Source organism: Heptranchias perlo, unplaced genomic scaffold, assembly GCF_035084215.1.
Source record: "Heptranchias perlo isolate sHepPer1 unplaced genomic scaffold, sHepPer1.hap1 HAP1_SCAFFOLD_133, whole genome shotgun sequence".
Taxonomy (NCBI): domain Eukaryota; kingdom Metazoa; phylum Chordata; class Chondrichthyes; order Hexanchiformes; family Hexanchidae; genus Heptranchias; species Heptranchias perlo.
In genome coordinates, this window is record NW_027138569.1 from 707,486 (window position 1) to 779,574 (window position 72,089).

General features: G+C 44.8%; 3 non-coding genes across 3 annotated transcripts; all 3 read right to left on the reverse strand.

The window, feature by feature from the left end:
• Positions 1-43,566: 43,566 nt before the first annotated feature.
• On the reverse strand, positions 43,567-43,662 carry trnai-aau (transfer RNA isoleucine (anticodon AAU)). The gene is made up of 2 exons: positions 43,625-43,662; positions 43,567-43,602 (listed from the first exon to the last, which is right to left on the reverse strand). It is a non-coding gene; the product is annotated as a tRNA-Ile (tRNA).
• An 8,337-nt stretch (positions 43,663-51,999) lies between these two features.
• trnat-ugu (transfer RNA threonine (anticodon UGU)) lies at positions 52,000-52,072 on the reverse strand. Its single transcript has one exon. It is a non-coding gene; the product is annotated as a tRNA-Thr (tRNA).
• A 3,638-nt stretch (positions 52,073-55,710) lies between these two features.
• On the reverse strand, positions 55,711-55,799 carry trnar-ucg (transfer RNA arginine (anticodon UCG)). The gene is given in 2 exon segments: positions 55,711-55,746; positions 55,763-55,799. It is a non-coding gene; the product is annotated as a tRNA-Arg (tRNA).
• Between the last annotated feature and the right edge of the window lie 16,290 nt (positions 55,800-72,089).

Consider the following 72,089-nt stretch of genomic DNA (forward strand, 5'->3'; position numbering starts at 1 on the left):
TAAATAAAAACAGAAAACTCTGCAAACAATCAGCAGAAATGTTTAGAGTCGCCTCTTCACTCGGCGCTGAAAACCCGCTTCTCGCCACAGTACATTTCAATCAGCAATTCGGGATCTCAATGGCGGGTGCTCGTACCCAGAATACCCGGGAGCTGGAAAACGGCCTATTCATACCAGTGGAACCCAGCTCTCAGGCTCAGTATCAGTTTGTTGCCAGGTGCAATGTTGTAAGGGGGTGCAGACAGAGATCGAGGACCGGGGATCGATACAAACCACGATGGGGTGGGGCGGGGGTGGGGGGAGATAGAGTGCGAGGGCCGGGGATCGATACAAACCAAGGGGGTGGAGATTGAGAGCTAGGGCCGGGGATTGATACAAACCACGGTGGTGGAGACACAGAGCGAGGGTCGGGGATCATTGCACACCCCGGGGGGGGGGGGGGTGGAGATAGAGAGCGAGGGCCGGGGATCATTGTACACCCCGGGGGGGGGGGTGGAGATAGAGAGCGAGGGTCAGGGATCAATGCAAACCCCGAGAGGTGGAGAGAGTGAGCGAGGGTCGGGGATCAATGCAAACCCCGAGGGGTGGAGATAGTGAGCGAGGGTCGGGGATCAATGCAAACCCCGAGAGGTGGAGATCGTGAGCGAGGGTCGGGGATCAATGCAAACCCCGAGAGGTGGAGATAGTGAGCGAGGGTCGGGGATCAATGCAAACCCCGAGGGGTGGAGAGAGTGAGCGAGGGTCCGGGATCAATGCAAACCCCGAGGGGTGGAGATAGAGAGCGAGGGTCAGGGATCAATGCAAACCCCGAGGGGTGGAGACACACTCTTCGGAATCACAACTGTGGGTCTGAGGACCCAGAGCGCTCGGAACCCGTGCGTGTCCAGAGGGCGGCATCTGCGATTATCTCTCCCCAGTGATGGCACCGGCTTACCAGATAACCAGCCGCCATATTGGAAGAGGATGTTGGGAAGGGTTCAGCGACCAGCACGGCGCATGTGCGGCCCACTTGCTACAGGAACAAAAAGTGGGCGCGGATTCAGGGTCTCAGTGACCAGGAGTAAAGTTTGGGCGAGGCTTCCGGATTTCAGTGATCAGAAGCAAAGCGTGGTCGGGGCTTAAGAGTCCTAGAAAACAGGAACGAAGAGTTGGGAGGCTTCAGTGTCCCACTAACCAGGAACAAATCCTGGTCGTAGCTTCATGGTCCCAGTGGCCAGGAGCAAAGAGTGGGTGAGGCTTTAGGGTCCCAGTGACCAGGAACAAATTATGGGCTGGGGTTCCGGGTCCCAGTGAGAAGCAACAAAGCCTGGTCGGGGCTTCATGGTTCCAGTGACCGGGAAGGTGAAGTGAGAGTGACTGCCCTTGACATGAAGGCAGCATTTGACTGAATGTGGCACAAAGGAACCCGAGTAAAATTGAAATCAATAGGAATCGGGGGAGAACTCTCCAGTGATTGGAGTCATACCAAGCACAAATGGAGATAATGGTGGTTGTTGGAGGCCAGTCATCTCATCCCCAGGACATGGCTGCAGGAGTTCCTGAAAGCAGTATCCTAGGCCCAACCATCTTTAGCATTTTTTTATTCGTTCATGAGATGTGGGCGTCACTGGCAAGGCCAGCATTTATTGCCCATCCCCAATTGCCTTGAGAAGGGGGTGGTGATCCGCCTTCGTCAACTGCTGCAGTCCATGTGCTGAAGGTTCTCCCACAGTTGCTTCATCAATGACCTTCCCTGCATCATACGGTCAGAAATGGGGATGGTCGCTGATGATTGCACAATGTTCAGTTCATTTTGCAGCCACTGACATAATGAAGCAGACCGTGTCCGCATGCAGCAAGAACTGGACAACATCCAGGCTTGGGCTCATAAGTGGCAAGAAACATTCGCGCCAGACAAGTGCCAGGCAATGACCATCTCCAACAAGAGAGAGTCTAACCACCTCCCCTTGACATTCAACAGCACTACCATCACCGAATCCCCTACCATCAGCATACTAGGGTCATCATTGAACAGAAACTTAACTGGACCAGCCATATAAATACTGTGGCTACAAGAGCAGGTCAGAGGCTGGGTATTCTGCGGCAAGTGACTCACCTCCTGACTCCCCAAAGCCTTTCCACCATCTACAAGGCACAAGTCAGGAGTGTGATGGAATACTCTCCACTTGCCTGGATGAGTGCAGCTCCAACAACACTCAAGAAGCTCGACACCATCCAGGACAAAGCAGCCCGCTTGATTGGCACCCATCCACCACCCGAAACATTCACTCCCTCCACCATCAGCGCACCGTGGCTGCAGTGTGTACCATCCACAGGATGCACTGCAGCAACTCGACAAGGCTTCTTCGACAGCACCTCCCAAACCCACGACCTCTACCACCTAGAAGGACGAGGGCATAAGGCACATGGGAACAACACCACCTGCACGTTCCTCTCCAAGTCACATACCCTCCCGACTTGGAAATATATCGCCGTTCCTTCAACGTCGCGGGGTCAAAATCCTGGAACTCCATTCCTAACAGCACTGTGGGAGAACCTTCACCACACGGACTGCAGCGGTTCAAGAAGGCCGCTCACCACCACGTTCTCAAGGGCAATTAGGGATGGGAAATAAATGCTGGTCTTGCCAGTGACGCCCACATCCCATGAACGAATAAAAATAAAACAAAGAGTATGCGAGGCTTCAGCGCCCCAGTGACCAGGAACAAATAGTGGGCGGGGATTTCGGCTCCCAGTGAACCGCAACAAATAGTGGGCGAGGCTTCAGGGCCCCAGTGACCAGGAAGAAAGAGTAGTCGGGCCTTCAGTGTCCCAGTGACCATGAACAAAGTATGGGCGGGGTTTCAGGGTCCCAGTGACCAGGAACAAAGAGTGGGCGGGGCATCAGGGCCCCAGTAACCAGGAACACAGAATGGGCGGGGCTTCAGTGTCCCAGTGAGTAGAAACAAATAGTGTGCGGGGCTTCAGTGTTCCAGTGGCTAGGAACAAATAGTGGGCAGTTTTTCAGCGTCCCAGTGACCAGCAGCAAATAGTGGGCAGGGTTTCAGTGTCCCAGTGACCAGGAACAAATAGTGGCAGGGTTTCAGGGTTCCAGTGACCAGGAACAAATAGTGGGCAGGGTTTCAGTGTCGCAGTGAACAGGAACAAATAGTAGGCAGGGTTTCAGGGTCCCAGTGACCAGGAGCAAATAGTGGGCAGGGTTTCACTGTCCCAGTGACCAGGAACACATATTAGGCAGGGCTTCAGGGTCCCAGTGACAGGGAACAAATTGTGGACAGAGTTTCAGTGTCCCAGTGAGCAGGAACAAATAGTAGGCAGGGTTTCAGGGTCCCAATGACCTGGCGTAAATAGTGGGCAGGGTTTCAGTGTCCCAGTGACGAGGAATAAATAGTGGCATGGTTTCAGGGTTGCAGTGACTGGGAACAAATAGTGGGCAGGGTTTCAATGTCCCAGTGACCAGGAACAAATAGTGGCAGGGTTTCAGGGTTCCAGTGACCAGGAACAAATAGTGGGCAGGGTTTCACTGTCCCAGTGACCAGCAACAAATAGTAGGCAGGGTTTCAGGGTCCCAGTGACTAGGAACAAATAGTGGGCAGGGTTTCGGAGTCCCAGTGACCAGGGACAAATAGTGGGCAGGGTGTCAGAGTCCCAGTGACCAGGAACAAATATTCGGCAGGGTTTCAGGGCCCCAGTGACGAGGAACAAATAGTAGGCAGGGTTTCAGTGTTCCAGTGACCAGGAACAAATAGTAGGCAGGGTTTCAGGGTCCCAGTGACTAGGAGCAAATAGTGGGCAGGGTTTCAGAGTCCCAGGAACCAGGAACAAATAGTAGGCAGGGCTTCAGGGTCCCAGTGACCAGGAACCAATAGTAAGCAGGGTTTCAGAGTTCCAGTGACCTGGAATAAATATTAGGCAGGGCATAAGGGTCCCAGTAACCAGGAACAAAGAGTGGGCGGGGCTTCTGCTTCCCAGTAACCTGGGAGAAAATCAGTCACACATTTATTGTATTCTCACTCTGCATACAGTGGGTGTAGAACTGAACCCAACCAGAGTAGAGCGAGGGACAGAACTGGGAGTGGAGGAGAGGAATGTTTGAGATGGTGCGATAGGTTTGGATTTCAGCACAGGGAGGAGGGAGAGTGTGTGGGACGGGGATTTACAGCTTTGGGGGAACAAGAGAGGAAACATGTTCCATAGAAACTAGAATTCTGTGTTCTGAATTCCTATCCTGTATTTACAGTGATGACAGGGTATTAGAAGGGGAGGATTTGCAGACGGGAAACTTAAACCAAACATCACATCAAGCTCTGACAGAGTCACTTGATTCATCAGGACCTGAATATCATTGGCCTTTGAATGTGGAAGAACAAATGTTTCTCTGTTCTGTCTGTGTGAAAATGTTTCAAACATCAGTGTGACTAGAAAAGCACGGAGACAAAAACCCGAGTGAGAGTGTTGCAGTGCACTGACTGTGGGAAGAGCTTCAACCAGTTACAGAGCCGGAAAAATCATCATACCATTCACAGCGGGGAGAAGCCGTACACGTGTTCTGTGTGTGGACGAGGCTTCAACCGATTGTCCGACCTGTAGAATTACAGGGACAGCCGGACCACGGAGAAGCCGTGGAAATGTGGGGTCTGCGGGAATGGATTCAATTAACCATGTGATCTGGAAACTCATCATCAACGCAGTCACACTGGGGAGAGGCTGTTTACCTGCTCCGTGTATGAGAAGAGATTCACTCAGTCATCCCACCTAGTGAAACACAAGAGAGCTAAAACTGGGGAGAGGCCGTTCACCTGCTCCGTGTGTGGGAAGAAATTCATTCATTCATCCCACGTCTCTGCACAGCCAGTTGACATGTGACTGCAGGCGTTGGATTCTGCTTTTATTGTTGCTGTCAATCACATTCAAGATTGAATCATGTGCATTCTGGCAGTTGGGCTATGGATCTGCGGATGTTAAGAACCCCAATAACTGGGCTAGAGTTTAATATTATGATACCGGTCAAATAAATCAGCTTTGCGTCAAACACACAGTGTGTGGAGTCCTTCATCTCTCCGGAATAAGAGGAGAATATTTGATGTCCTGTTACTCATTTCCTGATATTGAGAAGTGCAATGGTTCCAACACCACTCTCTGTTTTCTGGCCTTTACCCAACTTCCTATCCATGTTGTTATGATCTGGAATTCACTGCCTGAAAGGTGGTGGAAGCAGATTCAATAGTTACTTTCAATATGGAATTGGATAGGACGAATTTGCAGGGTTATGGGCTAAGTGGAGGAGAGTGGGGCTAATTGGATCGCTCTTTCAAAGAGCCAGCACCGACACGATGGGCTGAATGTCCTCCTTCGGTGCTGTAACTTTTGTTTGATTCTTTCTATGATTCTATGATTCTACCTGCGTCTTTTCTCCTCATGCCTCTGCGTAATATCATGGCACTTTTCTCTCGAGTGCTCAAGTTCGAGCTTTGTGTTGCTGGTGTCACTGCGGGGCATACGGGAGGCTTTGAATTTCCTGGATCGCACGTTTCCCGAGGTGGTCACCCCACAGCTGCAGAGAGTTCAGGAGGATAGTAAGTGGGTGGCCATCCGACAGGGTAGGAAGAGGCAGGCAGTTCAGGAATCCTCCTGGAGTGTGGCGCTCACGGACCGGTTTCAGTGCTGAATACCAGTGATGGTGACGCGAACTAGGGGAATCCAATCTAGAGCACAGCCACGGCACCGTGGGGCAAAGGACTACACAGTGGTGGGGGGGGGGGGGGGGTGGGCACAGCCATGTATAGAAATGCACACAAATGATAGGTGATTGATAGTCAGTGGGATAGTCAGGCGTTTCTGCAACCGCCGGCATGAGTCCTGCAGAGTGCTGTCTCCCCGGTCCCAGGGTAAAGGACGTCATGGAGAGGTTGCAGAAGATTATGCGTCTGGGAAGGGGAACAGCCAGAAGTCGTGGTCCATGTTGCAATCAATGATATGGGAAGGAATGGGGTTGAGTTCCTGCACACAGAGTTTCAGGAGCGAGGGAGGAAGTTAAAGAGCGGGACCTCATGTGCGTTAATCCCCGGATTACTCCCAATGCCACGTGCTGATGGGTATCGGACCAATGTCCTCGTGAAGTGTTTAACTGGTGCTCTGGGTGAGGATTTAAACTAAATTGGCAGGAGGAGGGGCACAAGGATAAAGAATTAGAGAGGAGAAACAAGGTGCATAGAGGACTGGGAAAGTCAAACAGCATTCGCATAAAGAGTCGTTCAGAAATAGGAGGGAGCATACAGGGGGCAACGTGAGGCAGACTAAGATGAGTTTTGAGTGCATGTGCGTAAATGCACGGAGCGTGGTAAATTCAGTTCGTAAGCTGCAGACGCAAATTACCACGTGGGATTATGAAATAGTTGCAATTTGGAGGCCTGGCTCATACATATCAACTTAATATTTCTGGCTACAAGGTATTCAGGACAGGTAGGGAAGGAAGACTAGGAGAGAGGGTGAGGGGGCAGGGTTGATCAGTGATATTGTTACAGAACTGGAAAGGGGTGATATAGCAGAGGGTTCAAAGACAGAAACTATTTGGTTAGTATTGAGGAAAAAAGAGAAGATATTACGATCCTGGGTGTATACTGTCGGCCAAAAAATAGTGGGAAGGAGATGGAGGAACAAATCTGCAGGCAAGTTGCAGAAAGGTGCAAGAAATATAGAGTAGTGATAATGGGTGTCTTCAATTATCCCAGTTTCGTCTGCGAAAGTAACAGTGTAAAGGGAAAAGAGGGGGATGAATTTCTGAAATGTGTACAAGAGAACTTTTTGACCAGTATGTTTCCAATCCAATGAGGAAGGAAGCAGTGATGGATCTACTACTAGGGAAGGGATTGACGCAAATGGACCATGTTTCAGTGGGGGAGGATTTGGGAAACAGTGATCATAATATCAAGAGGTACTTATGAAAAATGACAACGAACATCAAATGTGAAAATACTCAACCGGAGGAGGGCTCATTTCAGCGAGTTGAAAGGGGACTAGACACGTTCCCACTAGGGGGAATGGGGAAGCATCAAAAGCTAGAAACAGATGATTAAGGATATAGCGACTAAAAAGAAACATAAATAGGAGGCTGATCATAAATGTTAGGCTCATAATACATTGGAGAATCAAGCTGAATACAGGAAGTACAGAGAAGAACTGGAAAAGGAAATAAGACGGGCAAAGAATATGTCTGAGAATAGATTACCGGGTAACATAAAGTGGAACCCAAAAGTCTATTCTAAACATGTAAATAGTAAAATGATAGTCAAAGGAAGGTTGGGGCCGATTCGGGAAAACGAGATCTTCTTGTGGAGTCCGAAGGCATGGCTGAAGTACTAAATGAGGAATTTGCATCTGTCCTCACCAAAGAAGAGGATGCTGCCAATGCCACAGTACAGGCGGAGGTAGCAGAGCAATTTGAAAGGATAAAAATAGATAATGAGGAGGTACTTAAAAGTTTGGCAGCGCTCAAAGTAGAAAAGTTACCCGGTCCAGAGGGGATGCATTCTAATTTGTTGAGGGAAGTAAGGGTGGAAATTGCGGAGGCTCTGGCCACAATCTTCCAATCTTCCTTAGATATGGAGGCGGTGCGGGAGGACTGGGGGGTTACAAATGTTACATCCCTGTTCAAAAAATGGAAGAGGGATAAACCTGGCAACTACAGACCAGTCAGTATAACTTCGGTGGTGGGGAAAGATTCAGAGAGAATAATTGGAGACAAATTTAATTTTCATTTGGAAAAAGCATGGGCGAATAAATGACAGCCAGCATGGATTAGTTAATAGAAAATTGTGTTTTACTAAATTGATGAAGTTCTTTGATGAAGTAATGGAGAGGGTTGAGGAAGTTAGTACAGTTAATGTTGTGTATATGAACGTTCAAAAGGCATTTGATAAAGTGCCACGTCATAGACCTTTTGCAAAATTAAATCCATTGGATTAAACGGGCAGTGGCAGCTTGAATAAGAAATTGGCTAAGGGACAGAAAGCAAAGAGTAGTGGTGAAATATTGTTTTTCAGACTGCAGCGAAATATATAGTGGTGTTCCCCAGGGGTCGGTAATATGACCACTGCAGTTTTTGATATATATTGATGACCTGCACTTGGGTATAGAGAGTATAATTTCAAAGTTTGCAGATGACACAAAACTCGGAAATGTAATAAACAGTGAGGAGGATAGTAACAGACTTCAGGAGGACATAGATAAACGGGTCAAATGGGCAGACACATGGCAGATGAAATCTAACGCGGAGAAATGTGAGGGGGTGTAGTTTGGTAGGAAGAATGAGAATAGGTTATATATATATATATATATATATATTCGCTCATGGGATGTGGGCATCGCTGACAAGGCCAGCATTATTGCCCATCCCTAATTGCCCTTGAGAAGGTGTTTGTGAGCCGCCTTCTTGAACCGCTGCAGTCCGTGTGGTGAAGGTTCTCCCACAGTGCTGTTAGGAAGGGAGTTCAAGGATTTTGACACAGCGACGATAAAGGAACTGCGATATATTTCCAAGTCCGGATGGTGTATGACTTGATACAAATGGTTCACTTTTAAAGGTTGTGCAGGAACAGAGAGACCTGGGGTGCACGTACACAAATCTTTGAAGGTGACAGGGCAAGTTGAGAAGGATGCGCAGTAAAAGGGTCTCCACACCTGCCATATTCCCATTCCTGCTCCCTAATGTAAAGCAGTCAGATAACTATGTGGCCCTAGATTCTTCGAAACATTCCAAACTCATATTATTAGAGACATAAACGTCTTCCAGTTGCGTTAGTATGTTTAGTTCTTCAATGAATCGTGTGTCGAAGTGCACACTCCTGGCGAGACACCTGAGAGCTGCGTTTTGATAACCCGACGCCGACCCGGAAGCAGGTTCCGATCTCTGAAGGGAAATGATGAACCAATTGGATCTTTGTGACAATCCGGCAATTTTTTTTTGCATATTCTTTTCCAAGATTATTATCTTTAGCTTTCCAACTCGCAATGATATAATTGGACCTCACTGCCTCTGATTTCTAGTTCCCGATATTAATAAAGTACACAACACGGATTTACTTACAATACAGTAGTAGGACAGGCCTGAATATCCTCAATTTAAAACATGAATTAACTTATTTCAAAGATAGTCTGACTTCGTAATATGAGGTCCTGATATCACTGTAATAGTATATTGTTAACGTGTGCATTTTTAACTTTCAGTTAACACCCTGCTGCATTTCCAATGCCCTATGCAAGGGTATTCGATATTTAGGCAGGACAGGCAAAAAGGAAAAGGAGGTGGGGTGGCGTTGTTAGTAAAGGATGAAAACAGAACAATAGTGAGAAAGGATATTGGCTCAGAAAATCAAGATGTAGAATCAGTTTGGGTGAAGTTGAGAAGCACCAAGAGGCAGAAAACACTGGTCGGGTTGTCTATAGGCCTTCAAACAATAGTGGTAATATAAAGGATGGGAACAAACAGGAAATTAGAGATGCGTGTAACAAAGCTACTGCAGTAATCATGGATGACATTAAGCTGCATACAGACTGGCCAAACCAAATTAGCAATAATATTGTGGAGGATGAATTCCTGGAGTATGTACGAGATTTTTTTTTGAGACAAGGACACTAAGGAGCCAAGAAGGGAACAGGCCATCCTAGATTGGGTATTGTGCAATGAGAAGGGGTTAATTAATAATCTTGTTGTGCAGGGTCCTTTAGGCAAGAGTGACATAACTTGATAGGATTCTTCATTAAGACGGAAAGTGAAGTAGTCCAATCCGAAATTAGGGTCCTAAATCTAAACAAAGGAAACAACGAAGGTATGAGGAGTGAGTTGGCTATGATAGTTTGGGAAGCTTCATTAAAAGGCATGACAGTTGATAGACAATGGCTAACATTTAAGGAACAAATGCATGCATTGCAATAATTATACATTCCGTTCTGGCACAAAAACACAAAAGGAAATGCGGCCCAATCATGGATAACAAAAGAAATTAAGGATAGTATTGTAGCCAAAGAGGATATAAAGTTGCCAGAAAAAGTAGCAAGACTGAGGATTGGGAGCAGTTTAGCATTCAGCAAAAAAGGACCAAAAGATTGATTGAGGGGAGAAATAGTGTATGAGAGTAAACTTGCAAGGAACATAAAAGTGGACTGTAAAAGCTTCTACAAGTATGTAAAAAGGAAAAGATTAGTGAAGACAAATGTAGGTCCCTTACAGTCAGAAACGGGAGAATTTATGATTGGGAACAAGGGAATGGGAGAGCAATTAAACAAATACTTTAGTTCTGTCTTGACGGAAGAGGACACAAATAACTTCCCAGAAATGCTAGTGAACCAAGAGACGAGTGAGAAGGAGGAATTAAATGAAATTAGTATTAGTGAAAAAAATAGTGCTGGAGAAATTAATGGTACTGAAAGCCGATAAATCCCAAGGTCCTGATAATCTACATCCCAGAGTACTAATAGAGGTAGCCATGGTAAGAGTGGATGCATTAGTTGTCACCTTCCAACACTCTATAGAGTATGGAACAGCTCCTGCAGAATGGAGGGTGGCAAATCTAATCCCATTATTTAAAAATGGAGGGAGAGAGAAAATAGGGAACTACAGACCGGTTAGCCTAGCATCAATAGTAGGGAAAATGCGAGAGTCTAATATAAAGGTTGCGATAACAGGACACTTCGATACTATCAACGGAATTAGGCAAAGTCAACATGGATTAATGAAAGGGAAATCATGTTTGACAAAGCTACTGGAGTTTTTTGAGAATGTAACTGGTAGAATAGATAAGGGAGAAACAGTGGACGTGGGTTATTTGGATTTTCAGAAGGCCTTTGACAAAGTCCCATGTGGAAAATTCAAAGCACATGGGATTGGTGGTAATATACTGGCATGGATTGAAAATTGGTCAACATTCAGGGAACAGAGAGTAGGAAAAAATGGGTCTTTTTCTTGGTGACAGGCAGTGACTAGTGGGGCACAGCAGGGATCAGTGCTTGGGCCTCAGCTATTCACAATATATATATGAGAATACCTACGAGATGCCCCTCTAATGAAATGCATATGTAGTAAGCTTTCAGTAGCTCAATAAGATGCCACCAGAACAAAATGGCAGTATGGTAAACCAAGGGTTAATATAAGTGGCCCATTTTGCTAGCTAGAATTAGAACAATGAGCTTTTCAATTAGCTTTTCTTTGATCATTCGTTTATGTTATTAATTTTCTGTATGAAAATGTATGCTTTATGATCAATCAAGCAAAGAGAAATGATAAAGCTGAATTCTGGGGTAAGGAGGTGTAGGGAGTGTTGTTTTGCAGCTACCTAATGAATGGATCCTTATTTCAGAAAAGGTCGAAAAACATCCCAGGCCTGAGAAAAGCAAGACTCCCTTTCCTTTGACCTACGCACGAACAGGTATCACCTGTGAGTGGTCGGTCATTACGTCAGTTAGTATGGCTTGACCAGACTCAGCTTATGATTGGTTTTAACCCCTTGCTAATCATGTCCCTCCCCACTCTGAAAATGGAAAACTGTGTGAACTGTGACTATGTAATTTGCCTGTTCTATGAGATTGACCAGACTCTGTCAAGAGTTGAAATCAATTCTATAGATGGGTCAGCTGCAGCTAATAAAATTGTGTTAAAACTTTCAAGTGTATTCGCTTTCAGTTTTTGCTGAAACAGACTAAGAGTAAAGAATCCGGTCTCGTCATTTGGGGGCTCGGGTCCGGGATCTCAACGGTCGATCGCCGAGAGTTCGCGGCGTAAGAGACGAATTGTCTTGGACACAGACGAAGGAGAGGGCGCCCCGGGTGAGTAAACACTTCTTTACCACTCCGGCTTTCCTAAATCTGTCACGTCTGACGACGAATCGTCCCATCGCTAACTCTTGCGTGGCGTCCTTACGAGATTCAGCCTAGTACATAGTCTGGCGAATACACGAATATAGGTTAGTGATTAATATCACTAAGGTTCAGTCGGCGTACTGAGGGAGTGCTAATCAACATACCACTAGGTCAGGCTTTGAGTTCCGGGTAATTGAGTATAAACCGCAACTCTGAAGCGGTAGGTCAGTGATCAACAAACATCACTGAGTCCAGTTCGCGTTCCTGGTCATTGAAAATAAACAGGAAGTGCGAATACGGTGCGTTAGTGATCAAAATATCACTCGGTTCGAGTTCCTGGTGATTGGATATAAACAGGACCTTTGAACACGGTGGGTCAGTGATCAATATCACTGAGGGTTAGGTTTCAAGTCTCTGGTGATTGGGTATAAACCAGTACTTTGAATCCTTGGGCATTGGATACAAACAGGAACTGATTGCTTGTGCTGATCGACTACAGAAGGAAGTGCCTGTCACATACCCCGCCTTAGACTGGTTGTTAAGAGAGGAGATCCGCCACGCGAAGGTCAGGACCCTGAAGTGGGTGTAGGCACAAAGGGCACTTAGGATTGTGAGGCACAAGCAGTCAGGACCATCATTAAATCCAGTAAGTAACTGGGTGGCGACATACGGTAGCGTTAACTAGTTGACTTGACTGGGTAGCGACCAATACAGTTGTGTTAACTGGTCGACTAAGGGTAACAAAACAGGATACGATGGGTAATTGTTTGGATGTCACTACGGAACCGGGATGTCCCTTCCAAATTTTGTGTGTAAAATATCCAGACAAGGTAAAACAATTAAGACAGTTGTCAGGGGGGCTGAATAAAAGACTGGGCAATGAGGAATGGCCATTGGGGGGCAATAAAAACCTAGATGCCGTCACTAAGGCTGAGGAACTAATTTGGAAAAATAACGGAGGTAAACCAGCCAAAGGGTTAATTGCTTTATGGAAACAGCACTGTCAGGAATTGAGAGGAGCGTCAGTATTAGCCAGCTGGCAAGATAACGCGTTAAAGTTAGGAATAGGACTCACTGAAGGAGGAATAGTTAAGTCTGCAGAACTCCGAGAAAAAGAATGTGCTCATGCAGAACGGGAGTCTGAAAAGACTTCGGTCGAGTCTCAAACACTTGATAGGAGTGGATTACGTCATCCAATGGTTGGCATGGCTTTGACCGGGGAAGACGATGAATGAGATGAATGGAACTTCAGGTCCCATTTAACTCCCCAGGGTCCTAGTGCTCCTCCTGCATACAGTAGCCTCCATCCCTCAGCAGCTCCGAGACCGGTTGTTCAAACCGCTGTCATAACGCCTCAAATTGTTTCCCCAGTCTCCTCCCGTACCAGAAGTCAAACTAAGGGCTTATTGGCTCCAATTTTTAAACCCTCAGCCAACCCACCTAGTTCCGGACAGCAGCTGAGACTGGACAGTCAGGGACTTAGAGACACAGACACCAGAGAGCCGGGTGACGACTTGATATCACTAGACTCAAGACGTAATACTGAGACACTAGTTAGATATGAACCGACCCCTCGTCAGTTACCAATGAGACAGGTGCCGAATCTTGCCTATGTCGCGGCTAACGCCGGAGACGCTGACAACCCCCAAACGATAAATGTGTACTGTCCATGGAGACCCCACGAAATAATGGCCATTCTAACCGGGATACCGGATAGAAAACAAGCACCTACCTCATTCGTGGACTTTCTTCGGACTACCATTTCCGTCTATAATGCCGAATCAAGGGACTTATGGTCGCTAATACAGCAAGTTTTAACCCCTGCTGAACATACTAAATTCCTAGCAAAGTTCACCTATCAGAATCATGCCGCACTGGTGGAACAGATAGCAAATGATGAACAACGCCAGCAGCGTCTTTTTGCTGCCCTTAGTGCTATTCTACAAAAAACAGTTGACATAACCAAGATCTTAGACACCAAGCCTAAAAAGGGAGAGGGAGCAGAAGAATATTTGGAAAGATTCTCTGAAATATACCAGAATCAGTCAGGGGATGTAGCATACCGTGACAAAAAGGACTCACCACAGTACTGCGCTATGCTATTGAACTGCCTACCGAGTCAGGTTGCTCAAGCAATTAAGACTAATAATATGAACTGGTCAGAGAATACTCCCACCCAGATGAATAGGGCAGTAAAATACTACTGGACGAATAATAAGCACCAGGAAGGTCAAGCCCAAGTTAGGGTCAAGACTGAGTATGTGATGAAAAAGGAAGAGCCAAAACTCATAACAGGATATCAGATGGAGCCTCAGTCTTGTGTCCCAGGATGGGTGGACAGGGAAGGGAATGGATATATTACACATCCTAACGGACCAACCGCCCCTAATTATGGCCCACCCTATGTTCCCCCGAGACGTAATTCTGAACGGAGAAGAGGAGGAGGGAGACAGACAGGGTCAGATGGCTGTTTCAATTGTGGTCAGCGGGGCCACTGGAGCAAGGAATGTCCCTCCCGTAGACAACAAAAAGGGGAACAGAAGCAGGGGCAGCGAAGAGGAGGTTGGCAAGGGAGTCAAGGACGAGGAAGATATACGGACTTTTCCCAAAATAATCCCTTCCCCCAGTATTGACTAGCTAACCTTGTGGTGAACGGGATCCAGTCAGAACAGGAGCCCGTTCTGTCATTAATGATCGAAGGAAACCCACATACATTCTTAGTAGACACCGGAGCAACGATGTCATCTGTCCGATCGGAGCTCAATCTCCCTGAGTCCGGGCAAAGACAGAGTCTGTCTGATTTCCAGGGACAAGTGAACCAATACCCGATATCTAAACCAGTGGAAGTATATTTTGCAAAATGACTCAATAAAACACCAATTTATAATCACAAATGGACTAGACTGTAACCTCATGGCTAGAGACTTGCTCTGTACATTTCGCCTGAGCATTGAGTGCGGGGACAAAGGACTGACTGTGAAACCATGGGCCCCCAAAAGGCAGTGTTATGTTTCTATCACCCCACAATGGTGGTCTCTAGATTTTAAGGATGAGGGTCCCCTTCATGTAACCTTGGCTTACGATATGAGTGGGAAGAATAAGGAATTGGAGGACTTTTACCGAAGCTATGTAGGAACGGAATGGGAAGTTATCCGTCGAGCTGTGGTTACAGGACCAGAAGGGAGAGCAGAGTATGTTGAGATCCCCTCAGAGTTGTGGAAGGAAGCACCTATTATAGGTTACATCGCTCGACGTGCTGCAAAAACAATGGGATGGGATCCAGGATACTTTGAAATAAAAGGAGCCCCACATATCACCCGGGAGGTGAATTACCCGCACCATGCGAGGAATCTAGGACCCATGGTAAATCGGGCAGTCGAACAAGCTGATCCAAATAACCGGCAGAAGCAGATCCTGTCAAATGGCTGGACTATTCTGTTTTATCAGACACCAAAGATTAACAGGGCACAATTGCACCACCATGTGGGCAAAGAAAAACCAGAATATGTCAATCCGCAAGTGTGGGCAGAGGACCCCACACAAGTAGGATGCGTTAAGATGACGCCTATTCATGTGGCCCTGCAGGACAATGTTGCATTACCCTCTATTCGACAATATCCACTAAAGCAACAGGCAATACCAAGCATTGACAAACTGATCGCTGGGTTGTTAAAGCAAGGGATTTTGATTAAATGTCAGTCCCCGTGTAACACGCCCATTCTTGCAGTTCCGAAGCCAGGGAAACCAGACCAGTGCAGATTAGTACAGGACTTACGATCTATTAATGCTATTGTACAATCGCTACACGCACTTGTACCCAATCCGGCCCATATTCTGGCTCAAGTCCCGGCAGCAGCTAAAATCTTTGCAGTAGTTGATCTCCAACATGCCTTTTTCGCCTTGCCGCTCGACCCATCTAGCCAGTATCTTTTTGCCTTCACTTACAAGGGACAGCAATATACGTGGACCCGACTGCCACAAGGCTTCGTTAACTCCCCAACGTTGTTTTCTAGATGCCTACAGGAGCAATTACAGACATTGACTTTAAAACAAGGGTCTGCACTAGTCCAGTATGTGGACGATCTGTTGATAGCCAGCCCTGATGAGCAGAGTAACCGGGAAGACACTGCCCAACTGCTAAATCACTTATCCTCGCTAGGGTACATAGTATCCCAGTCGAAAGTACTGGTGGCCCAACAGAAGGTTAAGTTTCTTGGCGTCTTGCTATCAGCAACTGAGCGAGGCTTAGAAAGAAGCAGGATTGAACCAATCTGTCAATTCCCTGTACCTGGCACTGCAAAGGAGGTACGGCAGTGGATGGGAATGGTAAACTATTGCAGACAGTGGATCCCTAATATTGCCTTGGACACTAAATTATTAACGCCATATACCAACAAAGAGGGCGAATTTCAACTAGATTCCGAAGCTTTAGATGCATTCAAGAGATTAAAGGCAGCTTTGTCACAAGCACCCGCATTGGGGAGAACCCTGTACGACAGACCCTTTCAGTTGTACTGTACTATCCTCACTGATTGCTCGACTGCTGTTCTGACTCAAAAACATGGAGACAAGCACAGACCGGTAGCGTACTACTCTTCGAAGCTAGACCCGGTAGCACTGGGACATCCAGTTTGTACTCAGATTTTAACGGCCATTTACAATAGCCTGCAGTCGACTGCTAATCTGACTTTACAACAGGACATCACTGTATACAGTTCACAATCGGTAACTGCATTATTAGGACAGCTGCAGACTCAACATCTTACCATGGCCCGACAAAATAAGTATGAGATATATCTGCTGAATAATCCTAAGCTGCGATTTAAACATTGTACTACCATCAACCCAGCATGTTTTCTCACAGAACCACCCTTTGAACAAACTGACCCAGGACACGATTGTTTATCTTTAATTAAGGAAGACACCTCTGTCAGAGACGATCTGTCTGATGTCCCAATAAAGGATCCAGACTTAACTATGTATGTAGATGGGAGTGCCTCTATTGGTTCCTTTGGGGAGAAACTTTCGGGATATGCAATCGTGAATCAATACCGTGAAACTATTGAATCTGCTGCTTTTGAATTTCCATATTCTGCCCAACAAGCGGAACTGTTTGCATTAATAAGAGCCTGCATTTTAGGAAAAAACTTGAGAGTGAACATCTATACAGATTCGAGATACGCTTTCGGGGTAGTTCACGATTTTGGACAGTTATGGAAAAACAGGGGATTTCTGACTTCTGCAGGTACGCAGATTTCCCATCAGATGTTAGTCTCAGATTTATTACAAGCCCTTATGCTACCAAGACAGATCTCGGTTATGAAATGCTCCGCCCACACGAAAGGACAGACCTCAGTAGATATAGGGAATAGATATGCTAATCGGGAAGCAAAGGAAGCGTCCCAGACACAGAGGGTGGTTGTCCCTAGAATGATGAGTCAGACTAAAAGCTCAAGCAAGAGCAAGTCTCCCTCTGAAAAACCAATGCCAACCACCCAAGACGTCATTAAGTTACAGGAGGACGCTCCTGGCTGTGACAAGAAATTGTGGGAACAACTTGGTTGTACTTATGACTGTGTATCTAAATTGTGGCTTACCACTGCGGGGCAGACTTGTATGTCGGATGAATTAGCAGTATGGGTTATTGAATGTGTACATTTTGCAACTCATTGTGGGGCCAAAGCTGCTAGCGATACACTGCTGGCCACTTGGTGGCATCCTAGGTTGCAAGCCCTAGCCCAGGGCATCAGCAGTCGTTGCCTTATTTGTCAGAAACACAACCCTGGAAAGGCAGTGTCTTGCGAAAAGGGAAAAACCCCTTTACCTCAAGGTCCCTTTGAGACCCTCCAAATGGACTACATTGAGCTGCAAAGATGTCAGGGTTATAAATATGTTTTAGTTATTGTTGATGTATTTAGTAAATGGATAGAGGCCTATCCGACAACGGATAATAAAGCCTCCACTGTTGTAAAAGTTCTGATGAAAGAGATCATTCCTAGATACGGAATCCCAAATCAATTGAGTTCAGATAACGGCCCTCATTTTGTAGGCCAGGTGAATAAGGAATTCTGCACCCAGATGGGCATCAAACAACAGCTACATTGTGCCTACAGGCCACAGGCCGCTGGGTTGGTTGAGCGTGCTAACCAGACTTTGAAAAATAAACTGGCCAAGCTACAGGCTGAGACTGGTACTACTTGGCTCAAACTTCTTCCTATAGCCTTATTTCAGATACGTACTACCCCGGCTGGGGCAATGCGGTTAAGTCCTGCTGAAATTATATATGGGAGACCCCTCAAGACCCCGTGGAATCAAAACGATCCGAAGACTGTCCATTTTCACCACATGACAACAGAAATGACTAACTATATTTTGGCATTGAGAAGCCTTCACTCTCGGGTACGAGCTGCCTACATCGAACTTCCTCCTATAGCCAGTCCATCTAATATCGAACCTGGAATGTATGTGTTAATCAGGAATTGGACAAGGAAAGGACTGGAACCTCGTTGGGAGGGGCCCTATCAAGTCTTACTCACCACCCCTACCGCTGTGAAAGTGGAGGGGAAGAGTGCTTGGGTTCACCTCCACCACTGTAAAACTATCAGTCCCACGTTTTAAATTTAAAATGCTAACTTCTCTTTTCTTTCAAGAAATCTTTCCTATACAGGTGCCGTGACCAGCCATGAAAGCCTTACTACGGATCTCCTCTATTCTACTCTGCTTCACCCTGGGAGTGAACAAACAGGATACCTGTCAGCGCGACCAGCCTGAACACATATACCACCTATGCTCAGGAGACGTACTTCGATGCAACGACCCAGATGGATTCGGAATATGGAACGTCACCCAGGTGGAAGCCTCTACCGGGCTCTTGCGGCAGCCCTACCGCACACTGATATTGGGAGCACAACAAAGGAACAGTCACTTACCATGTTACCGGACTAAATGCAAATTTGATTTTGTTTGCCACCAAAACGAAAGTGAATTCCCAGCCCCAGATCCATGCTCTAAAGGAGGGATCAGGCGCTCTGTGACTCGGGTGTCTAGGGGACTGTATTTAAATACTTTTCTCTGTATGTCTCATCTCTATGCCCAAAGCTTAAACATGTCCTCCTGCTGGGTGTGCGCCCATATCCCTACCCATTCCAAGGGAGGTATCCCTCTAAGGCCGATTCCCCTAACTTCCCCAGAAATGGCAGAATGGGTGATAAATCGGAATGAAACTGACGGGAACGGCATTGGAGACAATGGCTATGTACGAGCATACGATTTAACAGTGCCAGTTCCAGTGGGGGAGCAACGGAGAAAATACACCAACCACACCAAGTGTGGGATCAAATTTAAGGGGTGGTACCAACCCAATTACAATCGTACCTATAAGCCCCCATTCCTGATGCTCACCAACACGTCAAGGCCTCAGGGGGTAATATGCCTCTCTAAAAACACCACGGGTGGACAGGTAATGGGATGGAGCAGATGTACTCAATACATCAATGTGACAATGTACGCCAGCCCCAGTACCATCCAATGGACCGGCTGCGGAAATGGGTCAGTATTGCAGCACAGACTCCGGGGGGTGGGGAACAACCTCTGGGACCAGACGGGGTGCCCCCATTCACGGAATTGCCCTCCAATCTGACAGCCTATAATGGTACGTATTTCATATGCGGCCATAAGGCATACCCATGGTTGCCTCAGAAATGGACTGGGTCCTGCTTTTTGGGATATGTGGTACCATACATCCATCACTTGCCCTCCCTAGCAGATCATCGCCATTACCGACTCAAAAGGGAAATCACAGAGACAGAACGATACTTCGCTATTTTGTTCCCTGGGTATGGGGTTGGCAGGTCAATCAAGGAAATTCGGCTTATCGCTTCCGTCTTAGAACAGGTAGCTAATGAAACAGCAGACGCACTGCAGGATATTAACGCCGAAGTGATAGCCATGCGTACAGTGGCCTTGCAAAATCGCATGGCTCTAGACTATCTGTTGGCCGAAAAAGGGGGAACATGTGCGCTGATTGGATCAGAGTGCTGCACCTACATACCAGATAACTCAGAAAACATAACTAATCTGGCTAAGCACATACGGGACGAAGTAAAGAAATTACGCCAAACCCCAAGGGAGGGTTGGTTAGACTGGCTTTTCGGTACCTCATGGGGAGCGTATCTAGTGCATGGATTGGTTATCCTAATTGCAGCAATACTCATTTTCGCCATAACCGTTCTTAGCATCAAAATTGTCTGCAAGATAGCCATCAACCAAATCCGAGTATAGAGCCTTGACCAATCAGAACTGTTGATTGAGCAAAGATTAGTTATCATAAATGATAAAAGGGGGGAATGAGAATACCCACGAGGTGCCCCTCTAATGAAATGCATATGTAGTAAGCTTTCAGTAGCTCAATAAGATGCCTCCATAACAAAATGGCAGTATGGTAAACCAAGGGTTAATATAAGTGTCCCATTTTGCTAGCTAGAATTAGAACAATGAGCTTTTCAAATGAGTTTATCCTTGATCATTCGTTTATGTTATTAATTTCCTGTATGAAAATGTATGCTTTATTATGAATCAAGCAAAGCGATATGATAAGCTGAATTCTGGGGTAAGCAGGTGCAGGGAGTGTTGTTTTGCAGCTACCTAATGAATGGATCCTTATTTCGGACAAGGTCGAAAAACATCCCAGGCCTGAGACAAGTGAGACTCCCTTTCCTGTGACCTACGTATGAACAGGTATCACCTGTGAGTGGTCGGTCATTATGTCAGTTCGTATGGCTTGCCCAGACTCAGCTTATGATTGGTTTTAACCCCTTGCTACTCATGTCCCTCCCCACTCTGAAAATGTATAATTGTGTGAACTTTGACTGTGTAAATTGCCTGTTCTATGAGATTGACCAGACTCTGTCAAGAGTTGAAATCAATTCTATAGATAGGGTCAGCTGCAGCTAATAAATTGTGTTAAAACTTTCAAGTGTATTCGCTTTCAGTTTTTGCTGAACCAGACTAAGAGTAAAGAATCCGGTATCGTCAATGGTATTTGAACTTTTATATAATTTTATAATGCAGAATGGTGTGGATTTCATATACATATAGAGAGAGAAATATATAAAAGTTGCCAGTTTGTAATGATTGTTTTCATTCGTAAAGGCCCAAGATACTGAGCCCAGAACGGTAATACATTTGGATCCCCAAACAACCATCATCAGGTGTGGTTGTATGTATTGCCTTTTAAGTGTATGTTTACGTGGTGTGACATGAGAACATAAGAACATCAGAAGTAGGAGCAGGAGTAGGTCATATGGCCTCTCTCAAGCCTGCTCCACAATTCAATTAGATCCTGGCTGATCTTCGACCTCAACTCCACTTTCCCGACAGATCCCCATATCCCTTGATTCCCTTAGTGTCCAAGATCTATCTATCTAAGCCTCGAATATACTCAACGACTGGGCATCCGTACCCCTATGGAAGTAGATAATTCCAAAGATTCACAACCCTATGAGTGAAGAAATGTTTCTTCATTTTGTCCCTAAATGGCCGACCCGTTATCTTGAATCTATGTCCCCGAGTTCTAAACTCTTCAGCCAGGGGGAACGGCCTCTAAGCATTTACCCTGGCAAGCCCTCTAAGAATGTTATACATTTCATTGAGATCACCTCTCATTCTTCCACATTCCAGAGAGTATAGGCCATTTCTATTCAATCTCTCCTCAAAGGACAACCCTCTCTTCCCAGGAATCAATCTGGTGGACCTTCGTTGCACCCCCTCTAAGCAAATGTATCCATCCTTAGGTTAGCAGACCTAAACTGTACACAGTAGTCCAGGTGAGGTCTCACCAGAACCCGATAAAAATGAAGCAAGACCTCATTACTCTTGTACTCCAACCACGTTGCAATACAGGCTAACACATTATTTGCCTTCCTAATTGCTTGCTGTACCTGCATGTTAACTTTCTGTGATTCGTATACAAGGACACTCAAATCCCTTTGACTACCAACATTTCTCAGTCTCTCACCTTTTAAAACAATGTTCTGTTTTTCTATTCTTCGTACCAAAGTGGATAATTTCACATTTCACCACATTTTACTTCATCTGCCACCTTCTTGCCCCATCTTAACCTGTCCATATCTCTTCCCAGCCCTTTTGCATCCGCCTCACAGCTTACTTAACCACCCAGCTTTGGATCGTCAGCAAACATGGATACATTGCACTCGATCCCTTCATCTAAGTCATTGATATATATTGTAGACAGCAGAAGCCCAAGCACCGATAATAGTAACAGTCTGCCAACCTGAAAATGACCCGTTTATTCCTACTCTCTGTTTTCTGTTCGTTCACCAAATCTCGATCCATGCTAATATATTACCTCAAGCCCATGAGCCTATATCTTGTGTAACAACCTCTTCTGTGGCTTCTTACCGAATGCGTTTTGAAAATCCAAATATACTCCATCCATTGTATGTGTAATAATTCAGTGAATCCTTTCATGTCACATTGAATGTGATAATGTTCACATGTTTCATGTTTGAATGTTGTGGAACCCTTAATGTTGAAGAACCTTATTGATAACCTTTTGCGAACAGGACTGTTGGAAAGATTTCAGATCTCCATATCATTTAATGAATTTAACAATTAGAACAAAGGGAAATTTCACCGCATTCTTCAACTGCTCTCTGAATTTAGTCTGGCTCACAGCATAAATACAGGTGTTCGTGCAGCAACTCAGGAGCTGGAACATGAATCCCAATTCTGGTATAAATTCATGTAAATATACTCAATAAAAGCCCAAATAATGCATTCGGTTCCATATAGAATACACCATGAAAAATCCCCATAACAGTATGAAATTCCCCGAGATAACAAACAGTAAAATAATGGATTTCCTTCTGCTCTTCATCTCTGGGTCACTTGGACTCTCCCAACCGCTGTGAACACGAAGTCTCCTGCGAGCTTTGCTGACCACTAAAATGTGTCGGACGGTTAAAGCATTGAGCAGCAGAATAAGAACAAATGGGACCCCCGGGGTTAGAATATAATGAAGGGCTTCAACAACAGCCCAAATCCGTGAAGCCATAACACTGGGTGTGACAGCACAGAACCAGGGTTCATTGCCAAGCATGTCGCCACTCGAATACATAAAGTACCAGAACGTATCCTTTAAACAGCTCAGCACAGTCAAGTTCCTAGAACCACAGCCGCCGTTTTCTCGGTGCAATACGTAATTTTCAGCTTCTGGCAACAAATGGCCACAAATCGATCAAAGGTAAAAGTGACGGTGAACCAGACAGAACAGTCTGTAGCTGCATAAAGCAGGACGGCGTGGATATTACACACGGGGATGGACCGCACGAATCGAAACTGGGACCAATAAGCAATTGGAATCTGCCTCAATATAACATCGGTGATAATGACCAGTAGATCCGCCGCTGCCATGGCCACCAGGTAGCGAGTGACACATTTGGAGAGACCGCACTTTCCCCGAGATAGGATCACAATCGTCACTAAGTTAACCAAATGAAAAAGAAGAATTAAACGCAAAAAGGAAACATGAAGTGTGAGGAACAGTGTGATTGGGTTGGCAGTTAAATGTCCAGCTGTGTTCCTCCATTCAGTGATAGAATCTGATCATTGGGGCAGTGGGAAGCTCCTTCTCCTCACTCGACAGGTGATGGGGGTTTCCTCTGATCACTGGGTCAGTGAGAAGCTCCTTCTCATCACTCTACAGGTGATGGGGGTTTCCTCTGATCATTGGGTCAGTGAGAAGCTCCTTCTCATCACTCTACAGGTGATGGGGGGTTTCCTCTGATCATTGGGTCAGTGAGAAGCTCCTTCTCCTCACTCTGCAGGTGATGGGGGTTTTCCTCTGATCACTGGATCATTCAGAAACTTCTTCTCCTCACTCTCCAGGTAATGGGTTTTTTCTTCTTCTATCACTGGACCGGGGGCGCTTTGTTTTGGTCAGAGTCAGCGATTAAAATAGAAATAATCATTGATTAATTCGCAAAGAAATAAATAGATGTTAAGAGTAAATAATGGAACGAAGGATAATGAACGGGAGCTTCCCTCCACCACTCTGACTGGACTGACTGATCACTGTTTCATCGATCTATAAAGACCAGAAACGTTTGGTGAGTTAGTCTAACTCAGGTAGTGCGGCTATGGCAGCAGGTTTGGCCGAAATATCCACTTCCCTTGCCCACAGATTTCGGGAAGAGGTGTCTCTGTTTGTTCTTGTGATCACTGTACAGAGGTACAAGCTGAAAGGCTCCAGTGCCTGGAGGCGAGATACGGACAGGATTGGACGCGACTGTCAGTCTCCACAGTCCGATGGTCTTCAGACTTACACTGCCAGGCTCACACTCGAAAGAGGTTTTGCCGAAGTTACCAGAGGTCAGTCATGGCTTTAGAATGTGACCGTGGGAAGAGGCAGCGCTTTCAGGAGAGGAAAGAAACTGAAACATCATAGCAATAATAATAATAATAATAATAATAATATTAAACATACTAATATAACAATAAAATTAATAGTCATAACACTGGAAACAATTATTTGAACAGCTGAAATGGGCTCTTCGTCCCAACAGGCCACTGGAAGTGCACAATGGGGAAGGAGAGGAACATGAGCAGCAGAATGTGAGCAGAGTCCTCCACAGCGACAGCGATGTCAGATGTTCCATTGTGGACTGGAACATCCTTGGCTGTGATTCCCCAGAATGTACTGGAGGGGACCCAGGGGTCAGGAACCGAGCTGAGAACTTCAGGGCGGAAAGATGATTGTATCATAAGGACTTTCACACGATTCTTAAACTGCTAATGTGGCGCCTTTCACATCTTACTGGAAACCATAAATGTTTCCACTGGACACAAGAATTATTGCAGCTCGTCAACTGGATAATATCCAACGAGGGACAGCTGGAGATTGTAGAAAGTCGGGCTCGGGCTTGCTGACAGAACCATTGGTCTGAACGAAGTGGGCTCGTGTTGTTATCTCAAAACTGTGATTAAAAATAAATCCTTTGAAAGATAACTGAATATACATTTCATTAGAACATAAATTACACTTGCAATCATCGCCCCGCCATCAATAAGCAGAGAGTTACACAGAGCGGGGGTGTGAGAGGGAAATAGCTGACTGGAAACCTAATTGACAGTGAAAAATGTCCAAACTTTCTGAGTAAACTGTGATCTGTCTGTCAGGGCTGGTCTCTGCAATTCGACAGAATTTACCCTCCTGTGGAAACGAAAATAAATCAGGTGAACACATAGACCACGTGACCAGTGTTCCACCCGTGTTCAGTGCAGCCAGCAGATTGCACGCTGTCCTGTTCAAAGATTCATCAGTAACATTGCTCGTGGTGGGGACTAAACGGACACTAAATAAAACCGGATCATACAGAGCTGATAGGGAGGACTGAGAATCTATTATTCATTCAACAGAGACCTGTGAATGGCCGACTGTGCACCAATCGCATCAAGGGATCACGGTGGATTCTCAAACACATCATAGGAATACATGAATTATAAATAATAGCTGGATAAAATCACGAGAATAATACAGTTAACAAGTTTACAGAATAAATAGTTGGATAGAATGAGTTACCAGGAACACCAATAGCAGCGAGAATGGGATAGTAAATCATCTCTATATCCCAAAGTGCGAATAGAACCTTCATATCTGCTCCTCAATCGCGACACCTAATTTTGTTGTTAATCAATGATTCTTGTTTGTGATAGAAACAGTGCTCCAATTTATACTGTGAGGTTACATATTGAATGGAACCCTGATTCATAAGGGAGGGAATCCCTCCACAGAGACAAGCTGGGGCCATGGAGAGCTCCATTCATCACACTCCTTGAACAAACAGGTTCTGTTTGCTCATTTCAGCCCAACCTTTATTTCTGCTTTTCTTTCTGCTGACCAAAAAACTGAAACCACCAATAACTCCTAATCTCATTTTTAGGAACTATTGGGATGGCGACTAACCGTGAAACAGAAATTTGTCCAGCACTGATGTGACGTAAGAGTCTGATATCATCTTACCATTTCAAAGAGGTTTTAATCCACGTTCTAGTGATGAAGTGTACCCACAAACAAGGGAATTTATTGATTTAAGTTACCAAGGGCGTTATTTTTTTTCACAGAGATCTCTCCTGTTTATCTCTCCTCCTCACTCTATTCACTTACAATGCGTCTGTTGATAAAGTAGAAATCAGTGTTCGGGTATTGCAGTATGAACACGTAACCAGTTCGTCACACACTCCTCAGTCACTATTATAATTCTGCTGTGACAAAATGTATTAATAAATGTTTGCACCACACACTTCACATGCAGAGCAAAGCTCCACACTCTCATGTTAAGCATTTGTAAGTCAGGCATATGCTAACTGAATTTGAGTATAAGACTCGCTCGATACTGTCCCATTCTGTGCACCCAGGTCAAGGACAGAAGACATTGAGTGCGAAATAAAGCGCCCTTTTGAAAGTATGAGGCGCTGGAAACTTCCCAATATGTTTGGATACGAGGATCACTGGAAATTCTGCTGGCCTCACGAGCCCTGTTCATGGCCGATCAGGTTTTAATGTTACAGACAGGGCTTTCCGTGTGCATGTCTGTGCATGTGTGTTGGGGAGTGTGGGGATGGAGCGTGTCATGGTGTGAGGGGAGGTGGGTTGGATTGTGGTGGGAGTGGTGGTGAGTGGGGATGTTGGTGGGGGTGGAGGTGTTGGTGGGAGGGAGTGATGGTGGGAGCGGTGGTTGGGGGTGATGGTGGGAGTGGGTGATGGTGGGAGAGGTGGTTGGGGCTGATGGTGGGAGTGGTTGATGGTGGGATGGTTCGTTGGGGTTGATGGTGAGAGGGGTGGTTGGGTTAATGGTGGGAGGTGGTGATTGTGGGATGGGTGGTTTGGGGTGATGGTGGGAGGGTGTGATGGTGGGAGGGGGGGTTGGGGGTGATGGTGGGAGGGTGTGATGGTGGGAGGTGTGGTTGGGGATGATGTTGGGAGAGTGTGATGTTGGGAGGGGTGGGTGGGGGTAATGGTGGGAGGGGGTGATGTTGGGAGGGGTGGTTGGGGTTGATGGTGGGAGGGTGTGATGGTAGGAGAGGTGGATGGGGTTAATGGTGGGAGGGGGTGAAGGTGGGGGTGGGGATGTTGGTGGGATGGTGTTATGGTGGGAGGGGTGGTTGGGAGTGATGGTGGAAGGGGTGATGGTGGCGGTGGCGTTTTTTGATGGGAGTGGTGGTTGGGGGTGATGGTGGGAGGGTGTGATGATGTGAGGGGTGGTTGGGGGTGATGGTGGGAGGGTGTGATGGTGGGGGTGGGGATGTTGGTGTGAGGGTGTGATGGTTGGAGGGGTGGTTGGGAGTGATGGTGGAAGGGGTGATGGTGGGGGTGACGTTTTTTGATGGGAGTGGTGGTTGGGGGTGATGCTGGGAGGGGGTGATGGTGGGAGGGGGTGATGTTGGGAGGGGTGGTTGGGGTTGATGGTGGGAGGGTGTGATGGTGGGAGGGGATGTTGGTGGAGGTGGGGATGTTGGTGGGGGTTATGATGGTTGGAGGGGTGGTTGGGAGTGATGGTGGAAGGGGTGATGGTGGGGGTGGGGGTTTTTGATGGCAGTGGTGGTTATGGGTGATGGTGGGAGGGGTGGTTGGAGGTGATGGTGTGAGGGGTGGTTGGAGGTGATGGTGTGAGGGGTGGTTGGAGGTGATGGTGTGAGGGGTGGTTGGAGGTGATGGTGTGAGGGGTGGTTGGGGGTGATGGTGTGAGGGGTGGTTGGAGGTGATGGTGTGAGGGGTGGTTGGAGGTGATGGTGTGAGGGGTGGTTGGAGGTGATGGTGGGAGGGGTGGTTGGAGGTGATGGTGTGAGGGGTGGTTCGAGGTGATGGTGGGAGGGGTGGTTGGAGGTGATGGTGTGAGGGGTGGTTGGAGGTGATGGTGTGAGTGGTGGTTGGAGGTGATGGTGTGAGGGGTGGTTGGAGGTGATGGTGTGATGGGTGGTTGGAGGTGATGGTGTGAGGGTTGGTTGGAGGTGATGGTGTGAGGGGTGGTTGGAGGTGATGGTGTGAGGGGTGGTTGGAGGTGATGGTGTGAGGGGTGGTTGGAGGTGATGGTGTGAGGGGTGGTTGAAGGTGATGGTGTGAGGGGTGGTTGGAGGTGATGGTGTGAGGGGTGGTTGGAGGTGATGGTGTGAGGTGTGGTTGGAGGTGATGGTGTGAGGGGTGGTTGAAGGTGATGGTGTGAGGGGTGGTTGGAGGTGATGGTGTGAGGGGTGGTTGGAGGTGATGGTGTGAGGGGTGGTTGGGGGTGATGGTGTGAGGGTTGGTTGGAGGTGATGGTGTGAGCGGTGGTTGGAGTTGATGGTGTGAGGGGTGGTTGGAGGTGATGGTTTGAGGGGTGGTTGGAGGTGATGGTGTGAGGGGTGGTTGGAGGTGATGGTGTGAGGGGTGGTTGGAGGTGATGGTGTGAGGGGTGGTTCGAGGTGATGGTGTGAGGGGTGGTTGGAGGTGATGGTGTGAGGGGTGGTTGGAGGTGATGGTGTGAGGGGTGGTTGGAGGTGATGGTGTGAGGGGTGGTTCGAGGTGATGGTGGGAGGGGTGGTTGGAGGTGATGGTGTGAGGGGTGGTTCGAGGTGATGGTGTGAGGGGTGGTTCGAGGTGATGGTGTGAGGGGTGGTTGGAGGTGATGGTGTGAGCGGTGGTTGGAGGTGATGGTGTGAGGGGTGGTTGGAGGTGATGGTGGGAGGGGTGGTTGGAGGTGATGGTGTGAGGGGTGGTTCGAGGTGATGGTGTGAGGGGTGGTTCGAGGTGATGGTGTGAGGGGTGGTTGGAGGTGATGGTGTGAGGGGTGGTTGGAGGTGATGGTGTGAGGGGTGGTTGGAGGTGATGGTGTGAGGGGTGGTTGGAGGTGATGGTGTGAGGGGTGGTTGGAGGTGATGGTGTGAGGGGTGTTTCGAGGTGTTGGTGGGAGGATTTGTTTGGGGTGATGGATGTTCGGGTTGTTGATTGCTTGAGTTGGTGATGGTGGTGGGAGCTGTGTTGTGTTAAATTCTCCATTTATCCTCCTTTCGGTGATTGCTGACTTTATTCAGAGCAATTTGCCCGCCTTGCGGCAAGATTTGAACACAAAGAACAGACGTGAAAAGGTGAAAAGTCACGCACAATACACGGAACACCTGCCCATATCCTGGATGAGATTTCAATCTGGCTTTCAGGGTACAAAGCCCAGAATCTAACACACTTTAACATCGACTCGCTCTCTGGGCTGCACTGAACCCAGGGCCAATGGTGAAAGGGAATTCTCAAACATTACTTTGTTTGTAATTATTTTGAAACAGCCATGAAACTCCCTTTTTATAAATATGTTCTGATGATGCGACTATATTTTAAAAGATGTTTTGAATAGTTAAAGGCTCACACTTGCATTGGACCCTCAATTATAAGACCTTTGGGAAATGGGATCTGGCGTTGTGATTCGCTCTTCAAACAGGGTCACTGTGCTAATGGTGAGAATCTCTTCAAACAGGTTCATGATGCTGATTGTGAGACTCTCTATAAACAGGGTCATGGTGTTGATGGTGAGACACGTTCTTTAAAGAGGGTCATGATACTGGTGGTGAGACTCTCTCTTCAAATATAATCATGATGCTGATGGTGAAACTCTATCTTTCAACAGGGTCGTGATGGCGATGGTGAGAATCTATTTAAACCGGGTCATGATGTTGATGGTGAGACTCTCCCTTTCAACAGGGTCATGATTCTGGTGGTGAGATTCTCTATTTAAATATCGTCATGATATTGATGGTGTGGCTCGCTCTTTGAAGCGGGCCATGTTGCTAATGGTGAGACTCTCTATAAACAGGGTCGTGATGTTGCTGGTGAGACTCTCTCCTTAAAAAGGGCCATGATGCAAATGGTGAGAATCGCTCTTTAAACAGGGCCATGATGCTAATGGTGAGACTCTCTCTTTAAACAAGGCCATGATGCTAATGGTGAGACTCTCTATAAGCAGAGTCATGTTCTTGATGGTGAGACTCTGTACAAATAGGGTCATGATGCTGATGGTGGGACTCTCTCTTTAAACATGGTCTTAATGTTAATGGTGTGACTCGCTCTTTAAACCTGGTCACGGTGCTAATGGTGAGATTCTCTTTAAACAGGATTATGATGCTGATGTTGATACTCTCTCTTTAAGCAGGTTCATGAGACTGATGGTGAGACTCTCTCTTTATACCTGGCCATGATGTTGATGGTGAGGCACGCTCTTTAAACAAGGTTATGATGCAGATAGTGAAACTCTCTCTTTGAACAGTGTCGTGATGCTGATGGTGAGAATCTCGAGAAACAGGGTCATGATGTTGCTGTTGAGACTGTCTTTCAACAGGGTCATGATGCTGATGATGAGACTCTCTCTTTAAACAGGGTCATGATACTGGTGGTGAGACTCTCTCCTTATCGCTGGCCATGATGTTGATGGTGAGAAACGCTCTATGAACAGGGACATTATGCTGATGGTGAGACTCTCTATAAACAATGTCATGATGCTGATGGTGAGATTCTCTTCCATCAAGGTCATGATGTAGATGGTGAGGCTCTCTATAAACAGTGTCATGTGCTGATGGGGAGACACGTTCTTTAAACAGGGTCATGACTCTGGTGGTGAGAATCTCTCTCATTACATCTGGCCATGATGCTGACGGTGAGACTCGCTCTTTAAAATGGGTCACGGTGCAAATGGTGAGAATCTCTCTTTATGCCTGACCATGATGTTGATCGTGACACACGTTCTTTAAACAGGGCAATGATGCTGATGTTGAGACACTCTCTTTAAACAGGGTCATGATGTTGCTGCTGAGACTCTCTCTTAAAACACGGCCATGATTCCAATGGTGAGATTCTTTCTTTAATCAGGGTCATGATTCTGGTGGTGAGATTTTCCCTTTAAATAGGGTCATGATTCTGATGTTGAGACTCTCTCTTTAAGCAAAGCCATGATGTTGCTGCTGAGACTCTCTTTTTAAAATGGGTCGTGATGCTGATGGTGAGAATCTCTCCTTAAATATTGTCATGTTTCTGGTGGTGAGTCTCTCTCTTCAAACATGGTCATGATTCTGGTGATGAGATTCTCACTTCAAACAGAGTCATGATGCTCATGGTGATACTCTCTATAAAGCGGTTCACGTGCTGATGGTGAGACTGTCTTTAAACAGTGTCATGGTGCTGATGGTGAGACTCTATAAACAGGGTCATGATGCTTACGGTGAGACTCTCTATAAACAGGGTCATGATAGTGATGGTGAGACTCTCCATAAACAGGGACATGATGCAGATGGTGAGACTCTCTATAAACAGGGTCATGATGCTTACGGTGAGACTCTCTATAAACAGGGACATGATGCTAATGCTGAAACGCTCTTTATACATGGCCATGATGCTGATGGTGAGACTCTCTATAAACAGGGCCATGATGCTGATGGCGAGACACTCTTTAAACCGGGTCACGATGTTGATGGTGAGACTCTCTTTAAACCGGGTCATGATGCTGATGGTGAGACTCTCTTTAAACCGGGTCATGATTCTGATGTTGAGACTCTCTCTCTAAGCAAAACCATGATGTTTCTGCTGAGACTCTCTCTTTAAAAAGGGTCGTGATGCTGATGGTGAGACTCTCTCCTTAAATATGGTCATGTTTCTGGTGGTGAGACTCTCTCCTGAAACATGGTCATGATTCTGGTGGTGAGATTCTCACTTTCAATAGAGTCATGATGCTCATGGTGAAACTCTCTATAAAGAGGTTCATGTGCTGATGGTGAGACTGTCTTTAAACAGGGTCATGATGCTAATGGTCAGACTCTCTATAAACAGGGCCATGATGCTGATGGTGATACTTTCTATAAACAGGGTTACGATGTTGATGGTGATAATCTCCATAAACAGCGTCAGATTGCTGATGATGAGACACCCTCTTTAAACAGGTTCACGATGTTGATGGTTCGACTCTCTTTAAACAAGGTCATGATGCGAATGGTGAGACTCGCTCTTTAAAGGGGTTCACGGTGCTAATGGTGAGACTCGCTCTTTTTTCCCTGGTCATGATGTTGATGATGAGACACCCTCTTTAAACAGGGCCCTGATGATGATGGTGAGACACTCCCTTTAAACAGGGTCCTGATGTAAATGGTGGGACTCTCGATAAACAGGGCCATGATGCTAATGGTGAGACTCTCGAGAAACAGGATCCTGATGCTGATGGTGAAACTCTCTATAAACAGGGTCATGATGCTGATGGTGAGACTCTCTCTTTATAGCTGGGCATGATGTTGATGGTGAGAAACGCTCTTTAAACAGTGTTAGGATGCTGATGGCGAGACTATCTTTAAACAGGACTAAGATGCTAATGGTGCGACACTCTCTTTAAACAGGGTAATAATGCTGATGGTAAGATTTTCTCTTTTAACAGAGCTACGATGCTTATTGTGAACATAGCAACATAGGAACATAGGTACAGGAGTAGGCCATTCAGCCCCTCAAGCCCGCTCCGCTATTTGATAAAATCATGGATGATCTGTGATCCAACTCCATATACCTGCCTTTGGCCCATATCCTTTAATGCCGTTGGTTGGCAAAAAGCTATCTATCTCAAATTTCAAATTAGCAATTGAGCTAGCACCAATTGCCGTTTGCAGAAGAGAATTCCAAACTTCTACCACCCTTTTTGTGCAGAAGTGTTTCCTAATCTCACTCCTGAAAGGTCTGGCTCTAATTAGTAGACAATGCCCCCTTGTCCGAGAATCGCCTAACACCGGAAATAATTTGTCTCTCTCCACCCTTTCTGTTCCCCTTCATATCTTATAAACTTCGATCAGATCAACCCTTATCTTTCCAAACTCGAGAGAATACAACCCCAATGTGTGTAATCTCTCCTCGTAACTTAACCCTTGAAGTCAGGGGATCATTCCAGTAAACCAACGCTGCACTCCCTCCAAGGCCAATATGTCCTTCCGAAGGGGCGGTGCCCAGAACTGCTCACAGTACTCCAGGTTCGATCGAAACAAGGTTTTGGATAGGTGCAGCAGAACTTCAGCACCCTTGTATTTTAGTCCTCTCGATATTAAGGCCAGCATTCCACTCGCCTTATTGATTATTTTCTGCACCTGTTCATGACACTTCAATGATATATGTACCTGAACCCCTAAGTCCCTTCGGACATCCACTGTTTTTAACTTTTTTACCATTCAGAAAGTACCTGTCCTATCCTATTTTGGTCTAAAGTGGATGACCTCACATTTGCCGACATTGAATTCCATTTGCCACAGTTTTGCCCATTCACCTAATCTATCAATATCCCTTTGTAATTTTATGTTTTCATCTACACTGCTTTCAATGCCACCAATCTTTGTGTCATCAGCAAACTTAGATATAAGACTTTCGATGCCTTCATCTAAGTCGTTAATAAATATTGTGAATAATTGAGGCCCCAAGACAGATCCCTGCGGGACTCCACGAGTCACATCCTGCCAATGTGAGAAACTACCCATTATCCCGACTCTCTGTCGCCTTTCGCTCGGCCAACTTCCTAACCAAGCCCGTACTTTTCCCTCGATTCCATCCGCTTCTATCTGAGCTAACAGTCTCTTACGTGGGACTTTATCAAATGACGTCTGGAAGTCCATATAAATAACATCCATTGACATTCCCCTGTCCACGACTTCAGTCACCTCTTCAAAAAAAAACAATCAAGTATGTCAGGCACGACCTACCTTTCACAAATCCATGCTGGCTCTCCCTGACTAACTGAAAATTCTCGAGGTGTTCAGTCACCCTATCCTTAATTATAGACTCAAGAAATTTCCCCAAAACAGATGTTAGGCTAACTGATCTATAATTCGTTGGTTTCCCTCTCTCTCCTTTCTTAAAAGGCGGAGTAACAGATGCAATTTTCGAATCTGCGGAGACGTTTCCTGAAACTAGTGAACTTTGAAAGATTATATTTGGGGCATCTGCAATGTGCTCACTTTAAAACCCTGGGATGAAAATCATCTCGTCCTCGGGATTTGTCACTCTTTTATGTTATTATTTTTTACATTACTGTAGTTTTACTTGTGTTAATTGTATTGATTCAATATTAGTTTTCTTGGGATTTCTGGCATCTATTTTTCAACTGTAAATACTGACGCAAAGTAATTATTCAACATTTCCGCCGTTTCCCCATTGTCAATGACAATATCCACCACGTTCAGTTTTTAGGTGGCCAACACTGCTCCTGACCACCCTCTTTTGCCTAATGTAACTATAAACGTTCTTCGTATTGGTTTTGATATCCCTTGCAAGTATTTTTTCATACGCCCTTGTTGCACCTCTTACTATCTGTTTTGTGACCCTTTGTTGAACTTTATATCTTTCCCATTCGCCAGGATCTGTACCATTTTTTGCTTTTTTATGTCCTTTCCTTATGTCTTATACTGTCCCTTTCCTCTTCAGTTGTCCATGGCTGTTTTTTTGGCAAGTGCAGTTCTTGCCCCTCAGAGGTAGAAACCGGTTCTGTATCACATTAAATGTTTCTTTAAACATTTCCCACTGATCGTCAGTCGTTTTACCCATTAACAGATTTGCCCAGTTTACTGTGGACAGTCTCTGTCTCATCCCATTGAAGTCTGCCTGACCCAGTCTAGAATCTTAGCAGCTGATTCATTTATTTCTCTTTCAAACACAACTTGAACTCGATCATGTTATGATCGCTATTGGATCGATGTTCAAGCACAGTTAAGCTGTTAACTAAATCTGGTTCATTCGTCATTATTAAATCCAGGATGGTTTGCCCCCTTGTTGCCTCTCGGACATACTGCTGTAGAAAACTATCCTGGACACAATCAAGAAATTCACTACCTTTCTGATAGTTGCTTGTCTGCTTTTACCATTAAGACCACTATGCCTTTGTTACACGCATTTCTGATCTCTGGATTTATACAATCTAGCACTTCAGAGCTACTGCCAGCAGTCGTATAGACAACTCGCACCATAGCCTGAGATCATTTCCTATTTCTCAATTCAACCCATAAGGTCCCTATTTGGTGCTTACCTCTCGTTATATCATCCTTTATCATTGAAGTGATTTCATCTCTGATTAATAAGGATACTCCTAAACCTCTTCCATTTTCCCTGTCTCTCCAGTAAAACTTATAACCCGGTACATTTAGTTCCCAATCCTGACCATTCATAGGAACATAGGAACAAGAGTAGGCCATTCAGCCCCTCGTGCCTGCTCCACCATTTGATAAGATCATGGCTGATCTGTGATCTAACTCCATATACCTGCCTTTGGCCCATATGCCTTAATAACTTTGGTTGCCAAAAAACTATCGATCTCAGATTTAAATTTAGCAATTGTGCGAGTATCAATTGCCGTTTGCAGAAGGGAGTCCAAACTTCTACAACCCTTTGTGTGTAGAAATGTTTTCTAATCTCGCTCCTGAAAGGTCTGCCTCTGATTTTTAGACTGTGCCCCCTACTCCTAAAATCCCCAACCAGCGGAAATAGTTTCTCTCTATCCACCCTATCTGTACCCTTAATATCTTATAAACTTCGATCAGATCACCACTTAACCTTCGAAACTCTAGAGAATACAACCCCAATTTGTGTAATCTCTCCTCGTAACTTAACCCTTGAAGTCCGGGTATCATTCTAGTAAACCTACGCTGTACTCCCTCCAAGGCCAATATATCCTTCCGAAGGTGCGGTGGCCAGAACTGATCACAATACTCCAGGTGCGGTTTAACCAGGGTTTTGTATAGCTGCAGCATAACTTCTGCCCCCTTGTACTCTAGTCCTCTAGATATAAAGGCAAACATTCAATTTGCCTTCTTGATTATTTTCTGCACCTGTTCATGACACTTCAATGATCTATGTTCCTGAACCCCGAACTCCCTTTGGACATCCACTGTTTTTAACTTTTAACATTTATAAAGTAGCCTGTTCTATCCTTTTTTGATCCAAAGTGGATAACCTCACATTTGTCTACATTGAATTCCATTTGCCACAATTTTGCCCATTCACCTAATCTATCAATATCGCTTTGTAATTTTATGTTTTCTTCTATACTGCTTACAATGCCACCAATCTTTGTGTCATCGGCAAACTTCGATATGAGACTTTCTATGCCTTCATCTAAGTCGTTAATAAATATTGTGAATAATTGAGGCCACAGGACAGATCCCTGCGGGACTCCACTAGTTATATCCTGCCAATGTGAGTACCTTCCCATTATCCCCACTCTCTGTCTCCTTTCGCTCAGCCAACTTCCTAACCAATCCGTACTTTCCCCTCGATTCCATGGGCTTGTATCTTATCTAACAGTCTATTATGTGGGACCGTATCAAATGCCTTCTGGAAGTCCATATAAATAACATCCACTGACATTCCCCTGACCACTACTTTCGTCACCTCCTGCAGCCATGTCTCCGTAATAGCTATCATATCATATCATACCTCCAATTTGAATTTGTACCTGTAGTTCATTTAATTTATTCCTTCCACTCCGTGTATTTGTATATCGAACTCTTAGTTGGGCCACACACCCCAGCCTGACCTTTAGCTTTGATGCTGGATTAATCGCTTTACACCTTCTAGTTTTTACTTTATCTGTAGTGCCAAAAGTACATTTTCTTTCTGCTGCTCTACGCTTTTCCCTTTCACTTGTTCTTGAACAACCATTTGTACTGATTGTGTTGTAAATTTCTCTTGATCCTCCTCTCCCTTGTTGCTTTCAACTTTACTCTATTATGATTCCCCGCTCAAGTTCCCATCTCCCTGCCACTCCAGTTAAAACCCTCGCCAACAGCAGTAGCAATACCCTGCGAGGATATGAGCCCCGGATCTGTTGAAAAGCAATCCATGCGGCTTGTACAGGTCCCACCTTCCCAAGAATCGGTCCCAATTCCTCAGGAATTTAAATTCCTCCCTCCTGCACCAACCCTGCAGCCACGCATTCATCTGGCTCATTCTCCCACTCCGATACACACGAGCACGTGTCACTGGGAGTAATCCTGAGATAATTACCCGTTAGGTCCTGCTTTTTAACTTATTTCCTATTTCCTTATATTGTGCTTGCAAGACCTGGTTCCTCTTTTTACCTATGTCGTAGGTACCGATATGTACCACTTTCTCTTTATACCTGTCCGTGATGTTGATGGAGAGATACGCTCATTAAGCAGGGTCATGATGTTGATGGTGAAACACGCTCTTGAAACAGTCCATGATGCTAATATTGAGACTCAATCTGAACAGGGCGATGAGGCAGATAGTGAGACTCTCTATAAACACTGCCATGATGTTGATGGTGAGACACTCTTTAAAAAGGGTCGTGATGTTCATGGTGAGGCTCCTTTTAAACAGTGTCATAATGAAGATGGAGAGAATCTCTCTTTAAACATGGTCATGATGCTTTTTAAAGTGGGCAATGATGCTAATGGTCAGACTTTTTAAAAAATAGGGTCATGATGCTGATGGTGAGATTCTCTTTTAACAGTGTCATGATGCTGATGATGAGACAATACCTGTAAACAGGGTAATGATGCCATTACAGACCTCATTACATCCTTGGTCCAAACATGGACAAAAGAGCTGAATTCCAGATGTGAGGTGAGAGTCACTGCCCTTGACATCAAGGCAGCAGTTGACCGAGTGTGGGACCAAGGAGCCCGAGTAAAATTGAGGTCAATGGGAATCAGGGGGAAAACTCTCCAGTGGCTGGAGTCATACCAAGCACAAAGGAAGATGGTAGTGGTTGTTGGAGGCCAATCATCTCAGCCCCAGGACATTGCTGCAGGAGTTCCTCAGGGCAGTGTCCTCGGCCCAACCATCTTTAGTTGCTTCATCAATGACTTTCCCTCCATCATAAGGTCAGAAATGGGGATGTTCGCTGATGATTGCACAGTTTTCAGTTCCATTCGCAACCCCAAAAATAATGAAGCAGTCCGAGCCAGCATGCAGCAAGACCTGGACAACATCCAGGCTTCGGCTCATAAGTGGCAAGTAACATTCGCGCCAGATAAGTGCCAGGCCATGACCATCTCCAACAAGAGAGAGTCTAACCACCTCCGCTTGACATTCAACGGCATTACCATCGCCGAATCCCCCAACATCAACATCCTGGGGATCACCATTGACCGGAAACTTAACTGGACCAGCCTTATACATATTATGGCTGCGAGAGCAGGTCAGAGGCTGGGTATTCTGCGGCGAGTGACTCACCTCCTGACACCCCAAAGCCTTTCCACCACCTACAAGGCACAAGTCAGGAGTGTGATGGAATACTTTCCACTTGCTTGGATGAGTGCAGCTCCAACAACACTCAAGAAGCTCGACACCATCCAAGACAAAGCAGCCCGCTTGATTGGCACCCCATCCACCACCCTAAACATTCACTCCCATCACCACCGGCGCACTGTGGCTGCAGTGTGTACCATCCACAGGATGCACTGCAGCAACTCGCCAAGGCTTCTTCGACAGCACCTCCCAAACCCGCGACCTCTACCACCTAGAAGGACAAGAGAAGCAGGCACATGGGAACAACACCAACTGCACGTTCCCCATCAAGTCACATACCATCCCGACTTGGAAATATATCTTCATTCCTTCATCGTCACTGGGTCAAAATCCTGGTACTCCCTTCCGAACAACACTGTGGGAGAACCGTCACCACACGGACTGCAGCGGTTCAAGACGGCGGCTCACCACCACCTTCTCATGGGCAATTAGGGATGGGCAATAAATGCTGGCCTCACCAGCGACTCCCACATCTCATCAATGAATAAAAAAAAAATCCCTTAATACCTTTGGTTGCCAAAAATCTATCTGTCTCAGATTTAAATTTAGCAATTCAGCTAATATCAATTGCCGTTTGCGGAAGAGAGTTCCAAACTCTTACTACCCTTTTGTGTAGAATGTTTTTCTCATCTCGCTCCTGAAAGGTCTGCCTCTGATTTTTACACTGTGTCCCCGACTCGTAAAATCCCCAGCCAGCTGAAATAGTTTCTCTCTATCCACCCTATCTGTTCCCATTAAAATCTTATAAAGTTCGATCAGACCACCACTCAACCTTCGAAACTCCAGAGAATACAACCCCAATTTGTGTAATCTCTCCTCGTAAATTGATCCTTGAAGTCCGGGTATCATTCTAGTAAACCTACGCTGCACTCCCTCCAAGGCCAATATGTCCTTCTGAAGGTCCGGTGCCCAGAACTGCTCACAGCACTCCTGGTGCGGTCTAACCAGGGTTTTGTATAGCTGCAGCATAACTTCTGCCCCCTTGTACTCCAGTCCTCGAGATATAAAGGCCAGAATTCCATTTGCCTTCTTGATTATTTTCTGCTCCTGTTCATGACACTTCAATGATCTCTGTCCCTCAACCTCGAAGTCCCTTTGGACATCCACTGTTTTTAACTTTTTACCATTTAGAAAATATCCTGCCCGCAATATAATGGGAAGAGCGGACTTCAAATATCACCCTCTGAGTCTGAAGAACAAAATCTGCGCACAATATAATGGGAAGAGCGGACTTCAAATATCACCCTCTGAGTCTGAATAACAAACTCTGCCCACAATATAATGGGAAGAGGGGACTTCAAATATCACCCTCTGAGTCTGAAGAACAAACTCTGCCCACAATATAATGGGAAGAGCGGACTTCAAATATCACACTCTGCACAAACACAAGATTGCAGGGTGTGAGAAAGACAAATCAACGGTCTTCTGATCACTCGCTAAATAACACATTTATCTGGGGAAGAACAGAAATAAAACTAATTTCTTGGCATTATCTATATTTAACATTATAGTTGCGGCTTTAATTTTGAAAACCGCCCTTCGCTGAGCTGTGAGTGCGACAGAAAACTCTGTCGTTCAAGTAAACGATTAGTTAACACAGTTGGTGTCGGGAACACATGAAAAAGAAACAAAATAGAATCATAGAAATGATAGAAATTTAACGCACAAAAGGAGGCCATTCGGCCCATCGTGTCTGTGCCGGCCGAAATAAGGGCTGTCCAGCCTTATCACACTTTCCAGCATTTGGTTTCTCGCCTTATAAGTTAAGGCAGTTCAAGTGGATATCCACGTAATTTTTAAACGTGATGAGGGTTTCTGCCTCTTCCAACCTTCCAGGCAGTGATTCCAGATCCCCACAACCCACTGAAAAACATTCTACTCTCCCCTAGAATCCTTCTAACAAGTCATTCTTCAAAATCATCCACCTTCTTCAAAATCATGAAGTGTCCAGACAGAGCAGATTGAGAGAAGCTGTTCCCATTGGCGGAAGGGTCAAGGACCAGAGGAGATAGGTTCAAGGTGATTGGCAAAAGAACCAATGGTGACATGAGGAAAATCTTTTTTACACAGAGAGTGGTTCGGATCTGGAATGCACTGCCCGAGGGAGTGGGGGAGGCAGATTCCATCATGGCCTTCAAAAGGGAACTGGATAAGTACTTGAAGGGAAAGAATTTGCAGGGTTACGGGGATAGGGCGGGGGAGTGGGACGAGCTTGATTGCTCTTGAATAGAGCTGGCGCAGACTCGATGGGCCGAATGGCCTCCTTCCGTGCTGTTCCCTTTCTGTGATTCTATGAATATAAGTGGATGGAGCTTGCACGACTAAAATTGTGCTGTGTTGTCTCTGAACAGCAAACTCACCGAGTCCCATAACTGCTGTATGTTGGAGAGCTCAGACCACCAATGTGGAGACCATTGTTTTTTTCCAGCTGTTATTCACATCTTCTCTTTCAGTAATTTTCCCGGTAGCTGAGAATGAAGTGAGCTGAAATGAGCAGGTCCAACGAGCTGGTTTGGAGCACAGGCCAATGACTGATCGCAGCTTGTAACTCAGTCAGTCAGCTCCGTTAGAGCCGCTCCTGTCAGTAACAATTGAAGAGAAACTGTAAATCTGAAACTAAAATAGATAATTTACAATACTTTATATCATCCCACACTTCTCTGTTTCACAGTTTGTCAAACCCAAAACAGCCTCTGTCTGAGAATTGAATGGTTATCGGGGCCGTCACTTAATATCGGAACTCGTTGATTTTTCGGGGCTGATGCTGGTTTATTTCTTTCAGTGAGTGACCCATTTTACACCAAGTGAAGGTCCAATTCTCAGATCAGAGTCTGGGACACTCTGCTATGTCCAGTCTCCGTTTTGCGAAATTCTAAACCCCTCTGGTCCGGTCATTTCTTGGGAATGAGTCCGAAGCAGTCGGGCCACTCGTTTTTAATATCTGTGTCCTCACTGCTAAATAATAAGATTGCGGGTTTCCTTATCAATAATTGTAAATTATTATACTGACTGTTGAGAATCCAATGGAATTGAGCCCCAGATATTCAGTCTGTGCATCTCCTCATAATTGTTGGTGTTTCTCTACAAGTAATAAAAGCAACCGTCTGGTGAAGTAACTCATTGCACAAATATTCCCCGCAATTAATTCCTCTCTTGTTTAATGCAAGGCGAGTGTAGCTCGAATATTATTTTGACGACTATAATTATTTCCCGAATTTCTTTCCACATTGTGCTCCATTTTTTTAGGATGATTTGTGAATGATATTTACCAAATGAGCATTTCCTGCTCAGTGGTGATTTATATTTACCTCCAGCAAAAGCTGATTTCTCCTGACATATTACTCCTGCTCCGAACTACAACAACAAGCTTGGTGTGAAATATATGAACGAAAGTGTTTAATAAAATGGAATAGGGAGAATTTAGATATTTACAAAAGTTTGCCCAACATCAGATTCACAAGAACAGAGTGAAAGAAGAGGTAAAATATATTGGGCTCTGTGGCGCGACGGACAGCACATTGGACTTTTAGTTCAAGACTGTAACGACATTTGAAAGGTTCTGGGCTTGAGTTCTCTAAGAGTTATATTTCAGATCACGACTCTATAATAATGATGCTGTGTTCCACTAGAGTTCTATTTCAGATCACGACTCCATAATAATGATGCTGTGTTCCACTGGAGTTATATTTCAGATCAGGCCTCCATAATAATGATGCTGTGTTCCCCCACAGTTAGATTTCAGATCAGGCCTCCATAATAATGATGCTGTGTTCCCCTAGAGTAATATTTCAGATCAGGGCTCCAAATAATGATGCTGTGTTCCTCCAGAGTTATATTTCGGATCAGGGCTCCATAAGAATGATGCTGTGTTCCCCAGGAGTTATATTTCAGATCAGGGCTCCATAATAATGATGCTGTGTTCCCCAGGAGTTATATATCAGATCAGGTCTCCATAATCATGATGTTGTGTTCCCCCAGAGTTATATTTCAGATCAGGGCTCAATAATAATGATGCTGGGTTCCCCCAGAGTTATATTTCAGATCACGGCCCCATAATAATGATGCTGTGTTCCCCCAGATTTATACTTCATATCATGGCTCCATAATAATGATGCTGTGTTCCTCCGATTTATATTTCAGATGAGGGCTCCATAATAATGACGCTGTGGGTGAAACAAAAATCCAAGCTGATGTCCATGAAAGGCAACTGCCGCCCCGACACTTCCTGTTAAGCGAGTGGCGCCGGTCCACCCCGACTTTCTCAATCCTGAATTCCCTTTGATCTGGATTGACGAACCGCTCTTAATGATGACGTTTGAGGCCTGCACTGTTCTGGTCTCCATATTACGGAAACGGATATAGAAGCACTGGAGAACGAAAATAAAATATTCACGAGGATCATAACAATTCTAAGAGGTTATACATATCAGGAAAGACTGAACAGTGTGGGACATTTTACTCTAGAAGAGAGAAGACTAAGAGGTGACCTGGTCGAGGTCTTTACAATTATGTCGTGGTTTGATAGGTGGGGATAGAGAAGATGATTCAACTTACGGGGAGCCGAAATTTTCGGGTGATCAGTAGAAAATAATCACTCATACCTTCAATAAGGAATTCAGGAGAAACATCTTTACTCAGACAGTAGTGAGAATGTGGAACTTACTGCTACATGGAGTAGTTGAGGAGAATATCTTAGAAATATGTAAGGGGACGCTAGATAAGTACACGAGAGAGAAAGGAACAGAAAGATATGCTGATAGTTTTAGATGAGATGGAGTTGGAGGAATATTGTGTGGAGCATAAACACCAGCAGAGACCAGTTGGGGCGAATGGCCCGTTTCTGTAAATTCTATCTCGAATCTGTGTATTGTTTTATCGCAGGGTTACACTGTCGTATTGTGTAGTGTTTTGTTTTAAATACAGGTTCTGGATCTGAGACAATATAGTACACAGGCGAAAGTAAAAGGTACTACTTTATTGTAACACTTATAACATACAAGTATTGTAACAGACAAACAATCAATCACAAGCTCACGTGCGTCTGCCCGTCGGGGACCCCTGAAGTCGACGGCTGGTAATTGAGCCTGTGGTTCTCCAAGGCACCGTATGCACTCGCAGTCCTCGGTGAAGTCCTCAGAGTCTGGAAAGTCCCCGATAGTTATACTGGGGCATAAACAAGTGCATTTGTTAGGACGGCCAGGTCAAACAGCTGGTGGCATGAGGCGTCTTGCGCGTTGTAAACACATTTCGCTGCTGACAACACTTGTGATATGTCATAGAGTTCACCCTGATGTTCCAGTGCCCACATGAGAACACGAAGAAGGAGATGCTTCAGGGAACAGACCAGCTGTCCCTTGAACTCCGGTGGAAATGTTAGAAGCAAAAGGTTAAACTGCTCCAGGTGAGGCTCGAACTCACAACCTCGGCATTTCTTGAGCCTGAATACTGTTATATTAGTACCGCGCGCTAACCGATTGCGCCACTGGAGCCGCGTTGGTTTAGTAGTCTCATCAAACACACTCATTTTCGGCCTGTAAGACTGCATATTCTTTCAGGCAGGTTTCCAAGTGGACACATGCCGCCACCTGCCACTTGGGCATTGGTGTTTTGGAAATCGAATTCTTTCCTGCCACACACGAAGCAAGTGTTCGATTAACGCCCAATGTAGCAGCATTTTCATTCTGCATTCATGACATCGCGTGAATTGCGATAAATTCATATTCAGCTTCGATCTGCACAACATCTTTTCTCCATGTGTGTTGTTTTCACTTCACCTCGGCTTCTATTCGCAAAGGGTGGGAGACGTTTTGGAACGCTCTTCTGCAGATGGAAGTTGATGGTAGCACACTTGTGAATGCTAATTCTGAGATTGAAAGATTTCTGTGAAACAAGGGTATTAAGGGATATGGGGCGAAGCCGGGTACATGGAGTGAGGTCACAGCTCCGCCATGATCTCATTTAATGGTGCAACAAGATCGACGGGCTAAGTATCACTGCTACTTGCTGCCTCCTGATATGCACCACCTTCACCTGCAAGAAAGCGGGATGTGTGGCTGAGTGATGTGCCTGTCATGGTTAAATAGCTGCCAGTGTGTGTGACCTATGAGTTGTGGGTGGGCGGCTTGCAACAGTGATAATGTGGAAGAGTGAGAGGAAGCCTCTGGTTACAAGAGTTGAGACTTTTCAATTGCTTTCTCTACCTGCCTTTCAATGATTTATGTGCTTGCACTCCCAAATCTCTGTGCTCCTCTACAATCCCTCGCATCTAACCATTCAGAAAATTCGCCGATTTACGTGTCCAAAGTTGATGACCTCACACTTGCCCACTTTGAACTCTATTTGCCATAGTTTTGTCCATTCTCTTAATCTGTCTATGCGCCTTTGCAACTTCCTGCTCCCCTTTTCACTTACTGTCCGTTCTCACTTAGTCACATCTGCAAACTTGGATATCCAACCCTGTATTCCTTCATCGCAGTCATTAATAAATATGGTGGAGAGTTGAAGCCCCAGAACAGAACTCTGGGGAACATCACTGTCACATCCCGCCAATCAGAATACCTAAACTTTATCCCCACTCTCTGCCTCCTACATCCCAACTAATGTTCAACCCAAGTCAAATGGCTCGCTCCAATTCCGTGCCCTCTCATTTTGGCAAAAATAATTCTTTCCCATTTTATTAAATTCCCGCGAGTTGAATATTACCAATTTTGCAAAATATTCCCTGCAGAAATTAAACACACTTTACAGGGCATGTGTTGAGTGCATAGCAAGAAACCCGCGATTTAACTAATAAACAGTGAGAATACACATATTAACACTGAGCGCCAGATCTGAATCGAACCCATTACCCCGAGGTTCCGGGACCCCCACCACACTCACACACTCTCACAAATACACTGCGTTCATATTTAATACCAAATGAAAATCAGAAAATAGTAATCACGCCCAGTGGAATTGGAGAATGTTCGTATTTTACAGAACAGGAAGAGACCATTCGGCCCGTCGGGGCCCGCAGTAAATTATGTTCGCTCTCTCTGCTCTGTGTTGCTCTCAGTATAGATTTTCAGTTCACCAATTTGTCTTTTCCTCTCTCTATTTTACGGAATGAGTGTGGAAGAGGTTCGGTTTGGCGGCTAATCATTTCGATCAATTATTTGAACATAATTTATTTTGATTGTAAATTTCTCGGAGACCGAGCGGGAGTTCAGTTGTCAGTTTTCTGAAAGATTTATTTCGATTTCTGAAGCTGAAGGGCCAACTTGGTAAAAGAACAGATAATCAATTAAATGACCAACATCCACAAAGTGAAAGCAAGAGACAGAATGAAGTAAAGGCTTTAATGAACACTGTTCCGGGTTTTGGATCATTTGGTGATCGTGGTCTAATAAAAAAAGCACCTGATTTCGCTCTTTATCGTGATGTCATCACAAGATTGCAGGTTCCAGTCCTGCTCTGGTCGGTTTTCACACTGGTTGATAACGTGTTCTACATGGGTCGGAACTGTTTTACATCCGACCATTTCTAACTGTCCCAGAAAAGACTTGAGGTAAATACATACATTCCTTGTCTTCCTGACTGTGCGATTTCAACATTGTCGATCTGGGTGCACGGGCAGGACATTTTGTACCGGTCACTTAATTCACACTGTTTGGATTCAGAAAGAAGGAAATAAAACGGCTTTTGGAAGCTATCGGTGCATCGAGGTGGCCGAAATCTTGAGGTGATGCTGATCTACTGCGCTCTGACCTATGATATAACTCGTTCCACGGACATTCCCCATAATTAATTCTCCTTCTGGATTAATTCCAATATGATGATGATGAGGATTATTATCGTTATTTTCATTATTATCGTTACTGTTTATCATTTTCCCCATTTCATTTCACGATGTGTTTAATTTGTGAGGATCTATTTTGCGTTGTTATTTGCCAAATCTGCATTTCTGCCTGTCCCTTTGTCTGCACGTGCTGTATTCTCAACAGCACATTTCAAATACAAGGGACTTAGAATGTCGAATGAAATCTCTTTCTCTAACATTGGGGAGTTGCTGTTTAGTGTTAGAGCTGAGCGCAACAATTGTAAGGATCTGCTGCTCCTCAATTTCTCTGCCCGTCCAGGAAACCGGGTACATCGAGGAGGCGGTTTGTAGATCGAGAGCAGCTTTTGTCACGGGCACTGCTTTTCCGTGAAATCTAGAACTCTCTCCCCTAAAAGGCTGTGGTGACTCCATTAAATGAAAATATCAGGACTGAGATCGAGAGATTTTTGTTGGTTCAGGTTATCTGAGGGTGTGGAGAAACGACGGGTAAATGGAGCTGAGGTACAGATCAGCGAGGAACTAGTTGAATGATGATGTGGAGATGCCGGTGATGGACTGGGGTGGAAAAATGAAAGGAATCTTACAACACCAGGTTATAGTCCAACAGTTTTATTTGAAAATCACAAGCTTTCGGAGATTATCTCTTTCGTCAGGTGAGTGAGTGAATGAGAGGTTCTCAAATCGCATATCTTATATTAAGCTGGGATTCAAAGGTGTCGTTGGTGTTCAGACAGGTTAGCCACGGAAAACAGTATGTCCCAGTGTACTGAATACACAAGGGTCAAATTACACAGACAAGAAGAGAAAGGGACCCGAAAGGCAGAGAGAGAGAGAGAGAGAGAATGTCCAGTTGTATTAAAAACAGATAACTTTTTTTTCCCGTTGGTGGGGTTACGTGTAGCGTGACATGAACCCAAGATCCCGGTTGAGGCCGTCCTCATGGGTGCGGAACTTGGCTATCAATTTCTGCTCGACGATTTTGCGTTGTCGTGTGTCTCCAAGGCCGCCTTGGAGAATGTTTACCCGAAGATCGGTGGCTGAATGTCCTTGACTGCTAAAGTGTTCCCCGACTGGGAGGGAACCCTCCTGTCTGGCGATTTTTGTGCGGTGTCCGTTCATCCGTTGTCGCAGTGTCTGCATGGTCTCGCCAATGTACCATGCTCTGGGGCATCCTTTCCTGAAAAGTATGAGGTAGACAACGTTGGCCGAGTCACAGGAGGATGAACCATGTACCTGGTGGGTGGTGTCCTCTCGTGTGATGGTGGTATCTGTGTCGATGATCTGACATGTTTTGCAGAGTTTGCCGTGACAGGGTTGTGTGGTGTCGTGGACGCTGTTCTCCAGAAAGCTGGGTAATTTGCTGCGAACGATGGTCTGTTTGAGGTTGGGTGTCTGTTTGAAGGCGAGTAGTGGAGGCTTGGGGATGGCCTTAGCGAGGTGTTCGCCGTCATCGAGGACGTGTTGAAGGCTGTGGAGAACTTGGCGAAGTTTCTCCGCTCCGGGGAAGTGCTGGACGACGAAGGGTACTCTGTCGGTTGCGTCCCGTGTTTTTCTTCTGAGGAGGTCTATGCGATTCTTCGCTGTGGCCCGTCGGAACTGTCGATCGACAAGTCTAGCGTCATATCCCGTTCTTACGAGGGCGTCTTTCAGCGTCTGTAGGTGTCCATCGCGTTCCTCCTCGTCTGAGCAGATCCTGTGTATCCGCAGTGCCTGTCCATCGGGGATGGCCTCTTTGACGGAGTTTGGGTGGAAGCTGGATCGGTGGCGCTTCGTGTGGCTGTCCGTGGGCTTGCGGTAGAGTGAGGTGCTGAGATGCCCGTCTTTGATGGAGATTTGTGTGTCCAAGAAAAAAAAAACGATTCTGAAGAGTCGTCCATGGTGAGTTTGATGGTGGGATCGGTTCCTTATAGTTGAATGATGGTACAGGCTCGACCAGATGAATCGCTTCCATTTGTTCCTACGTACAGATCAGCCAAGATCTAATTGAATGGCTGAACGGACTCGAGGGGCTGAATGGCCTACTCCTGTGCTGCACCGACAATGATCCTGTGATATCCCGGCCGCTCTGTGCTGCTGCCCTTGGAGTGTTTGATGGGACAGTTTAGAGGCAGTTTTACTTTGGATTTAACCCGTAATGTACATGCCCTGTGAATGTTTGATGGGGCAGTGAAGAGGGAGATTTACTCTGTAATCTAACTCGTGCTGTACCTGCCCTGTGAGTGTTTGACGGGACATTGTTGAGGGAGCCCCAGCTTCCCGGTTTTCACCATATCCATCAAACCCAACTAAGTCCTTCTCTCCATGCCTCTCAACCCACTTATCAAGCTTCTCACAATATCCCTCAACCCCCATCTCTCAGTCTGCTGTCGTAGCTCTGCAGCTCTGTTTAGTTGTTTGGCTGATAAAAACGTGCGTGTGAAACCCCACGGAAAATCTGTGGGAAGTGCAAATCTACCGAACGGCTTGCCCGGTCGGTTCAGCACTCAGCAAAATTGACCTTGCTGCTTTTAGCTCTGTGACGCAATGGATACGTCATTGTGAGTAAATGAAACGGTTTTAAAGGTTGTGGGTTCAAATCCCACTAGCGTTGTATTTTAGATAACTGCTACATAGTAATGATACTGAAGGGTGGGACCTTGTAATAAAAACCCAAGCTGTTCACTGATGTCCTTCATGGAAGGCAAACAGCCATCCCGACGCTTCCTGTTTTAAGAACATAAGAAACAGGAGCTGGAGTCGGTCATACGGCCCCTCGAGCCTGCTCCGTCATTCAATCAGATAATGGCTGATCTTCTACCTCAACTCCACTTTCCCGCCCGATCCCCATATCCCTTGATTCTCCTCGAGTCCTAAAATCTTTCTATCTCAGCCTTGAATATATTCAATAAATCAGCATCTACAGCCATCTGGGGTAAATAATTCCAAATTTCACAACCCTCTGCGTGAACAAATTCCTCCTCCTCACAGTCTTGAATGACCGACCACTTGTCCTGCGACTATGTCCCTGGTTCATTTCTATCTAACTAGGAGAAACAATCTCTCAGCACCTAACTTGTCACGCCCCCTCATAATCTTTTATGTTTTAATGAGATCACCTCTCATTTTTCTAAACTTCAGAGAGTTTAGGCCCATTCTACTCAACGTCTCTTTATAGGACAACCCTCTCATCCCAGGAATTAATCTAGTCAACCTTCATTGCACTTTCTCCAAGGCAAGTATATCCTTCCTTAGATAAGGAGACCAAAACTGTTCGCAGTACTTCAGGAGAGGTCTCACCAAAGCCCTCACAACTGCAATAAGACTTCCTTACTCTTGTCCTCCAAACCCCTTGCAATAAAGGCCGACATGCCATTTGCTTTCCTAATTGCTTCCTGTACCCACGTAATAAATTTTATGACCTAGGTCACCCAAGTCTCTCTGAAGTCCAACGTTTAATAGATTCTCACCATTGAAACAATATTCTGTTCTTCTATTCTGACTGCCAAAGTGAATAACTTCACATTTCTCCACGTTATACTCTATCTGCCACCTTCTTGCCCACTCAGTATTTTTTTTATATCCCTTTGCAGATTCTTTGTCTCCTCCTCACAAATTGCTTTGCCACCGAGCTTTGTATCGTCAGCAAAGGTGGATACAGTACACTCGTTCCCTTTATCTAATTAATTAATATAGATTGTAAATAACTTAGGCCCAAGCACCGATCCTTGCGGCACCTCACTAATTACAGACTGCCAACCTGAGAATGACCCGTTATCCTTGCTCTCTGCTTTCTCTCCGTTAACCAACCTTCTATCCATGCTAATATATTACCCCCAACCCCATGCGCCCTTACTTAATGGAACAACCTTTCATGTGGGAACTTATCGAATGCCTTTTGAAAATCCATGTAAACTACAGCCACTGGTTCCCCTTGATCTACCCTGCTGGTTACATCCTCAAAAAACTCCAATAAATTTGTCAAACAAGGGGCTCCAGTCCCACTCGACTTTCTTGATACTTAATTCCCTCTGATCTGGATTGGCGAATCGCTCTCAAGGAGGAGGCTGATCTCCAGCTCAGGGGATTCATAGAGAAGAAATGAAAACATGGCCAGGCCAAAGTGAATCTGCTGTGCTTCCATTCCAATCTCTGCACTCAGTCCCCATTCAGTCTCACTGCCCGTCTGGACATTATAATCTCCAGGCAGTAAAGATGACCTCACCGTATTGAAACACCTCTTGATGAAACTCTTTGAACGGAATCCAGTGTCCGGGCAAGCCTCAGTCACACGCTGAAATCCCCCAGGATGATGTGACACTTCAGCCAGTTCCTTTGTCTGAACACAGAGACGGATGGAGTTCGGGCGGGGTCGCAACATGTGAGGAAACCACGTTCGATACAGACAGAGGGGGAGAGAAACGGGATAAATTAAAAAATGATAAGTTCGTGTAATTAAACTGAGTTTTAAGTCCTGAGAAGTATCGGCGGAAGGGAAGAGTGATGGAACGAGGAAAAACAATATAAACTAAAGGGTACAATTCTAATAGGGGCGCAGGAACAGAGAGATCTGCGGGTCTCCGTACACAAATCAGTGAAGATGGTAGGGCAGGTTGAGAATGCGGTTAAGAAAGCATACGGGAACCTGGGCTTAATAAATAGATGCAGAGAGTTCAAAAGCTGGGAGGTTATGTTGAACCTTTATAAAGCAGTGGTTGAGCCACAACTAGAGTATTGTTTCCAGTTCTGGGCACCGCACATTCGGAAGGATGTGAAGGATTAGAGAGGTTGAAGAAGAGATTTACGAGAATGATTCCAGGGATGAGGGACTTCAGTTCCGTGCATAGACAGGAGAAGCTGGGGTTGTTCACCATTGAGCCAAAATCTTGGAGGAGATTTGATCGAGGTATTCAACATCATGAAGGGTATTGGCAGAGTAGATAGAGAGAAACTGTTCCCATTGGCGGAGGGGTCAAGTACCAGAGGGCATAGATTTAAGGTCATGGGCAAATGAACCAAAGGCGACATAAGAAAAAAGTTTTTGACACAGCGATGGTTGTGATCTGGAATGCAGTGCCGGAGGGGGTGGTGGAGGCAGATTCACTCGTGGCTTTCAAAAGCGAATTGAATCAGTATTTGAAGGGAAAATAATTGCAGAGCTTCGAGTATAGAGCGGGGAAATGGGGTTCGCTGGATTGCTCTTGCAGAGAGCCGGCACGGACTCGACGGGCCGAATGTACTCTTTCTGTGCTGGAACCATTCTATGACTATAATTCTAAGAGTGTTCTAGATAAGAACATAGTGGAGAGCGCTGGCTCCGAATCTGCGGTAAATTCACTCCCTGCAGTTTGAAACACTCCGTTTTTCTGATATTGAGAAGAATCTTGTTGCTGTAACTGCAAAACCAATTTGAAATTTCACTTCCTGTCCGGTCTCGAGAATCAGGGGATGAAACTTTTGAAATTGTCGAATGTTTTCCTATTGAAGTGAAGTGAACCGTGCAAATCCGGTTAAACCGGCGGGTCGGAATCCCCTTAGATTTAGAATCCAGCTCTTCAATCTCTTCGCTAAAACAGCTCTGGTTTAAGAATTAAAGTCGTTGACCAGAAGCGGTCCCGCGGTGTTGGTGTGTCTTTAATCTCCACCATGAATGTTTAGCTCTCCCCGAGAATCAGTTTGTCCAACGTCCTCAGACAAAGATTCGTTCCCTCCTGTCGACTTGATTTGGGAAAATACAGAACATCAGCGAACAGCTGAATTTTTATTCCGCAATTGATTGATATTATTTAATGGAAATATAAAGGAGCAGGGGGCACTTTAACCTCACGGAGATGATTCGATGCAATTGGAAACCCGTGGATGGGAATCTGTGGAACTAATTTAACTCGGCAGTCAACACAGAGAGGCTGGGAAGCAAAAAGCAAGGGCTTCTGGAGGCTGCCAATGAGGAGAAGGAAAGATTGTTCTCGCTGCTCTCTGGAGCACAACGGGTGGAAAAATGGAAGCAAAGAAACAAACAACATGAACTTGAAGGCACCGCTGGGATTTGAACCCAGGATGCTTTGTTTACAAGACAGGTGCTTTAACCATTGAGCCACAGCGCCCACATTTCTTTAAATCTTTCCCAACGTTATGGTATTGATACCTTTGTCAAGCGACTTTGTTGAGCCTTCCCCTTCAGAGCGTCTGCGCAATAACATCGATCTTTTGTTCAACGGTCTCAGCCTGAGAAACCATGGAAATCAGTCGTGACCTTCTCTTCCTTATCCCCTGTCAGTACATCTTATATCTAGTCCTATTCATCCTGTTTTAATCCCACACTCTCTCCACACTATCTGGTCTTACCCTATTGCATTTCTGATCTCTTCCCACGAAATGTTAGTGAGTACTGTGTGTGATACACCCGGCCCTGACCTCCTCCTGTGGGTGACCTCCGACAACTACTGCACAATAGTTTGTTTTACATTAGGAAATGTGTATTAGCGCTAGTCTACCCGGTGTACCTATTCTCACACAAACGGCAATTTTGCTTCAGATCATTTTAATTTTAGAAAGTCTTACTGGATAAGACAAGTTGGACATTCAAAATTTGGTGAAGAGATGTTGATATTGTTCACTTGAAATAATTAGTGTACAACTCGATGATGCTGTACATCGGAATAGAAAGCGAGATTGAATGAACAGGAACCGTCTGAAAGGATGGCTGATCGGCTGTGGGTGGCAGCGAAGTTTTACATGGCTGCATGGTCAAATGCCAGCGTTTCGTTGAACTTCGGGTCTTATTTTCACTTTGAGGTTTTCACTGATTGATAAATGAGAAGTCCGGAGATCGAATCCCTGTTAAGTCCCACTACGCTTCCATTTTAAGTGAAAAATCACCAATTGGCGTCACAGATTTTTTCATAGCTGCAGACGGCAGGAACGTATTTTTCCACGAAAGATGGCAGTGATGGATAGAAGGAAGGAAGATGGGAGGGATCAGAAATAAACTCGACTGAAAAGGAACAAAAGACTGAGCCTGAGAGTGAGATGGCAGGAGAGAAGCTGAGAGGCTGAAGTCTGTGACTTTTCTCAGTCACTTTTTGCTGCCTCATACTTTATTTGCCGTTATTGAACAATCTTAATTGGCTGCGGCGCGAATAATTGCGTAAATACAGCGAATTGGCGATCGCCGTTGACGGCAACCGTGGGCTGAGCGACGAAAACAACTTTTATCGTTTAACCGAGCCTTTCGGAGGAGCGGCGGAAATGTTCCAGAAATTATTGGGCAAATCACAAATTCCCGTATCTCACTTTCTGCAACATTTACCTATCGATAATGGCGCACGCTGTGAATTCATCATTGTGGCTCGAGGTCCCAGCAATTGCAGGATTATAATGATAATGAAATAATTCTGGTCCGACAACAGTGAGACCTTGTTCCGCTCCGGGTTCCAACAGCCTTTCTCTGTCCCTGCTCTGTCCACTTATCCCAGTTATCCACACAGAAAATGAGGCAGGTCCAGTATTGTAACAAACTGGTGAAAGAGAAAATCTGTCTCCTTCACACGGAGAGAACAAGCGTCGAACAGGGAACCAAAGCAAATGGCGGCAGAGAACAGGCCTGGAGATCTCAGTGAATCAGCCGTCGGTGACATTAACCTCTCGATCAGGTCAATAAACACCAGACAGTTGTTTCTATCTCTCTGCCTGGTGCTGAATCCAGATATAAACGGTGGTCCCTTGGGCAATTGGTGAAAGCAGAGGGAAACCGATCAGGAAGAAAACAGTGTCGGCGACAGAGACCAGACCGGGATCCCGAGCCGCACGGGCTGGATCCAATCACTGAGCAGCTCATCGCTTCAACCACCTTCGCGCTTCACCCTCGGATCAGTTTCACCGAAACCGCTTCCTGTTTCTGGGTCAAATTCAATCTGATCGAGAGGATCAAAAATAAAAGTCGAACTCATATTTCTCCAGGAGCGCAGTGGGCAAGATGTGGTTCCAGATCATAGTCCTGATTCTTGGAACACTAATCCCTGACTCGCCAGCACGGGATGCAAAGACAATTCTGATTGAACAGCAAAAAATGAGGGTTTTCAATAAAGTCCCGTGGTGGAGATTTACTGCAGTGCTCACGGATACCTCTGTGGGGAAACAACGTTGGATTTCAAGGATTCCTCAAAATATTAAGGAACCGGATTTCAGTGAACACTCGGGAATGTGCTCCAAATATTTCCTGGATGAATGAATAGAAAGTTTTGTATCCAAGTTTGCAGATGACAGTTAGATCGGAGGCACAGTTACCTGTGTGGATGGTATCAGAAAGGTACAAAGGGACAGAGACAGATTAAGTGACTCGCAAAACTGTGTGAAATGGAGTTCAATGTGGGGATGTGTGAGGTAATTCACTTTGGATCCAATCAATCGGAAAATGTTCTCAATGTCGAGGGATTAGGAACAGTGGAGGAGCAAAGGGATTTGTGTGTCCATGTACACAAATCACTAAAAACGATTGGACAATAAAAAAGGTCATCAAAAAGGTTAAAGGGATGTTGACCTTTATTTTAAGGGGACTGGAATATGAAGAGGAGGAAGTTATGCTTCAGGACATCTGTAGAACTGCGTTCAGTTCTGGGCACCGCCCCTCAGGAAGGATATATTGGCCTTGGAGGGGGTGCAGCGCAGATTACAAGAATCATACCTGGTCTTAAAGGTTTAAATTATGAAGACATGTTGCCTAAACTCGGATTCTGTCGCCTTCAGTTTGAATGGTTGATCTGATTGAGGTATTTAAAATGATAAAACAATTCGGAAGAGTAGATACAGAGAAGCTATTTCCTCTGGTGGTGGGGGTGGGGCGGGGCATAAAATTAGAGCTCGGATTTTCACTGGTGAAATCAGGAAGCACTTTATTACGTTGCACATAGAGACAATAATGCAGTTTCTCACCTCATACATTCTGCAAGGTCTTACTTGATAACGCAAGTCGCACATTGAAAACGATTTTGGTAAAGAAGGCCTGATAGCGTCGGCTTGAAATAGATAATGTATAACATGGACTTGGATGGACGGGGCAGAATTTCAAAGTTTGCAGAGGACGAGACAGAGAAAAGATAAATATGTGCAGACTTGGTACAAATCTAATAACTGGGCTGATTGAAGATTGTTGAAAAGGTTTGAAATTAGATTTCTTCTTGATGGATAAAGTTAACCCTTTATGTTCCACCTCCCATATCATTTGCTGTTCCCGCCAATCTTCCATTCGCTGCAAACCACAGAGGCAGCAAGGAAGGACAGAACAATCTCTCTCCGAACCTTCCTCTCTACTCGAACTTTATCCCATGAGATGAGGTGAAAAATTCCAATTATTCCTCTCCATTGAAACAAAATATAAACAATCCAGGGACACAGACTTAAAACACCGGTGTCGGATAGATAATAATAACATTCAAGCCCATTTTGATTGTTCAAAACTTACGTAGGGCCGCCTCAAATGTTCAATACAATAACGACGGGGATGGGATTCGGATCCTTACGTACAGAAACAATGGATTAGCCGACCATTTCTGTATCCAAACAGTAGAAATAAAGTCACTTTTACACTATTTCCTGCCCGTGCACCCAGATCGACAATGTTGAAAATGTCGGGTCCACTTCTGTAAGCAAAGGAATTTACGTATTTCCGTTCCATTCGGTCAGTAACTGTCAGAAACGGTCGGGTGTTTAACAGTTCCGGCGCCCGTTGGAAAAAATGCAAAAATGACCGCGGCAGGACTTGAACCTGCAATCTTCTGATATCATCGCGTTTAATACCGAAGTCAGACGCCTTATCCATTAGGCCACGCGGCCGGGGCTGTAAACTTTCTGCAAAAGATGTTAAACCAGGGGCAATGGTGGTTAAGACTCTGCTTGGATCTTTCTCTTACTTTCATTTTGTTGATGTTGTTCATTCATTGTTTTCTTTCTTGCAGCAAGTTGGCTTTGCTGTTTCCGACCAATCAGGAAACTGACAACCGAACTCCCGCTGGGTCTCCGAGAAACCTACAATCAGAATAAACAATGTTCAAATCTTTGATCAAAGTGTTCAGCCTCCAAAGCGAATATCTTTCGCACTCAGCCTGAAAAATAGAGAGAGGGGAAATAAAATAAAAGACAAATCGGTAATCTAAAAATGTACACGGAGAACAACACGGAGCGGAGAATTTGAACAGAATTTACTATCCAACCCGACGGGCCAAGTGGCCTCATCCTGTCCTGTAAAATACGAACAATCCCCAATTCTGCTGGGTGTGATTATTATTTTCTGATTTTCTTTTTTTTGGTAAATATAAACGCGGACTGGGTCCCGCACCACGGTGTAAAAGGGTCAGATCCAGACCTGGCGCTCAGTGTTAATGTTAATATTGAGCACGGGATTCTATCCGTGTCATAATAAAATCGCGGGTTTCTTGCTTTATATTCGACACATCCCCTTGCTGTTTGTTTAATCAAGGCAGGGAATGTTTTGCTGGTTTAGTGATCTTCATTTTGCAGGAAATTAGTAAACTCGTCTCAATACATGAGATTTCCAGTTTCTGTTTCGCTAAATGGAGTTGAGGTGCAGATCAGCGATGAGCTGCTGTGACTCCGCCGCGCCGGACTAACCGGAATTAGACGTTTCAGTGAAGTGAAGTGAACCGTCTCAATCCGGTTTATTTCTTTATTTATAACATTGTTCATTTTGAGTGACAGTTTGATCGAAAATCCATTGAGAGTTCAGTTGTCAGTTTTCTGATCAGTTTGAATCTGAAGAAGATAAAAATAAGGAAAGAAAAACATTACAAAGGTCAAAACTCCAACTGATACAAATACCTTGTCTTCACCTTTAACGGCAATTAGTTCTCCCTGCTACCCCGTTCAATATTCATCTCTCCACTCGCGTCATTACAATACATTATCTGGTCATTGTCACATCGCTGTGCTTGGGATCTTGCTGTGCGCAAATTGGCTGCCTCGTTTCCTACATGTCAGCAGTGACTACACTACCAAAAGTGCTTCATTGTCTGTAAAGCGTTTTGGGAGGTCCTGGGGTGTGAAGGGCGCGATCAAAAAACATTCTTTCTTTCGGTGGCCCCATGTGCCAGGTCCCATATCGGAATCCTGTCCACCTGCGCAAGCAGGAATCATTGGGCGGTAATTTGGACAGGTGGTCCAGTTATGACACAATGTTTTCACTGCTGTGAACTGGGTTCAATTCCACGTTAAAAAATACTTTTTACAAAAGAGCTGAGAAGCCAATAATATTAAAGATAACTAATCAAAGTCTAAAAACAATTATTAAAGCCCTGCGCAGAGTGTGAATTTCAAAGATTCGATGATACTGAGGGTGGAACTCCCGATTCGTGTATAGTTTTAATTTAAAATGTTTATTTATTTATTTGAATTGATTTCATACCGAAATCGTAAACAGCCTATTCCGATCATTGTTGAGCCGAATCAGTATTTACAATCTTATTACACGAGCTGAATAATCTGGAACAAAACCAGTCAGAAAAATGCACCAGACGACTTCAAATGTACACCCTGTGATGAGGACAATATTACAGCCGAAGGACACATTGAAACGGTGAACGTCTCAGACTGTAAATCTAACGGACAAGTCAATTAATTTTCCGTTTACGGCCCTGGGTGGGCTCAAAACCACCAACTTTTCAGTTAATAGCCGAAAGAATTGATTGATTGCGCCACAAAGACGGTGAAATAATTGAGATACTAAACCATTAATTGACCGAGAAAATGAAGCGACCGCAGTAACAGCGGTCTGCAATGATTCACCATCTTATTTGAAAATACCAGAATTAACTGACATTTCTTTTGCTCTGCGTTTCGTTTAATGACTTTGTATTACGTTGTTTCTGTGCAAATGGAATAACATTTTAGATTTGTAGTTTTGCGTTCGTCCGACATTGATCCCGAGGATCTGGCGTGGCCGGTGAAGAAGTCAATGACTGAACCCCAATGACTAACACTGACCCCTCTCTACACTCAATATCAGTCGTCAGCGGCTTATGGCCTTACCAGCGTTTCATACAGTTCCTTCATTACATCCCTGATTTTGCATTCAAAACATCGGCGAACAGCGCAGAGCATTTCGTATACCTTCTTCACAACCTTATCTACCTTTATTGCAACCTTCAGGGACCTGTGAACATGCACTCCAAGGTCTCTCACTTCCTCTGCCCCTCTCAATATATTCCCGTTTATTGCGTATTCCATTTTACTGTTTGCCCTCTCTAAGTGCGTTACCTCACACTTCTCCGGGTTGAACTCCATTTGCCACTTTTCCGCCCATTCCACCAACCCATTGATATCTTCTTGGAGTCTACAGCTATCCTCTTCAATATCAAGGACACGGCCAATGTTTTGTCGTCTGCAAATTTGCCCCCGACATTCAAGTCCAATTCATTAATGTATACCACAAACAGCAATGGACCCGACATTGAGCCCCGTGGCACACCACTGGAAACGGATTTCCATTCGCAAAGACATCCATCGACTTTTACCCTTTCTTTCCTGTTACTGAGCCAATTTTGGATCCAATTCGCCTCATTTCCCTGTATCCCATGGGGTTTACCTTTCTGACCAGTCTGCCATGTGGGACCTTGTCAAAAGCCTTACTAAAATCCATGTAGACAACATCCACTGCACTTCCCTCATCAATCCTCATTCTCACTTCCTCAAAGAATTCAATCAGATTTGTGAGGCTTGACCTTCCCTGAACAAATCCATGCTGACCATCCTTGATTAAACCATGCCTTTCCAAATGAGAGTTTATCCTATCCCTCAGTATTGATTCTAATAGTTTGCCCACCACCGACGGAAGATTGACTGGCCTATAATGTTTCGGCCTTTCCCTCGTACCCTTTCGAAACAATGGTACTATGTTTGCAGATGTCCAGTCCTCCGCTACCTCCACTGTATCTAGTGAGGATTGGAAAATGATCCGCAGAGCATCCGCTGCTTCCTCCCTGGCTTCCTACAATTGCCTAGGAAACAATCCATCCGGCCCTTGTGACTTATCAACTTTCAAACATTCCAGTCCCTCTAGTACTGCCTCTCTCGTTATATTTATCTTATCCAATATTACAGGAAGGACATAAATGCTCTGGAGGGAGTGCAGAGAATATTTACAAGTATGTTGCCACGGCATGAAAATTGCAGCTACGAGGAGAGATTGGATCGGCTGGGGTTGCTTTCCTTGGAGTAGAGGAGGCTGAGGGGCGACTTGATTGAGGTGTACAATAATATGAGGGGCCCAGTTGGAGTGGATAGGAAGTATCTGTTTCTCCGAGCGGAGAGTTCAAGAACTAGAGGACATCGATTTAAGCTGATTGGCAGAAGGATTAGAGGGGACATGAGGAAAAACTTTTTTACCCCAGAGGGTGGTGGGTGTATGGAATTCACTGTCCGAATTGGTGGTCGAGGCAGGGACCCTCAACTCTTTTTAAAAATACCTGGACCTGCACCTAAAGTGCTGTCAGCTGCAGGGCTACGGACCGGGTGCTGGAAGGTGGGATTAGAATGGGCACCTGGTTGTCCTTCGAGCCGGCGCGGCCACGATGGGACGAATGGTCCCCATCTGTGCTGTTTCTTTTTTATGGTTCTATGGTTCTGTGGAAAGTATGCAGGATTGGATATCGATATTTTCGGATGAGGATTAGTGATGAGGCACATTAAGTAGTGTAGACGGGAGCAGCAAATTGCAAAGGGACATAGACAGATTAAGCAAGATTAAGACAAATCGAGTTCAATTGGGCAAGTGTGAGGTCACCCACTTTGGACACAAGAAATATAAATCAGACTAATTTCTAAATGGGGAGAAGCTCGGGACTTCGAGGAGCAAAGAGATTTCGGAGTCCATTTTCACAAATCATTACAGGTAAAAACAGCAATCAAAAAGCCTAATTGAATGTTAATATTGTCCTTTATCTCAAGGGGGTTCGAGTACAAAAGTGATGATTCAGTTGTACTATGCCTTGGTTACACCCCATCTGGAGTTTTGCGTTCTGCTTTGGAAACCGAACCGAAGAAGGATACATTGGCATTGGGGTGTGTTTAGCGCAGATTCAGAAGAATGATACAAAGGCTAAACGGGTCAAATTATGAGGAGAAATTACATAAACTAGGCTTATCTTCCCTGGAATATAGAAGGTTGAGGGATGATTTAATTGAGGTTTTTGGATTTTGAAATGAATTGATAGGGTAGATAGAGATAAACTTTTTTTCGCTGTTGGGCGATTCAAGGACAACGTGACATAACCTTAAAATCAGAGCCAGGTCGTTCAGGAGAGGAGTTAGGAAACACTTTGTCTTCGAACAAAGGGCGGTAGAACTATGGAATTCTCTCCCATAAGAAGTAGTAGGTGCGAGCTCAATTAATAATTTTAAATCTGAGCTCGATAGATTTTTGCTGACCAAGGTTAATAATGGATATGGAGCCAAGGCGGGTGCATGCAACAAATTATACATATCAGCCATGATCTCATTGAATGGCGGAACAGGCTCGAGGGGCTGAATGGCCGACTCCGCTTCCAAATTCCTATGTTTGATCGGAATAAACTGTTTAAAATTTCCGCATGAAATCAATTCAATCAATAAATAATAAAAATGCACATTTTTGGAAAACTGTGTAAGAATTGTGAGTTCAATTCTCATTGAAATTGCATCAGAGAAAACCACCACACACTGCAAAAACTATTACTTATTCAGAATTTAATTGGTTGAATTAAAATTGATTCGGTTCTCAAAAAAGATAATCTTCCATTTGGGAATCGAGCCCGGGTCGCTGGCGCAGAATTCTAGCCATTATACCACCACGGAAGCATAGATGGTGGGTGAATGTTTTCCTGAATCAGCAGGCGACTGGGCTCCAACCTGCAACCGTGGCCATGGCCCCACCGAAAGGAAGACTTACATAAAATTGCGCCTTTGACCTCCGCAGGACGTCCCAAAGCACTTTTCAGTCAATTAAGTGATATTTGGAGTTTAGTCACTGTTGAAATGCGGGAAATGCGACAGCCAATATGCGCACAGCACAATCCAAAAAAAGCAGCGAGGTGATAATGACCAGATAATCCGTTTTGGTGATGTTGGTGTGGGGATAAATATTGGACAGGACACTGGGGAGAAATAATGGTCCTTAAAACTGGAGACAAGGTGATTGTTTTAATTCGAGCTTTGGTGTCATTTTGTCGCTTTCCTTATTTTTTCCCTTCATCAGCTTTCAAGTTATCGGAAAACTGACAACTGAAATCTCAATTAGTTTCAATCTGTCATTCAAAATAAACACTCTTAGAAATGAAGAGATAAAGTGGATTCAGAAGGCTCACTTCACTTCATTAACCGTATAAATCGGATCAAACCACTGCCTTAGGTTCCCATTCGATTTAGAATCCAGCTCTTTAACCTCGTTGCTAAAATAGTTCAGGTTTAAGGATTATAGCCATGAACCAGAAGCGCTCCTGTGGTCCTTGCCTGTTTTTAATCTCAACCCTGAATGATTATCTCCAAAATAGAATCAGTTTGTCATCGAGAGAGAACTTTCAGCAGCAACCGAATGGGAAGCAGATGCTGAGGCAGAAAATTGAACTTACCCCGGGAGGCGGGTTCAAACTCCTCACAGAAAGATTCGCTCCCTCCTGTCTACCTCACTGGGTAAAACTGAACCACAAGGAACAGCTGAATTTTTATACCAGGATTGGATCTTATTTTGTCACGAAAATGTAAAGTAGCAGTGGGCATTTTTTCCTCACAAAGGTGCAAATTTAGAATTGAACACGTGGATGGGAAACACTTGAACGAATTTGACAGGGAGAGGAGCACCTGGATGAAGAGAGGGAATGTAAGGTGCGCAGAGGACTGGGAGAGACGAACAGCATTAGTGTTAAGAGTAGTTCAAAAGTAGGAGGGGTCAGACGGGGGAAGCGGGGGTGGGGGGGGAGGTGCGGAAAACGTATTTAAGAGTTCAAAGATAGAATCGATTCGGTTCGAACTAAGGAACAAGAGAGGATCTATTACGCTGCGAAGTGGATATTAGAGCCCAGCAAATAGTGGGAAGGAGACAGAGGAGCAAATTTAAAGACTGATTGTAGAAACGTTCAAGAACTTTAGAGTCGTGATAATGTGCAGACTTCAATTAGTCTAATATAACCAAAGAGTGTAAAGGAAAAGAAGGTGAGGAGTTCCTGAAAGGTGTACAAGAGAACTTCAATTATCAGTAGGTTTCCAGCCCAAAGAGGAAGAAAACACGGGTGGATTATCATATTCATTATATCACTGTGTATTGGTTATCATTTTCAATTCAACAGTTCAATGTAATATAGTTACTTTGTGTATCACTTATCATATCCAATTTAACAATAACTTAATTTCTCTTCCATTGATTATCATATCCAATTTAACATTAACTTGATTTCTCTTCTATTGATTATCATTTCCAATTTAACAATAGCTTGATTTCCCTTCTATTGATTATCATTTCCAATTTAACATTAATTTGATTTCCCTTCTATTGATTATCATTTCCAATTTAACAATAACTTGATTTCCCTTCTATTGATTATCATTTCCAATTTAACATTAACTTGATTTCCCTTCTATTGATTATCATATCTAATTTAACAATAACTTGATTTCCCTTCAGTTGATTATCATTTCCAATTGAACAAAAACTTGATTTCCCTTCTATTAATTATCATTTCCAGTTTAACATTAACTTGATTCCCCGTCTATTGATTATCACATCCAATTTTACAATAACTTGATTCCCCTTCTTTAATTATCATGTCCAAATTAACAATAACTTGATTTCCCCGTTTTCATATCGAGCTTTACGATTAACTGTAACTGCCTTTCTCTGTGTATTTGTTATCATATCCTAATTAGCAGTGAACTGAAAATGTATTCCGCTTTGTATTGTTTATCATATCCAATTTAACAATTAACGAATGCTTTTTTGGCTGTGCATTATCTATTATTGCCTAATTATCTATTAACTGGTTGATGAAGTGTTCTTATTCATAATGTACTGCTCAACTCAATTAAATTTTTAATCTTTGAAAGCCAGTTGTCTTACAGGAACATAGGAATAGGAGTAGGCCATTCAGCCTCTCGAGCCTGTTCCGTCATTCAATGAGATCATGGCTCATGTATATCCTAACTCCATCCACCTACCTTGGACCTATATCCCTCAAGGTTCTTGGCTAACAATAAACTATGGATCTCAGATTTAAAATTAAGAATAGAATTAGCATCTACTGCATTCTGTCTGAGAGAGTTCCACACTTCTACCAACTTTTGCGCCTCAAAACTTCTCTCCTCAATGGCCTGGGACGGATTGCAAGGTTATGTCCCTTTTTCCGAGCCTTCCTCAGAAGCAGAAACAATTTTAGCTCTATGTACCCTCTCAATGCCTTTCAAATTCCTAGAAGTCTCAATCAAACATCTTCTATATTTCTGGGAGGACTAGTCTATTATATGTACTGTCTCATAAATTAAGCCTGGTAACATTCTGGACAATATGAGCTAACTTCGTTCCAAGGTCAACATATCCTTTCTCGGGTATGTAGTAAGCATACAGTACAAGCAATAATACTTAAACCTGTTCTTTAAAGGCAATATTTATAAGAAACCTGTGAATGGAAACTTGTTACAGTTCTGAGCTCAGTATCTTCGGCCTTTGCGGAACCGAACCCATATTGCACACCGACAGTTTTGTACGTGGTTCTAACTGTGTCTACGTGACAATCCATAAATTCTGCATAACATAATTGTATAAAAGTTAAAATTGCAACTTCATATAAGGTGAATTTATGCGTTTTTATCCCTTAAAATTATTTGTATTTTCCTTACTTAAAAAGCTCATTTTCCTGTTGCACGAACTATATCTGCCTTACTTTGTTATCGTGACTGTTGTTTCGCTATTTATCCAATAATTGCCATTCTAGCAGGTGAAACCATCAATTATAAGTCTGCCTTTGTTTGTGCATCATTCGGATAATGTTTACCCAGGCGTTTTCCTTTGCAGCACAAACTGTTCACCCACTCTTTCATCAAATGCTTCAGTATTGAATGGCAGTCTTTAAATAAACCTCTTATTACTTCATCCTGAAACGGACCATTGCTGCAGGGTAAGTCAGGCCCAATGGAACAGTGCTACTTTAAATTGACTGAGAATTCCCCACTGAACAGGTAAGGGCTAAAGTTGAGCATTTTTACAATATGAAGACACGTCAATAGCAGAACAACATTAACAGACTTCAGGACAGTCTTAGTAAACTTCGGTACCGCTGGGATCATTTCTTTGGCCCGAACTATTCACGGGAATGCAGGCAGTGACTAGTGGGGTACCGCAGGGATCATTTTTTGGCACGAGCTATTCACGGGTTGGCAGGCAGTGACTAGTGGGGTACCACAGGGATCATTTTTGGCACGAGCTGTTCACGGGGTGGCAGGTAGTGACTAGTCGGGTAACGCAGGGATCAGTGCTTAGGTCCCAGCTATTCACAATATGTATCAATGATTTGGATGAGGGAACCTAATGTAGCATTTCCAAGTTTGCTGACGACAGAAAAATAGGTGGGATCGTGAGTTGTGTGGAGGATGCAATGAGGCTTCAAGGCGGTTTGGACAAGTTGAGTGAGTGGGCAAATACATGGTAGATGCAGTATAATTTGGATAAATGCGAAGTTATCCACTTCGGAAGGAAGCACAGAAAGACAGAGTATTATTTAAATGGTGATAGATTGGGAAACGTTGATGTGCAAAGGCTCCTGGGTGTCCTTGTACACCAATCACTGAAATCAAACATGCAGGTGCAGCAAGCAGTTAGGAAGGCAAATGGTATGTTGGCCTTCATTGCAAGAAGATTTGGGTACAGGAGCAAGGATGTCTTACTGCAGTTATACAGGGCCTTGGTGAGACCACACCTGGAGTGTTGTGCACAGTTACCCTAAGAAAGGATATACTTGTCATAGAGGGAGTGCAGCGAAGGTTCACCAGCCTGATTCCTGGGATGGCAGTTCTGTCGTATGAAGAAAGAATGGGTCGACTCGGCCTGTATTCACTTGAGTTTAGAAGAATGTGAGGGGATCTCATTGAAACGTATAAAATTCTAACAGGGCTGGACAGACTGGATGCAGGGAAGAAGTTTCCCCTGTCTGGGGGTTCCAGAACGAGGGGTCTCAGTCTTAAGATACGGGGTACGTCATTTAGGACTCAGATGAGGAGAAATTTCTTCACTCAGAGGGTGGTGAACCTGTGGAATTCTCTACCACAGGAGGCTGTTGAGGCCAAGTCGCTGAATATATTTAAGAAGGAGCCAAATAGATTTCTTGACACAAAAGGCATCAAGGAGTCTCGGGAGAGAGCGGGAATATGGTATTGAGATAGAGGAAGAGCCATAATCATATTAAATGGCGGAGCAGGCTCGAAGGGCCGAATTGCCTACTCCTGCTCCTATTTTCTATGTTTCTATGTTTAAATCTTTGCTTACACCAGTCTATGTGAAAATTAAAATCTCCCATTATAACAACATAGCTTTCGTTACATGCTTCCCATGTCTCCTTATTGATACATCCCCCATTAAATTATGACTACACAATGATCTGTGGACAATTCCTATCAGAGTCTTTAATGCTTGCTGTTACGTCGTTCAACTTATAGTCCATCCAATGCCTGATCTATTTAATTTTTGAGGAGTTCACTTGTAAGATAGGCATGGGAGTGTCTTAAGGTGTTGTGTAAACGGACTTCCAGAAGGCATTCGTTAAAGCTCCACACAAAAATTATGCGCAGAAATGAGAGAGTATGGAATTGGAAGTGGCATTTTGATCTGTGTTGGGAATTGTTTGGGAGGTCGGAAATATATTGTGGAGATAAAGTGTTTGTTTTCTGATATTCTAAATATGACAAGTTGTGTTCTCCGGGGATCTCTTCCGGGGAGTCAACTTTTCGACATATTTATTGATGACTTGGATGAAAGAATAGAGGGTTGTATATTTAAGTTTGGAGGTTGCACTAAATTAGGAGGAACAGTAAGTAGTGTAGTGGGAAGCAGAAAGTTGAAAAGGGACAGAGACAGATTAATTGAGTGGGCAAAACTTTAACAGACGGAGTTCAATGTGAAGTCAGTTTGGACCTGGGAAAGGTAACTTAAGAGTATAAATGGAGAGAAACGAGGAACTGAACAGTATACAAACAATTAAAAGCAAGTAGGCAGGTACAAAAAGCAATGAAAAAGACTAATGGAAGAATGACCTTTCTCTCAAGGGCCTGGAATACAAAGGGGAGGAAGTTATGCTTCAGTTGTATAGAGGCTTGGTCAGATCCCATCGAGAGATACTGCGTTCAGTTTTGGGCAATGCAGCTCAGGATGTCCATATTTTTAAAATTCGTTGTTGGGATGTGGCCGTCGCTGGCGAGGTCGGCATTTATTGCCCATCTGTAATTGCCCTTGAAAAGGTGGTAGTGAGCCGCTTCTTGAACCGCTGTGGTCCGTGTGGTGAATGTTCTCCCACATTGCTGTTAGGAAGGGAGTTCCTGGATTTTTACCCAGCGACGATGAAAGGAGCGGCAATATGTTTCCAAGTCGCGATGGTGTGTGACTTGGAGCGGAACGTGCAGTTGGTGTTGTTCCCATGTGCCTGCTGCCCTTGCACTTCATGGTGGTAGAGGTCGCGGATTTGGGAGGTGCTGTCGAAGAAGCCTTGGCAAGTTGCTGCAGTGCATCCTGTGGATGGTACACGCTGCAGCCACGGTGCGCTGGTTGTGAAGGGAGTGAATGTTTAGGGTGGTGCACGGAGTGCCAATCAAGTGGGCTGCTTTGTCCTTGATGGTGTCGAGCTCCTTGAGTGTTGTTGGAGCTGCACTCGTCCAGACAAGTGGAGAGTATTCCATCACACTGCTGACTTGTGCCTGGTAGATGCTGGAAAGGATTTGGGGAGTCAGGAGGTGAGTCACTCGCCGCAGAATACCCAGCCTCTGACCTGCTCTTGTAGCCACAGCATTTAAGTGGCTGGTCCAGTTAAGTTTCTGGACAATAGTGACTTCCAGGATGTTGATGGTGGGGGATTCGGCGATGGTAATGGCATTGAATGTCAAGGGGAGGTGGTTAGAATGTCTCTTGTTGGAGATGGTCATTGCCTTTCACTTGCTTGGCACGAATGTTACTTGCCACTTATCAGCCCAAAACTGGATGTTATCCAAATCTTTCTGCATGCAGGCACGGATCACTGCATTATCTGAGGGTTTGCGAATGGAACTGAACAATCTGCAATCAACAGCGAACTTCCCGATTTCTGACCTTATGATGCAGGGAAGGTAATTGGTGAAGCATCTGAAGATGGCTGGTCCTGGGACACTGCCCTGTGGAACACCTGCAGCAATATCCTGGGGCTGAGATGATTGCCGTCAAACAACACTCAAGATTATTGGCCTTGGAATCTGGCAGAGCAGTTTCACTCGAAGGATACCAAGCTTAGATCCTTAAACAATAAAGACAGGTTGCATAAACTAGTCTTATAGTCCATTGAGTGCAGAAGATTGAGTTGTGATCTGATGGAGTTGAATAAAATTTTAAAAATTTTCGATAGGTTCGATACAGGGAAACGATTTCCTCCGTTCCTGAAATCAAGAACGATGAGGCACAATCTTCAAATTACAGCTTGGCCATTTCGGAGGGAAGTCAAGAAGAACAGAAAAATAATCAGAAAAAAATCGATTCTGAGCCGATGAAGATGTGATGTCTAAATGATTGGAAAAAGAGACTCATTTTAAGGAGTTTTAAACGTGGAAGAGCGACGTGGAGAGAAAGGACGGTTCATGAATGCGATTCCAGAACCTATGGCCGAGACGACTGAATGCTCAGCCCCCATTTGTGGGTCGCCGGGAAGGGGTGGTCCACAAGATGTCGGAGATGGTTGAACACAGATTTATCAGGGGGCTGTATGGCTTGAACAGTTTACAGAGATAGGGCGGGTGAGGCTATAAAGTGATTTAAACACAAGGATGACAATGTAAAATTTTAATCTTTAGGGGACTTGGAGCCAAAGTAGATCAGCGAGCACAGGGGTGACGGTCAGCAAAGTTATGAATGAGCTCGAGTTCATGGAGAGTGGAAGATGGGAGATCGGCCTGGAGACCGTTGGAATTTTCGAGTGTGGAGGTGACAGTGTCATAGATGAATGTTCCTGGAGCAGGTGGATGAGGTATTCAGGTACAAGTGATGTTACAGAGGCGAAAGAAGGCTGCCTTCGTGATGGAGATGATATGCGGTCGGAAACTCATCCCAGCATCAAATAGATTGCGAACAATCCTATTCCAACCGAACAGAATGACCGGAGAGCGGGGTGGAATTGCTGGCGAGGGTACGGAGTTTGTAGAAGGAGCAGAAGACGATGGCTTCAGTCTTTCCAATATTCAATCGGAGTAAATTGTGGCTCATCCAAGTCTCGATTTCGGACATGCAGTCTGCCAAGACAGAGGTAGTGGACCGGTCGAGAGAGCTGGTGGCAAGTAAGAGCTCGGTGTCATTCACGGACATGTGGGAGCTGACCCCATGTGTTTGCATGATCTCACCAAGGGGCAGCGTGCATATGAAGGCGATGGGGTGAAGGGTAGATCCGTGGGAGACTCCAAATATATCGGCACGGGATTGGGAATTGAATGCATTGCTGAAGATACTCGGGCGACGATTGGATCGGCAAGAATGCAAACAAACGTGGGCAGTCCAACTTAGCTCGACAAGAGAGGAGAGGCGTCGGTGAAGGAGGGGGTGGTCTAACCTGCCATTGACTGCAGACAGGTCGAGAAGGCTGAGAAGGTAGAGTGCATCACGGTCACAGTCACAAAAGATGCCATTTGCAACATTGATTTGGGCCGTTTCAGTGATGCTGCAGGGGCGCCAATCTTATTGGAGAGATTCAAACAGGGAGTTGCGGGACAGGTGGGCTTGGATTTGAGGAGAGGAAACCGTTAACAATAACTAATCACTTGATGGCCAGGAAGTTGGGTGGTCCGACGTTTAGTGGTGTAAAGAACAGGAGTTTGGTCCGATGGGAATTATGAGCAGGGAGACGGTATGAAATTAGAAAGGAGAGAAAGTAGAGAAAGGGCCAGGTTCAGGGTTAACTGATGGAGATGCCTGGGGGAGGTTTTGCTTGATGGGTAAGGGGTATGTCCCAGAGGCAGATGAATAGATGTTCTGAATAGTGACAAACAAGTCCGTCAGTTACTCGCAGTTGTTAATGGTGAGGGTGGAGGGGCAGTGGAGAGAAGTTTAACGAGACGGTTGGCAGTGGAGAAAGGAAGACAAGGGTTATGTTTGCGTCCCAGGATAATCATGGAGTAGTGGGCTGTTTTATCAGAGGAGACCAAGGCCCGATAGGTTTTGATCTGGTCGAGGCAGATCTGGCAATGGATGGCTGAATAATTCGTTACTCTGTGGCTTAAGGGAGTGAAGATGAGGGATGAGCCAGGAGACTGATCAGGGTGGAAGAGCGTAAGGGTTTTATTGGGGTTAAGGACATCAAGGTGTCGATGAGTGAGTGGCTGAGCAGATGGATAAATGGAGAAATATCCTGGGAAATGGACAACTAAAGGCGAGTAAGTTGGGAGTTTTAAAGTGTCGCTCTAAATGTCTTGGCGAGCGAATATTTTTTCCAGCGGCGGACACAGTAGGAAGTGAGGTTATAATGGAACTGGAGATGTGAATGGTAAGGGATGCTGGGGTTTGGTCGGTTATGTCCATGCATGTGACCGGGAAAATGGAAGTCGAGAAGCCACGGGAGATCGCAAGGTCGAAGAAATCAAGGAGACAATCACTGCAGTCAGAATGTGGGTTTCACATTGTTTGCCCTTCCCCATTGTTATTAATATTAATATATAGTGCTGGGGCAGTTCCTCTGTACAACCATGTAACATTTGATCAATTATATTTAGTTATATAAAAAGTGCTGGGTTTAAAAGAGGTTAACTGAATGTGTTTGTTCAGTGAATGTAATTAATGTCAGTCTCCATGGACCCTATTTGAGTCACTGGAGTGTTTCCCTCTGCTATAAATCAGGGATTTAACTCAAGGTATTACTCAATGGTATCAGTCAGAGCATCACCCTAAGCACAAGCACGGAGCAGCGGCTATCAGGAGAGGGGAGGAATGCTCCTTCAGTTTCAGATACTTGCGGCCGTTCATGCCGTACAGAAGATATACTACCCTATCCTGGCTGCTGTCGGGATCCCGGGTAAGGAACTACCTCCTGCTATCCATGTTGTAAATCTTGTTTAACTGTGTGACTGTATTTTCTGTGTGACTTGCTGAGTACTTCCAGCATTTTCCGTTTTTATTATTAGTTTTAATCTAGTCGGCTTCAGGCAGTCAATTAAATTTCATCAACAGTTATAGGACTCTAGGTTAGAACTGATCGAGTCCGGTTCAGATACTTAATCAAATCTCACCAACAGTTGCACGACACCAGATTAGAGCTTATCGATTCGGGTTTAAACACTTAATCAAATCACACCAACAGTTACAGGACTCCAGGTTAAAAATTATTTAGTCGGGTTAAGATGCTTAATCAAATCTCACCAACAGTCACAGGAATTCAGATTAGAACTGATGTAGTCGAGTTCAGATACTTAATCGAATCGCACCAACGATTATAGGACTCCAGGTGTGAACTGATCCAGTTGGGTTCAGACAATTGAACAAATCTCACCAACAGTTACACGACACCAGATTACAACTGATCGAGTCGGGTTCAGATACTAAATGAAATCTCAGGAACAGTTACTGGACTCCAGATTAGAACTGATCCAGTTGGGTTCATACTATTAGTTAAATCTCACCAACAGTTACAGGACTCCAGATTCGATCTGATCAAGTCGGGTTCAGATACTTAATCAAATCTCACCAACAGTTACAGGGCATCAGAATAGGACTGATCTTGTCGAGTTCAGGGAATTAATGAAATCCCACCAATATTTACAGAGCTGCAGATTAGAATTTATCGAGTCGGGTTCAGATACTGAATCAAATCTCACCAAAAGTTACAGGGCTTCAGTTTAGAACTGATCGAGTCGGGTTTGGACACTTAATCAAATCTCAGCAACAGTTACTCGAATCGAGATTAGAACTGATCCAGTCGGGTTCAGATACTAACTGAAATCTCACCAACAGTTACAGGACTCTAGATTAGAACTGATCCAATCGGGTTCAGATAATTAATCAAATCTCACCAACAGATACAGGACTCCAGATTAGAACTGATTTCGTAGGGTTCAGATAATTAATCAAATCTCACCAACATTAGCAGGACTCCAGATTATAACTAGTCTAGTCTGGTACAGGCACTTAACCAAATCTCACCAACAGTTACAGGACTCCAGGTTTGAACTGATCTAGTCGGGTTCAGACACTGAATCAAATCTCACCAACTGTTACAGGACTCCAGATTAGAACTGATCTAGTCGTGTTCAGATACTGAATCAAATCTCACCAAGGGTTACAGGACTCCAGATTATAACTGCTCGAGTCGGGTCCAGGCACTTAAACATATTTAACCAACATTTAGAGGAATTCAGGATAAAACTGATCTAGTCGGGTTCAGATAATGAATCAACTCTCACCAACTGTTAAAGGAGTACAGATTAGAACTGATCTACTCGGGTTCAGATACTTTGTTAAACCCCAAGGTGGTAAATTATATTCATTTTATTATTAAATACAAAGAACGAAATCTGCATTCACACAGCTGGTTATAATGTGAATCATTTGCGATGTTCTAAAAAGGGTGATTGGAATTAGCGCTCATTATTCTCCACGGCCTGTCTCTCCCCATTGACTCGGCTTGTTTAAAGGGCGGCTGATTCCACATTGTTCATTATACACCACGGCCTGTCTCCCATCCATTGTCTCGGGTTGTTTAAAGGGCGGCTGATTCCACATTGTTCATTATACACCACGGCCTGTCTCCCATCCATTGACTCGGGGTGTATGAAGGGCGGCCGATTCCACATTGTACATTATACACCACGGCCTGTTTCCCATCCATTGACTCTGGGTGTCGAAAGGACAGCCGATTCCACATTGTACACTATACACCACGG